Raw genomic sequence first — 72,089 nt, 5'->3', positions numbered from 1 at the left:
TGTCAGTAGGGTCAAGAGCTGCTAAGAAGTCAAGTGAAATAGAGATTTAAAATGGCCATTGAATGCAGTGGTGATGCTTGATGGCTCTACTAAGAACTACTTAGGTAGACTTATGGGGCCAGAAGTGAGGGTAGAGGAGGTTGAGGATAAGGAGGAGAGGAAGCCAGATTAAGGGTAGGCAGAAGAAGAGCACGAGTCCAGTCTCTCACCCATGGTCGGCCCCTTTTCAATTACTCTAATAATAGCACAGTGGCCTCTATTTGAACCCCCAAGAACAAGGGGGGTTCTTCATCATGAGGCTGACAGAAGAAAGAACAGGATGCTATCTTTGATCTTCTAAAGGGTTCTCCTTAGGAAGAGGGACCTGAGCTCAAAGAACCTAGGACAGAACCTCCAAGAAGCAGATTTCAACTTCATGTGAGACAGCAGACCTTAAAAGAAAGAGCTATCTAAACAGACCAAACAGAGTTCATGGTCTCAACCTCAGGTGTTCTCTCCCCTTCCTTCTGATACAGAGGGTGCTCCTGCCTAGCCACTTACAATCTACTATTATTATTGAAAGAGACCTCCTGATATGGAACCTTTTGGGAGTTTCTTCTGGTTTGTCTTTGTTATGCTCATGGAGAAATAGTGGCCAATCCATTCTTTTCCTAAGAAGAAACCTTCAAAATTTGTTAACAGGATCATTAAAAAAGTGAAAGTCGCTCAGTTGTGTCCAGCTCTTTGTGACCCCTTGAACTATACAGTCCATAGAATGCTCTAGGTCAGAATACTGGTGTGCGTAGCCTTTCCCTTCTCCAGGGGATCGTCCCAACCCAGGGATTGGACCCAGGTCTCCCACATTGCGGGCAGATGCTTTACCAGCTGAACTGAAAGTGAAGCCCAAGAATACTGGAGTGGGTAGCCTATCCCTTCTCCAGCGGATCTTCCCAACCCAGGAATCAAACCGGGGTCTCCTGCATTGCGGGTGGATTCTTTACCAACTGAGCTTTCAGGGAAGCCCAATGGGGTCATGTCCTACTTTAAATCAGCTTAAAAAGACAAAAGAGTACGAAGTCCACCCAGCAGACTAAAGAGAGAAAGAATCCTTAGGCAAATGCCCTCCTCTGACAGTGAAGTGTTAAAAGCAAGAAGATACTGGTAACTGGGGCTGCCTCTAAGCTCTGCCAGCAGTCATAGCTTAGCCTCCATCAGTAGCGACCCCACCTATCCAAGCAGAGACACACAGCTTGATTGCAGGGGCCATGGTTTATATAAATACATCAGACATCAGCTATAGTCCTGCAACTTGCTTTTGTTTTTAATTTTATGGAAGTATAGTTGATTTGCAATGTTGTGTTAATTCCTGCTGTACAGCAAAATGATTCAGCTATACATAGATATGTACATTCTTTTTCATATTCTTTCCCATTGTGGACTTATCACAGTGTAATAAATATAGTTCCCTGTTCTATACAGCAGGACCTTGTTGTTTATCCATCCTAAATATAATAGTTTGCATCTGCTAATCCCAAACTCCCAGTCCTTCCTTCCCTCCCCCTCCTCCCCCTTGGCCACCACAAATCTGCTCTCTATGTCTGTGAGTTTGTTTCTGTTTTGTACATATTTCATGCGACTTGCTTTTTTAAAGTAATGGTTATGGATATTATTCATTTTTATTATGAACATCTTTCTATTAATATATTTGTACATGTAGGCCTATCTCATTCATTTTACAGGCTGAGTAGTATTCTGTTAAGTGGGTACACAGAATTTATTTACATGATCTGCTTTTATTGGACACCTGAGATATTTCCAAGTACTTCCAAAACTACAGTGACAACTCTATGCATACATACATTTGTGTGCACTTCTGTGAGCATTCTCTAGAATACGTGAATATCTTTTCCTTTGCTTTTTACTATAATAAGCAATTAGAACCTGTTTTTGCATACATCTCTGGGCACAAGTATAGTATTTCTAAGAATATATTCTTCGAAGCAATTGCTGGGTCAAAGAGGATGAATATTTTTAAAATTTACCGCCAAATTGCCCTCCTAAGATCTCACCAATTATGTACTCTCACCAGTAAGAGTATGAAAGTGTCTGTATCCCTCACATATACTTCAACTCTGGTTGTTTTAAATTTAATTTTTGCTAATTTGTTAGGTAGAAAGGTGATTTTAAAAAAAAGAATTGCATTTCCTTGATCATTAGTGAAGTTGAACATTTTTTAGTATCTTTGTTGATATTTTTACTTCTCCTTCGGTGATTCACCTGTTCAGAGACTTTGCTGGTTTTTCTTTCTTTTGTAACATTGACTTACAGGAGCTCTTTAAACAATTGATGCTTCTTAGTACTATATCTGTTTTATATGCTATAAAAATTTTTGCCTGGTCTATCACTTATCTTTTAATTTTGTTTACCTTTGCCCATTTTTCTGTTGACTTCTTTAGATTTTCCCATTGATTTGTAAAGACTTTTTCTCTTAAGGATAACTATCTTTGTCATAAATCTCAAAAATATGTGTTTTAGATTTTCTTGAGTGCAGGAGATGTTTTATTTTTGTTTTCACACATATACCTTCATATATCATAAGTCTCTAGAAAGATTTTCCACACCCTGAAATGAGATATTCACCAATATCTTCATTAGGTTTTCCTAGATGTGATTCTTTAATCCATCTGGAATTGATTTTGTTGTATGGTATGCCATAGAAAGGGGCTTCCCTGGTGGCTCAGCTGGTAAAGAATCCGCCTGCAATGCAGGATCACTTTATCCTGATCAATTCCTGGATCAGGAAGTTCCCCAGGAGAAGGGATAGGCCACTCACTCAGTATTCTTGGGCTTCCCTGGTGACTCAGAGAGTAAAGCATCTGTCTGCAATGCAGGAGACCTTGGTTCAATCCCTGGGTTGGGAAGATCCCCTGGAGGAGAGCATGGCAACCCACTCCAGTATTCTTACCTGGAAAATCCCCGTGGACCGAGGAGCCTGTCGGGCTACAGTCCATGGGGTCGCAAAGAGTCGGACATGGCTGAGCGACTAAGCACAGCACGGCATGCCATAAGAATCTAATTTTTTTCTTGCAAAATAGTCGGTCAAATTTCCCAGTATCTTTCATCAAATTAGTCATCCTTTCCTCTGGTTTGTAATCCCAACTTACTCATACATTTTTTATTTGGACTTGAAAGAGGTAGAAATGATTATTATCAGCAATCTTGACTTCATTTACAAGGGAGAGGTGAATTGTTATTTGTTTTGGATGGGAAAGGAAAGTGTGGTGTGGGATAAAATCAGGAAAAGGCAGCTAAGATAGTCATGGAATTTGTTGTGAAAAAGGAAAGTCTGAGACAGAAATAGGAAAAGAGAAAACTACTGAGTCATGGAAGGAACATGTTATCAAAACAACAATGGCCGCAGGGAAGGAATATTTGTGAGCATCTCATAGGCGGCTGCAAGCAGAATTGAGAAGGTTACACGGGGCTCCCAGTGGAAGGGGAAAAGTTGACAGCCAGTTCCCCTTGCATGTGACCTAAGTGGCTATCACGAAGCTTGGCATAGAGTGCCTGTTTTGTCAGGGTTGTTAATTAATTAACAAATAGAAAGAACTGGCATTGTGGCTATATATTTAATATATATGTGAGGCTTATACTGTAATATTTATATTATGTAAAATATCTATATAAAGCTTTACTTTAAAGCTTAAAGTTTTACATATGGTAACGTACATGGTTCCATGCTATTCTCTTAACTCGTCCCACACTCTCTTTCCCCGACTATGTCCACAACTCTGTTCTCTGTGACTGCATCTCCATTGCTGCCCTGCAAATAGGTTCATCAGTACCATCTTTCTGGATTCCATATGTATGTATTAATATACAATATTTGTCTTTCTTTTTCTGACTCACTTCACTCTGTATAATAGGCTCTAGGTTCATTCACCTCCTTAGGACTAACCCAAATGTGTTCTTTTTTGGAACTGAGGGAATTTGCTGTGTGACACAGGGCGCTCGCCCAGTGCTTTATGACAACCTAGAGAGGCGGGACGGGGAGGAGAATGGAGGGGCAGTTCAGGAGGGAGGGGCCTATGTGTACCTGTGGTTGATTCATGCTGATGTATGGCAGAAACCAATACAATATTGTAAAGCAATTATCCTCCAATAAAATAAATGGAAAACAAAGAGAAATGTTTAAAGTAATATATGTTCATTATTAAAGAGAGAGAGAGAGAATAGAAGATAGAATAATGCTAGCTGCCTTTTATTGAGCATCTACTGGGGTCCAGAACTTTATTAACTGCTTTACATATATGTGATTTCATAAAGAAGAAAATTAAAACTCCTGTAATCTCACCACTTGAGATTAACCACCATTAACGCCCTGCTGTATTTCCTTTCCCTCCAGTCTCATTCTTCTGATAAATGTTTTACACCAGTATCTAACATTTATTGAGCTGTTACTCCCATGCCAGAACTAATAAAATAGTTTATTTAAAGCTTTTTTAAAAACGCTTTATTAAACCTGTAACAATCCTAAGAGATATGCATTATTATTATTTTGATTTTATAGATAAGGAAATTGGGACTAGTGAGGTTAAATAATGGGCCCCTTCTGTATACTCAGTTTTGTAGATAGCTTTTTATCACTTAAGCTTTTATCAACAAAGTTTTCCCCCATTATTAACTATCCCATAGAAGAGATTATTTAATAACTTTCTATTCAGTCATTAGTGATTTTTAATAGAATAAATTATGCTGGTGGTGATCATTTTGAAATGTATAGAAATATTGAATCACTCTGTTCTGCACCAGAAACTTAACATAGTGTTGTAGGTCAATTATACTTCAAAAACAAACAAACTCAGAAAAAGAGATCAGATTTGCATTTACCAGAAGCTGGAGTGGGGAGAGGGTTGGGGGGGGGGGGCGTGGGATTGGATGAAGATGATCAAAAGGTACGAACTTCCAGAAATAAGATAAATAAGTACTATGGATACAATGTACAATGTGATTAATATAATTAGCATGTTGTATGTTACATATGCAAAATGATTAGAGAGTTAATCCTCAGTTTTCATCACAAGGAAAAAACATTTTTTCTTTTTTAAAATTTTATATGTCTGTGAGAGGATGGGTGTTCACTAAACTTATTGTGGTAATTATTTCATGATGTGTTTATAAGTCAAATCATTATACTGTACACCTTAAACTTAGTGCGTGCGTGCTAAGTTGCTTCAGTCGTGTCTGACTCTGTGAGATCCTATGGACTGTGGCCTGCCAGGCTCCTCTGTCCATGGGATTCTCTAGGCAAGAATACTAGAGTGGGTTGCCATGCCCTCTTCCAGGGGATCTTTCTGACCCAGGTAGTCAAGCCCACATCTCTTATGTCTCCTGCGTTGGCAGACAGGTTCTTTACCTCTAGCTCCATCTGGGAAGCTCCTTAAACTTAGTTGCTGCTACTGCTAAGTCACTTCAGTCGAGTCCGACTATGTGCGACCCCATAGATGGCAGCCCACCAGGCTCCCCCATCACTGGGATTCTCCAGGCAAGAGTACTGGAGCGGGTTGCCATTTCCTTCTCCAATGCATGAAAGTGAAAAGTGAAAGTGAAGTCGCTCAGTCGTGTCCGACCCTCGGTGACCCCATGGACTGCAGCCTTCCAGGCTCCTCCATCCAGGGGTTTTCCAGGCAAGGTTACTGGAGTGGGGTACCATTGCCTATGTCAATTACATCTCAATAACACTAGAGGAAAATTAATTTAAAATGTTTTTAAAAAGAATAAATATTGCTGTTACTAACAACTTTGTAGTTAAACCTTTGTGCATATCTGAACACATAGATTTAAAAAAAAAAAACAGTGGAATTACTGAATCAACTTTTTTTCAGGCTGTTTCTACATATTGTCAAATTGCCTACCAGAATGCTTCAACCATTTTACTCTCCATCAGCAATAAATGAAAGTACCTATTTAATGCCCTTGCCAACACTGAGTATTATTAATTTTAAATTCTAACCAATTTAAATAGATAAGCAATTATAAATCATCATTTCAGTTCATTTTTATCATAAAGGAACAACAAAACAGGCTTTCTTTCTTTCAAAATTTTAATTAACCCTCTTATGTACCAAGCACTCTTCTGGGGGCTAAGGATGGGACGGTGAACAAGACAAACCCAAACCCTGCCTTCTTGGGATTCAGACCCAATACAGAGGTACATTCAACATGCAGTGAACAAATGTCAGGTGTTAACTCTGTAATAAGTACTTAGAAGCACTTAGTGTTTATCAACTCCTTCTAAAGTAAAGCACTAAGAACTCATTTGAGCCTCACAACAATTCTTTTGGTAGGTACTATTATTGCCCCCGTTTACAGACAAGGAAACTGAATCACCAAGAGATCAAGTAACTTGTCCAGGGTCATACAAGAAGTAGCAAAGGCTAGATTCAGACCCAGACCATTCAGACTCAGAGCCTCTAACCATTACTATCCTTCTGTTGAAGGACAGAGTACAAGATATGCTGAGACACTGAAGAGCAGAAAGAAGATAAGGGAAAATGGAAAAATTAAAACAAAATGGATTCAAATAAACAGTAAAAGGATCAGAAACGGAAGTTCATTTGGGTCAGAAATATTACCATGAGATCTTGAACTGTGTCTTTTTCTCCTTTTTTGAGTAGGTGAGGATGACACATAGCCAAAACCAGATAGATCATATATACATGGGACAATAAACCTGGAACAGTCTGAAGGCAGAGGAAAGGACTAATCTAAACTCTCCAGCTATGAGGCAGCAGAGGAGGGAAGAAGGGAGCACCAGCCGCCTGTGCCTTCCTAGACCTCCAGGAATGGGAAATGCAAGGGTTCAGTCCCAGCAACATTAAAAACTGAACAGATGAGGAGAAAATAGAAACTTGTACTTTTCCTGGGCTTCCGGCCAAGTGAGTTCCCAACTTGGCCTGCGGCTACCGGCCCCACTGGCAAGACCTGCTGTTTGCAGACCTTTGGGGTGACACTCCTGTGGGCTGCAGCGCCATCTAGCATGTGATGGTGAAATGGCACCAGAACCACCTGGCAGTTCTGAAGTCTTTCAAAACACAAGTACCCACTGTGCTAAGTGCTGAGGTTGCCACAATGAACAAACAAGTCTCTGACCTTGAGAAGGTCCCCGTCCATCTGAGGAGACCGTCACAAGTTCTAGAGCAGAGATTTATTCCAGTGTTTATGGAACAGGGGTTAAAGCAGCTGACTTTCCTCAGGATTCAGGGAAGGCTACACAGAAGAAGCAATATTCAAACCGGGTCTCAAAAGATGAGGAATTATTTGTCAAGTCAGGCAATGAGACTGAAGTTCAAAGGGCCAGAGATTTGAAAGAGTTCAGTGCATTCAGGCCAAGTTCAATATTCAAGCCACAAGCCACTGGCCACCTTACAGACCAACTCACTCGTTCCATGTTTAATGGATGAAGTTATGAAGATTCAGGCAAGGAGGGGAACTCATGCAATTCATACCCAACTTAGAAGTGTCCACGATGGAACTCAAGTCTCCAGACCACCACGGTCTGGAGAAGGTCATATCATCTGGCTTGACAGTAAGGCTGCACACATGGAAGTTGGACCTTGAATTCAAAAAGACTTGCTTGCATTCAAGACCTACATCGACCCCTAGCTCAGTGAGTTTTGTCAAGTTACTTATTCTTCTTAAGTCTCACTTTTCTGATCTGTCAGATGGGAATCATCATAGTGCTGATGTTTGTTGTGAGACTGGAGTTAATCCATGATAAGTGCTTGGTACGATGCCCAGTATATGCCAAATGCTTGGGGATCGGAAATTGAAGTCTGCAGTTTCAATACCATCACTTTTTACTGCAGCATGATGGTATTTTTCTTATTTGAAAATATTTATTATTATTGACTCTTTACTATTTATTGCTTTTACTGTTTCTTATTACACAGTGAGAACTTACTGAAGGAACTGGGGCTATTCAGTCTGAATAAGGATAAAAACAGGAGCCACAGTCCTGTTTTCAAAACTTGCAGGGGTGGGCTAGAACAGAATGGGTGGAGCTCATCTGAGGGACCCCTGGGGGCCAAGCCAGGCACAGTGGGTAAGAGCTGCAGGAACGCAGATTTTAGTTCAGTGTAAGGAACTTTCTTACTCTTCAAGGGGCCCTGGGCGGAAGTTATTTACTTTCTTGTTGTTAGAAACGTTGAATCTAAGACCAAATGACCATTGATCGTGGCTGCACCTCACCTTTCATGGGGCAGGAAGTCATCGAGTCCATTTCACTGCCTGACGCCTTAAACATCTAATTGAGCTCTGCTTTCTAGGGGAATATGATTTGGTAGGTCATCTGGCAAGACAGCTGTCTACGTTTATAAATTTCAAAATCATGATCAATGCTCAAAGATGTCAGGACCCAAAATATATAACCTTGTTTATCAGATTAGATTTTAGGTGGAAACGTGAGGAAGAGGCTGAGATGCCCATGTCAGCCTGGAGACGGGGGAATGGGCCTGAGAAACAGAAAGCAGCTGAGCCTTATTCCCCGAGTGCTGCCTGGAGAATGTGTCTTCATTTTGAGGAGATGGGAAGGGCTCTTAGGATCCTGATGGCCATATAGGGTGCAGAGGTATCGCCTTAAAATCGTTAAATAACAGAACACATCAGATATTATTCAAACATCAATGTGGGGTCTGCTACATGCAAGCACTTAAAATATAGAAGTGAATCCAAAAACCAGAGCCTAGATGAAGCCAGGAGATGTAGAATCTCGGAAGGTAATAAGAGCTGGACACAGAATAACTTCAATCCACAATGGGAAGGACTAGTGCTAATAAGCAAGTCCTGTGGGGTCACATGACCTTCACTGGAGGCAGCAGTAGAGGAAGTGACATTTGAGCTGGGCCTTGAATAACACATAAGATTTGAACCCAAAATGATGAGAGGGAAGAGCTCTTCAGGGGAAACAGCAATGTGGGCAAAGGCATGGGGGACCTAAAACCATGGGCTTGAGGGTGGATAGAGCCCCACTGTGACTGGACCTTATGAAGTATGAGAGGTGGTGGTGCAGGATATAAGATCAAAGAAGGCATCATACAGCGATTCACCTCACTGGTGTGTACCCAAGAAAACTGAAAACATGCCTCCGTATAAAAAAAACCCTGTAATTTAATGCTCATAGCAGTATTACTCATAACAGTTGTTATGAAAAAATGGAAACAACCCAAATAAAACATACTATATCTATACAACACAGTGTTATTCAGCATTCAGCAATAAAAAGGAAGGTAATAGTGATACATGCTACAGCATGGAGGAACCTTGCAAATGTGCTAAATGAAAGAAGCCAGGTACAAAAAAGAAAAAAAGAAAAAAACCACCTATAATGTGATTCCATTTACATGAAAGGCCCACAACGGGCAAATCAATAAAGACAGAAAGATTGGTGATCTCCTAGGGCCAGGGGGCATTAGGCAACTGGACAGCATGGGCCTTCTTTTGGAGATGATGAAAACGTTCTAAAATTGGTTATGGTGATGGTTGCACAACTCCATGAATATACTGAAAACTTTGAATTGTACCTTTTAAATGAGTAAATTGTGTGGCATATAAACTGTATCTTAATGCAGCTATAACAAACAAGCAAACAAAATAGGCCTTCCCAGAGTCAGTGAGAGAATCAGTGGGACAACAGAAAGCACCTAATCCAACTGCCCCCCACCCCATCCCCATGATACAGAAAGGGACATTAAGGTCCAGAGAAGGGAAGGATTCGCCCCGGGTCTCGCAGTCCATCAGCAACAGAGCTGGGACCTCACAGCTCTGCCACCTGCCTCAGGGTCCCTGCTGTGCCTGGAGCTATTCTCCCTGCTTTCCCACTCCCAGAAACACATCCCTCAAGCAGAATTCATAGCCCCAGCTTCCTGACAGTCTACCTGGAGAAACCCAGAAAGAGCAGCAGAATCATACGATTTGTTTCCGAATGAGGGTTGGAAGAAAAGCTGTAAGTGAGGTTCACATCCCCTTTGTAATATTCTCACCAGATGGGCATCCAGCAGCCTTTGAGCATCCCCGGTGACAGGGAAATTGGAACCTCCAAAATACCCTCCTTCCATCTCTGAGCAGCTTTGCGGTAAACAGAATTCCATCTCCCTTTATTCTCTGTGTGGGGAGACCTAAGGGGCATACTTCAGCCAGACCTCTGTGGGAGGCCGTAAACTGAGCTGCAATTGTGTTTGCATCTCTTTCCCTCACCAGGTCAAGTGTTTCTAAGGGCAGGGCTGGGTCTGAGTTTATATTCCCATGTCCTGAAATATAGCCAGACACAGGGAAGGCAGTCCAGAATGTTTGGTGAAAGAATGAGTGAACCAAAAAAAGAAACCATAGGGTTTGACACACCCCCATTCATCTTACACAGTCTGCTGCAGTGGTCCTTACACATCCTGCCTCAGACCCTTCCAACGCCTCCTCTCTGCCCTCTAGAAACAATTTACAACAATCCAATAAATACTTATTAAAAGGATAAGTATTCTTATCCATCTAGCAGAGATTGAGGTCATCCAATTAAAACCCGCGGACCAAATCAGGTCCATCAACTGTTTTGTAAATAAAGTTTTATTGGAACACAGCCCCATTCACTCATTTACATATTATCTATGACAGCTTTTGTGCTAAGAGGCCAGAGTCAAGTAGAAATAACAGAAGAAGTATGACTCCAAAAGCCTCAAATATTCACTACAGGCCCTTTACAGAAAATGTTTACTGACCCATGTGCTAGATACTGAGGATTCTACAGTGAGTGAAATATACATGGTCCCCTGATGCTTATAGACTTGACTGTTCCACCTCCGGCCCTTGCCTATCATTTCTGCCGTGTCTCCCTCTATCCAAGGTCTCTGAGAATACACCGGTTCCTAGATTCTGGAATTCACAGATCAATAAAAACAATTTTTTTTAAATCAGAGGACTGACATAGGATTATCAGATAGGTACATTTTAAATAGCCAACTACCATCTAATGTCACAATCACTTTATAAGGAAAAAAACATTTCACATTAAAAAGCAGCAAGGCTATCTCTAAAAATAAAGTAGAATTACACAAGCTACATTAGTTTTACAGAATTCATTCTATGGGCTTTATTTTCCCCATTGCTATGAATAACGGCCATTCTTCACTAATCAGCACAGGTCTGCAGGCAGAAGCAGAGGACCTTTGATCTAGTTTACTTTGTATTACTCATGGCTTACTTTGTAAACTGGCTTGCTTTGTATTACTCATGTTTGCTATGACTCTTCCCGTGCAATTCTGCATCCAGAAATTCTCCTATTCTCTTGCTCCTTGTTCAAAGCCCAGCTCATAAGCAGCAGAAAGCATAAGCTTCCCACCAGCGGCAATCTAAAGACCCAACATGCTCAAAGTTGCCCGCAGGCTGTGGCAGCACCAGTGAGTGATACAGCTAGGGCAGCTCTGTCAGCCACAGATCAGGGTGACAGGGGGGCCACCTGGAGTGCAGCCCTTCCTCTGGCACATGCAGGTGAAGCCATTTGACACAGGCACACTGATGGCTCCACAGGGAAGGTTCACACCCAAATGCCTGAGAGATGAACACCAGCTTCCTGACAAGTCTCTCACGAGGACTCTGGGCAGCAGCCAGCTCCCAATCAGCAGGTGGCAGTGGCAGCCGCTGGGAGAGGTCGCCTTGCTGGCCGGCAGCCCCCAGATCCTGGGTACTCACTGCTCACATGAGGCTTCTGGAATCCCCTTGTATGATCCCGAGGTCTGGGGGAAAGTAAATTATGGCTCTACGTTGAAGATAATCCCAGCGCGGCCTGGTGCCAAGCATGCTTTTCTGCCTGACTCTCCTTCAGGGACAAACATTCTCCAGACACCCCAGCTGACCCAGCACCTCCTCCCTCCCTCAGCCCATGCGCCTCTCTGTGTGTGTGTGAGATCACTCTTGCAAATCCTCCACTGTGGGTGAGATATGAACAGTAAGCATCCCATATCTTTTCACCACATTTCTCTAACTGTTCCCCACATTAGAGTGAGAGGTCTCCTTGTCCTTCTGAGTGGATTTTGTAGCCAGGCTGTTTGGCTTCTTGGTCCATTTAATCCATTGTGAGACAAAAGGGGGAAAAAAGGTCTAATTTCCAAGGGGAAATTAGAGACCCTGCGGCAAAACTGGAAAGAAGTCTCGGGGTCACTTGGCTCAAACACCTCCCACTACCAAGAGGAAAACTGGGGCCCGAGTTGGGAAGAGAATTGCTCAAGACCCCACAGAGGGAGCTGGAACCAAAAATAAGACCTCCATGATCAGTCCAAACCTTTTCAACTGGACACTAAAATGTCCAGATCCCCATTCCTTATAATTCAGAATGAAGGTCATTTTCCTTCTGGAAAACAAGAGAATAGGTACCAGCTCAGATTAGGACGTGGTAAGAAAAGGGGAGGCTGGCTGAGAAGGGAGTGTGTCCCAGGCAAGACACCTGGCGTGTCAGACACCCAGCCTTCATAGTAGCATTTCCACTGAAGGCTGGAGGAACAGGGTCCACAAAATGTGTTCTCTTCAGACCTTCATATTCAGCCCAGATGGGGAAGCTGAGGCCCGAGGAAGGGGCCGGAATCAAGTGAGGGTCACACACAGTCAGGTGGAGGGTGGGATTAGGAGTGGGTCTCAGAGGGTCTGGCCCAGCTCTCTCCTTGGCAGTTGGTCAGACTGTGAGCAATCCCCACCCGGGGCTCCCGCCAGCCCTGAACTTGGGACTCCATCTCAGGTTTCCCTGCAAAGAGTCAGCTGTTCTCTTGTGCTGGCGGATGCCAGGGTGATACTTCATTCCTCTCCCTGGCCCCTGAGCCAGGGACATGCTTCCCTGCAGCCCGATGCTGTGTCCCCCGGTGTGATTTCTGTGTGGTGACCCGAGGAACAGCTGGTCGGGGGCTGGCAGGCCGAGGCTCTGAGTCAGGCCTGGCTAGCTCTGTGGAGATCACCTGCCCACCGGGAGGGCTTGGGTTTTACTACCCTCTGGCCGTGTGTCACAGCAGGACATGCTGAACTCCCCCTGTGACTTGAGGACATGGCTCGGACTGTCCCCAGGGCAAGTGGGGCAAGAGCACCGAAAGCAATGCCGGCAGCATCCCTCTCCCGGGGTGTCGTCTGGGGATGAAGCGGGGAGACCTGGGCCCGACGCCTGCCCTCGGACAAGGGAGAAACAGTCTCAACCTCAGAACCTCCAGTTGCAGCCCAGGCTCGAGGACTGCCGGGCCTGGCTAGGAAACCCACAGACCAGCTCGGCCAAGAGCAAAGTAGAGAGAGGTGCCTTTCCCTAAAGAGTCCAGAACATCGCAAGGTCGCACCCTGCCCCATGGCCCAGATCCCCCAGCTTCTGTGGGCCCAAGACCTCAGAGTTCTAGCCCAAGTCCTTCATGGAACGAAAAAGAAAAAGGGGGCCCAGAGAAGGGAGGGAATAACCCTGTGTCACACAGCATCTTAGAACCAGGACTGAAATCCAGCCCTGCTCCCCAGTCTAGTTCTCAACCCACAAGTGCTTTCAGAGCGTGGCAGTAACAGACCCCACTCTGGCCCTCATAGGGTCACAGGGGAAACATTACCAGGAGCCACCAGGTTCCCTCACAGGGTGAATATTAAGTGCACTAAATGTAGTTTCCCTGTACAGAGTTGGGATTGCACAAAGTGTATACATATATATATATACATATATATATATACACACACACACACATACACTTGCTGAACTTATTAAAAAGCATATATATAATGTACATATATATGTATTGCTGAACTTATCTTAAAAAGCCAGTGCACTGCCTTTTTTAATAAGTTCAGCACTCCTCTATGTGTAATTATTATCATCGTTTATATGAAAATTAACCAGGAGGCCCTCATTGGACCCTCTCTAGTCATCCCTTGTCCTTGTTTTCCCCTCACTGTCAAGGTCAGTCAATGGATCAGTAAAGTCAGCCATCTCTAGAGGACCCAGGGAACAGAAGGGAAGAGAGGCTCCCATAGAGAATCCAAGAAAGGACCACAGTATGGTCACCATTCCAAACCCCACTCCAGCCCCTGAAGGGGAACAGCCTGGAAATATCTATTGCTCCCCCGGCCCAGGGGACTCACCCTGCAACCAGCACAGGGCCGGTGGACTCACCTGAACCAGAGCCTCCCTGCAAGCACGTGCTGGGAAGAAGCTTGGCTCACAGTCATGCCAGCCCCTCTATTTTTGTTCCATCACACATGCCAGGGCTCTATTTCCCTCTCCTCCCCCCTCCCCGTCCTGTCCTCCTCTCTACTGGACAGCCAGCTGCCTGTCCATTTGAGGAAACTGCAATTAGAGCCTCTGCAGTCTTTCCCTGCCAGCCCGGTGATGCCCTGTTATGGGTGTGCTGTCCCTGTCACTCAGACCCAGCCAGTAGCCAAACTGGAGCATGTCAGGGAGAGGTGGCCCAGAGAAGGAGTCCCTGGAAAAGCAGCGGAGGAGCCTGAAGGCCCTGGAGCCACCTAGCCCAGGGGAAAAACTTGGGGAAACACATGCACATCCCTGGAAGGGTGTCGGGAGCAGAGAGAGCAGATTCACTCTGCAGGGCTCCAGCAGTCAGAGTGGACACACGGGGCCAATTTTAATTCAAACCATGAAAAAGCTCCTTAACTATCCCAGGGCTGCCCAGGGTACGTTAGCTCAAACAGCAAGCACATCAAGTTTATAATTAGGGAAGCCCAGATTGGAGCGCCAACTCCTACCTGTGCCTCAGTGAGCAAGGTACCCAGAGTTAGTTGTTGTTTAGCCACTAAGTCGTATCCAATTCCTTTGCAACCTCATGCACTGTAGCCCACCAGGCTCCTCTGTCCATGGGATTTTTCCAGGCAATAAGACTGGACTGAGTTGCCGTTTCCTTCTCCAGGAGATCTTCCCCACCCAGGGATCAAACCCAAATCTCCTGCATTGGCAGGCAGATCCTTCACCACTGAGCCACCAAGGAAGCCCCCAAATATGTATGTATTCATTTGGCTGCACTGGGTTGCACCATGAAGGATATTTAGATTCGGCAATGTGGGATTCATTTCCCCCACCAGGGATAGAACCTGGGCCCCCTGCATTGGGAGCTCAGAGGCTTACCCTCTGGACCACCAGGGAAGATCCCACTCAGCTTTCAGTTCAGTTCAGTTCAGTCGCTCAGTTGTGTCCGACTCTTTGTGACCCCATGGACTGCAGCATGCCAGGCCTCCCTGTCCCTCACCAACTCCCAGGACTTACTCAAACTCATGTCCATCGAGTGGATGATGCCATCCAACCATCTCATCCTCTGTTGTCCCGTTCTCCTCCTGCCTTCAATCTTTCCCAGCATCAGGGTCTTTTCCAATGAGTCAGTTCTTTGCATCAGGTGCCCAAAGTATTGGAGCTTCAGCTTCAGCATCAGTGCTTCCAACAAATATTCAGGACTGATATCCTTTAGGATTAACTGGTTGGATCTCCTTGCAGTCCAAGGGATTCTCAAGATTCTTCTCCAACACCACAGTTCAAAAGCATCAATTCTTCAGTGCTTAGCTTTCTTTACAATCCAACTCTCACATCCATACATGACTACTGGAAAAACCATAGCTTTGACTAGATGGACCTTTGTCAACAAAATAATGTCTCTGCTTTTTAATCTGCTGTCTAGGTTGATTATAGCTTTCCTTCCAAGGAGCAAGAGTCTTTTAATTTCATGGTTGCAATCACCAGCCTTTACTATCTCTCAAATGATTTCGGGAGATATATCTCAGAGACTCACTCAGAACTCCTTGTAACATATCCAAAGGCAAGCTTCAAATGCCCTAAGAGTAAAGAGGTTCAGCCTTTACACACAAAGGCTGTGATCCCAGCCACAAAGAGTCAAGCCCACTAGGGCGGTGGACACAGAGACAGGAGCCCTGGTTGGGTGCCAGACTAACCTGAGCTCAAGTTCCAGCTCTGCTTCTTATTATTTTGACCTCTACCAAGACACTCAACCCAAATCTCTGATCCTCAGTTTTCTTCACCTGTAAAGTGGAGCCTGGCACCCTTATAGGCTTGCAATAAGGATCAAATAAGGGAGAAGTGCAAGAGCTACCTTGGAAGCTATATTACTGATACAAAAGCAATAATGTTGAGAATTTCTGACTACAATTATTTTTATCCCAGGAAGAACATGGATGACGCAACTGTTGCATTCCAGGACAAATGTCCATTCAACAAACATTCCTACTATGCCAGATTCTGAAGATGCAAACACAAAGAAGACAAAATTCTGTGTCCTCCAAGACTAACTGGGAAGAGAGACATGTAAATTACTCACGATTGATGAACCTGGGACACAGAGGTGTGGCCAAGTTACAGTGAGAGTGCAGAGGGCAGTAACTACCCAGGGTTGGGGGAGGCAGGGGTGAGGGCACTGGAGGAGGGAGCATTTGGATAGAGGCTTCAAAATGAGAAAGGACATCTACATGCCTAATAACAGACCACCAAGACGTGTGAGGCAAAGACTGATTGAACTGAAGGGAGAGAGAGACAGTTCTACCATAACTGTTGGAGGCTTCACTGCTGTACTCTCAATAGGATAGGATGACCAAATGGAAGACAAGTAAGGAACTAGAGGACTGGGACAACTGCACAAACCAACTAGATCCAACAGGCATAACTCAGAACACTCTGCTTGAGTGCATGTGGGTCATCATGCAGCACAGACCATAAGTTAGGCCACAAATCATGTCTCAGTAGCCAAAACGTGGAATCAACCTAGTGTCCATCAACAGATGAATGAATAAACAAATGTGATACATACATACAATGGAGTACTATTCAGCCTTTAGAAAGGAAGGAAATTCTGACACACGCCACAGCATGGATGAATCCTGAAGACATTATGCTAAGAGCAATATCAGTAGCAAAAGGACAAGCACTGCATGACTCCGCCCCTATGAGTTACCTAAAGTAGTCAAATTCATAGAGACAGAAAGTAGAACAGCAGTTGCCAGGGGCTGGGGGAAGGAATGGGGAGTTATTGAGTGATGTGGCTTCCCTGGCGACTCAGACAAGAATGAATCTGCCCGCATATGGGAGACCCAGGTTTGATGTCTGGGTCAGGAAGATCCCCTGGAGAAGGAAATGGCAACCCACTCCAGTATTCTTGCCTGGAGAATTTCATGGACAGAGGAACCTGGCAGGCTACAGTCCATAGGGTCACAGAGAGTCGGACACAACCAAAGTGATTTAGCACGCAGACAGTTTCAGTTCTAGAGATGAATGGTGATGATGTTTGCACAACCATGTGAATATTCTGAATGCCACTGAACTGTACCCTATAAAAAATGGTTAAAATGTTAATTTTATGTTTTATATGTTTTACCCAATTTCAAAGATAAATTATTGTGGGAAAAAAAAAAATGAATGAAGAAGTGTTCTAAGCAGTCCAGGTGGGACAGAAAAGTCTAGACAGAAGAAACATCTTGTGCTAAATTACAGCTGTATGAAAGCAACTGGTGTTCCCTGGATGTAGCAAAAGTGTCCCCAGGATGCACGATGCCCAGAGGTAGCCATGGTGGGCTGAGTTCCCTGAAAGGGAGTTGGCATGCCACTCCATCGGCTCTAGGGAAGACAGGGCTCCAGCGTGGCTTAGAGCAATCAGACTGGGAGGAGCCTGGGAAGGGCGGACAGCACCACCTCTAGAGAGATATTAAAAGAGAAACTGCCTTCCAGACAGTCCCAGTTCCCCAGGCCTGTGGTCACTCTCTGTGGTCACCAGCCCAGCACTGCGGCAAGAGTGACTCAAGACATTCGCCTCCCGAGGCTGCAAGCTGAAGGCCGGAGGGATTCCCCTGAAAAACGAAAGAGGGAGGCTTTGGTGGCGACCCTGTGTGGAAAACTCCTCTCTGCCATGTCATTCTCCCTGTGTGCAATCTGTTTGGGTAGCAGCTGAGTGAGGACGGGGAGCTCATCTCCCTGCAGGCTCACCTTGTGGCTTTCACCAGCGCACAGGAAGACAAGATTCGCAACTCAAAGGTAAATTTGGGCATTGGGAGTGGGAGGAGGGCCTCTATAAAATTTCTGAATCAAGTGAATTTGGGAAATCCCAACTCTGCAACTTAATAAACAGTGACTTGAGCAGCCCTGTGTCTCTATATGGGTCTCAGCTTGTCCATCTGTAAAATAAAGGAGTTAGACCTGTAAGTCCATTGTTATGTCTCTGGCATTAAGAAGGGCAGAACATTACTGGACGTGTAATTCAGCAATCAAGTATGCATACACACACACAAGGACTGGGCAGAATGTTCTTTCTTTCTCCCCTTGAGTCTTTCTTGTCTGTGTTAGTCTAGGTTTGACAACAGTGAGTGTCCTCTGTGATTTCTCTTCTCCCTCTCCCTCTCTCAGTTCCCTTGGTTTCTTCCTCTTAAATTTTCTGCCTTGTAAGAGTAGAGGGCGCACGAGAGGTGGCTTGGCATCCTGTGAATGGAAGGAAAAGAATAAAGGCAAGTCTTTTCCCATCTAACCACAGGGTACAACATCTACAAAATATCTACATCTATGAGTAACATCAGCTCTTAGCTAAAAATGGTGTGTTATTCTACTCAAAACACCACTTGGTCTTTCCAAAGGAAGCAAGTCAAGTTCTATATATCAACTTGCATATCGAGTTTTTATATATATATATGTATATCCATATCCCCTCAAGAAAGAATTTTCTAGAAATTGGATTGTCAAAGGTCAATTTACCAAATGATCAATTTGCTTCATTACTGAAAATGTTCTTAACATAATGTTATAGCTTCATCACCATGACAGCAAAAATTGTCCACACCCTAGTTAGGTAGGCTGTCCTGAGATAGTGCAGGCTTTAAGGTTGCCCTGAGAGTCTCCATGCCAACCAACTGTAAGGGCAGAAGCACGGGGATTAGATTGTGGGGGAGGTGCACATCCCTGGCACTCATATCACTGGCACTCACCTGGCCTGCCTGTGAGCCTCATGCCAACCTACGAAGGGGACTGGGAACGTCATCCCTGGGCGGGTAGCCTCTCCACAGTGACCATCGTGGGAGCCCTGCAAAGGGAGAAGTTATCCTCAGGGGGTAGCCAGCCATCTCTGCCACAGAAGTGTTTAAGCATCAGGCTCTCCTCAAATGCTCAACATCCTGCCTAGACACGTGGGCCTTTTCTTATACATGACTTCCTCCTCTGTTTTGGCAGACTTGCGTTCTGCACTTGCCCCTGCCCAGAGGTGGAGTGTGTGAATAAGTGGCTCTTCCTTAAACACGGCTCACATGGCATGTGTTCAGCCCTCACTGTGGCATCTTCGTCTGGCTGACCTTGGCCTCTGCCCCCACCTCACCTCTGCGCCTGCCCTGGTGGCTCCCTTGACCCCGCCTTTTCACAAACGGTGCCCCCTTCAATGCAACCTATTGTTTTCTCTGTTTTTAAAAACCTGTGTCCTGTCCACCTTGAAGAGTATGGCCTGTAGAGTTCTAGGAAGCACAGTCTGGAGGCAAAAATCTTAGCCCTGAGAGACTAAGTGGCTACCCAGAGAGGCCACATTTTGAGTTCTTCATGGTAACAATGGAAGAGGGAGCCACTGAGTTTTGAAACTGGGAAAGCTGTCCTGGCCCCTCTTTGCCCTCACTACACAAACCTCCCTCAACACACCATTAAAATGTAGGGAACAACAACAACAAAAAGAATGTGGGACTTCTGTTTCCAGTAATATGGAGTAACAGCGACCAATTTACCCTACTTTATAAAACAGTAACAAGAAAAGAAAGAAAGAAAAAATACATAAAACAGTGTTTTTCAAGACATAGAAGTCACAAAACAGAAGACAACCATGCCTAAGAGACCAGAAGCAGATTGTCCCAATGTACTGCCTTAAGAGAATTCTCTGGCTATGGCACTTGAGGGACAACTGAGGCTGAGCCTGAAGACTCCTGTAGTCAAGGAGATGGAGCTGAGAGTCCAGGAAGACCAAAGCAGCCAGAGTTCATAACACAGAGCTCCAAAGAAGAGAGCTCGCTCAGTGAGAAGATCTCAGAAATCTGCATAGAACCTTCCATTGCATCCATCAACCACAAGTCATGTGAAGAAACTACGTGAAGTGGAGGAAAGAACCACCTGAAAGGCTTGGAGAGAAAATGTCCTAGGGCTCACACAGCGCTGGGAGCCATGCCTACAGCCACCAGACAGACTACACTGAGCCACCTGGGAAGCCCCTAGACCTACCTCAGTTCAGTTCAGTTCAGTCGCTCAGTCGTGTCCAACTCTGCGACCCCATGAACCGCAGCACACCAGGGCTCCCTGTCCATCACCAACTCCCGGAGTTCACTCAGACTCACGTCCATCGAGTCAATGATGCCATCCAGCCATCTCAGACCCACCTAGTGAATTGTAAAAGTTAGACGTGAAAGAATCACAGTGTTTCTAAGGACTTAATTGTATCCCAGAACAAAACTGAAGATGTATAGGAATATAACATGTCCAAAACCAGCAAGGCAAAAGTAACAATGTCTGATATCCAATCAAAGATTGCCAGGCATGCAAAAAATCAGGAAAATATGACCTATAATGAGATCAACCAACCAAAACCAACTCAGAAGTGACACAGATGTTAGAATCAGCAGAAAAGGACCTTAGCAAGTATTATAACTGCGTTCCTACTGTTTAAAAAGTTAAGCAGACATGGAGAATATACAAAAGACCCAAATAAAACTTCTAGAGGTGAAAATTATGTCTGAGATTCTAAAATATACTGATTGGATTAACAGTGGATTAGACAGTAGAGAAAAAAAGATCAGTGAACTTGAAAGCCAAAAATTACATCTATGCAAAATGAAACAGAGAGAAAATAGGGCTTTAAAAATAACAGCATCAGTGAACTGTGGGACAACTGGACCAGCTTGCCTTGAGTTTTAATTTTCCAGTCCTTCCCTTTCAGAACCTCAAAAGTGGAGGGATTACAACTAAGGGCAATCCTGTCTTCTCATAGGTGCTTTGACTGAAAGGGTTTTTAAGGGGTATAAGTGTGTGTGTGTGTGTGTGTGTGTGTGTGTGTGTGTGTGTGTTTTACACTTTTAAAATGTTTTATTGAAATGAAATACACCTATAGATAATTATACATGAGTGTCTAGTTCACTTATCAAAAATATTTATAAAAATGTTTTATTTTGGAATAATGTCAGGTTTCGGCTTCCCTGATGGCTCAGTTGGTAAATAATCTTTCTGCAGTATAGGAGACCTGGTTCAAACCCTGGGTTGAGAAGATCCCCTGGAGAAGAAAATGGTATCCCACTCCAGTAATCTTGCCTGGGAAATCCCATGGACAGAGGAGCCCGCTGGGCTACAGTCCATGGGGTCGCAAGAGAGGGACACAACTGAGCAACTAAGCCACCAATGTTGCTGCTGCTGCTGCTAAGTCACTTCAGTCGTGTCCGACCACCAGTGTTAGGTTTACATAAAAGTTTCAGCCATAGCACAAAGGTTTCTTGTAGACGCTTCATCCGGTTTCTCTTCATGTTGTTGTCTTACATAACTGCAGTGCGATTAACATGGGTACATTATTAATAGCAAAAACCATACTCGTATTTTGCCAGGTTTTTTCCACTGATGTCCTTATTCTTTTTCAGAATCCAATCCAAGATACTATGTTGCATCTAGTCCTTAAAAGTTTAAATTGAAACCCTGAACCAGAGTGTTGCCTTATGGGGAGTCAGCAATCAGAAGTAATCAATAGTGGCCCTGTGGGGACACGATCCACTAGCTACACTTTATATTCACAAGGACAGACACAGACTAGAGTTCTCTGTTGGAAATCCCCAAATATACATGACCAGAGTAGCATGAGCTCACTGGGGGTGGGGGAGGGGGTGGTAGAGGCAGCTTAAAAGTGAGAATATCAAAAAAATTACAATAAAAATGGCAAACGAAGCACCATGGATTCTATGAAACAGAAGACTAGGCCAAGAATTTAAAGTAAATATAATCATGGGATTATGAGATAAGAACAGCAAATTATTTTAAACCCAAGTGGAAATATTCACATTTTATCAGTCACTTCAGTCGTGTCCGACTCTGTGCGACCCCATAGACAGCAGCCCACCAGGCTCTGCCGCCCCTGGGATTCTCCAGGCAAGAACACTGGAGTGGGTTGCCATTTCCTTCTCCAATGCCTGAAAGTGAAAAGTGAAAGTGAAGTCGCTCAGTCGTGTCTGACTCTTCGCGACCCCATGGACCACAGGCTACCAGGCTCCTCCATCCATGGGATTTTCCAGGCAAGAGTACTGGAGTGGGTTGCCATTGCCTTCTCCGTTTTATCAGATAAATGTAGATAAATGATAGGACAGATTTAGCTGAAGAATATATTCATACATTTAGTACAGATTTATGAAGAATTTATTAGTGAACTGAAAGATCAAACTGAGGAATTCTCCAAGATGGCAACAGAAAACAAAACAAAAAAATTCTTAAGAAATACAAAAGAAGAAAAAAAACTAAAAAGTAAAGATATTAGAAGTAAAATTTTCAACATCCAAATAATAGGTGTTCTAACAAGAGAGAGAAAAAGGAAAATAGAAAGGAGAAAATATTTGAACAAATAAATGGACATTAATTTTCCAGAATTAGGAAAAAATGAAAGACCTCACATTTAAAGTAAAGAATGAAAACCCATACTTACATTGTAGTGATTTTTTTTTTTTTTTTTTTGTCCCAAAGGCAAAGGTAAAATTTGAAAAGACTCTAGTGGTTAGAGAATACCTACCTAGAGAAAGCAGAGAAATACCAAGAGAAACAGTACACTATCTGCAGAGAGGCATTAGTCCTTACAAAAGCAGTGTAGGATACAAGAAGTGGAAAGTAATTTTTTAATTGAAAAAAAAAATTTACAAAGTAGAACTTTATATCCAAAAATTGTCATTAAAATATGAAGGGTAATAAAAAACATTCTCAGGAATGTAAGATACAAAAAGGGTTACCACACATTGAAAATAATTTTAGAAAAAGTACTCAAAATTTAAGAGATATAAATCTGGGAAGGTAATTAAAAAATATAGCATGACTGAAAAAAAGAAAATAAATCATTGTCACGTAATGATGACATTGGAATAGGGGCAGTGAAGAAACTGAAGGACAAGAGAGGAGACTAAAATATTTGATACTTTAGGTGAAAGACATAAATTCTCACAAGTTTAATACATTAATTGGAGAAATTTTTAGATATGTATTAATCTTAAGTTTAAAGCAATCACCAGATGCATAAAATAGAGTATAACTTTTAAACCTGCTCATATCCAGGGATAAGCAAGAATAGAAATAAAAGAAGGCAAATAAATGAAAAATGTGAATAAAATTGCAACTAAGTTTAAATATAAAATAAATAAATATAAATTAGAAAATGTCTCAATTAGAAGAGAAAAACAGTAAGACTGGGCTTTTTAAAAAAATTCAACATTATGTTATCTACAAAGACAATAAGATGCAAAAAGTTGAAAACAGAAGAATGAAACCTTCCATAGTAATGAATTTGAAAACCTACATGAAACTGATAAATTTTAATATATAGAAAATGCAATATTGATGCAAAAGAAATAAATAACTTGAATAGACTAAAGAATGTTACAGAAATGGAAATAGTAGCCAAAGACTACTATTTTTTATTTTTCTCCCAAATGCACCAGGCATAATGTATGTCTGTCTATTGTCTGAGACTCCATCCTTGACTACAAGCTTCATGAGGGCATGGACTCGTTTGTTCATTGCTATATCCCTAGTCCTTTTAAAATGATACTGGGAATGTGGACACCGAGTAGTCGCTGAATGGAAGAACTGATGGATGACTAAGTCAGATGAAGTGAATTGAAAACTCTATTCTTAAATTCTTCATCTGTACTGAGGATAGAAAACCTATGAGATTCAAGGAGACAGAGGATAGGTACTGGGGATTGATTAGGAGAACACAACCTAATCAGCGATAGACAATATGTAAATAAATATGTATGGCCCTGTTCCAATCATACTTTATTTACAAAAAGTTGCTGCATTTGGCTCAAATGCCATAGTTTATCGACCCCAATCTAAAATACTATACTTGCCATTACTAATTTGAGAGAAATGGAAAACCCAAGTACTTTTATAACAATGTAAAAACTTGAATTAATAGTTTTTCAATCTTCCCACAAAGAAATTATGGGTTACAGATGGCTCTCCAGGTGGATCCTTTAAACTTTCATAGAACAGATAATTCCAACTATATATAAATCTTCCAGACAGTAAACAAAGATGAAACTTCTCAACTTATTTTATGAATCCAGTATAGTCTAGATAATAAACCAGACAGAGGAGAAAGATGTACAGCACCCGCCACCTCAAACGTACAAAAATACAAGAATTTTTAAAATAGATACATAGATAGCAAGCAGCTGGATAGCAGACTTAATTGAGCTGTGTTTAAAAATAAATACATCCTAACCCCAATAAATACAGGTTGGTCCTCTATCTCATCTTCTCTTTAAAAAAAGTAGAATACTTTAACATTAGTAAATCCAATGATGTAATTAACTAAATTGGGAAATTAAAAGGAGAAAATTATATAATCGGTGTCAATAGATTCAGAAGAAGAAACGTAATGAAGCCAGTCATGAATGGACATTGGGAAAAACCACTCCAGGCAAGCTAGTACTAAGAGGTAGGTTCCTTAACTTGATAAAAAGGTAACTACCAAAACCTACCAGAAGCATCATACCTAATAACGCAACCCTTACAATCTCTTTTTAATTAGAAAAAGAACAAAATAATCTCCACTTGAACTCCTATTCAACATTATATTAAAAATAGAAATAAGAGGTTTAAGGATAGAAAGAAACAAAACTGTCATTATTCCAGGTGAGTTTATTATCTTCAAAGAAAATCCAAGAGAATATACAAAACATTAGGAATTAATAAGAACAATATCATATCATTATAAGGGCTTCCCAGATGGGGATAGTGGTAAAGAATTCATCTGCCAATGCAGGAGGTGTAAAGAAGCACGGGTTCGATCCCTGGGTCAGGAAGAACCCCTGGAGGAGGGCATGGCAACCCACTCCAGTATTCTTGCCTGGAGAATCCCTTGGATGGAGGAGCCTGGCAGGCTACAGTCCTTGGGGTCTCAAAGAGTTGGACAAGACTGAATCACCTTAGCAGGCACATGCACATATTAGAGGAATGTCATACAAGAAAACAGCATCTAACAAATAAATGAACTAGATCTACATTATTAATATTAACATGAATAAATTTCAGTGTTAGGTGAAAACCAGAAGCCAACTGAAAAAAGATACAAGCAGCATGATACTATTTCTGAGTTAGACATGAAACACTCCTCTTGCTGCCCCAACTGAACCAAAGCTCCCCTCCCGCCACACACCCTATCAGTCAGGGAGTTCTTTCTCCACCCAGGTTTGCTCTGCTGCTGCTAAGTCGCTTCAGTCGTGTCCGACTCTGTGCGACCCCAGAGATGGCAGCCCACCAGGCTCCCCCGTCCCTGGGATTCTCCAGGCAAGAACACTGGAGTGGATTGCCATTTCCTTCTCCAATGCATGAAAGTGAAAAGTGAAAGGGAAGTCGCTCAGTCGTGTCCGACTCTTAGCGACCCCATGGACTGCAGCCTACCAGGCTCCTCCGTCCATGGGATTTTCCAGGCAAGAGTACCGGAGTGGGTTGCCATTGCCTCCCCTGGTTTGCTCTGCCAGTAACGAAACTGAGTTTGGTGCAAGCAAAACAGGCTTTTACTCAATGGTCAGAGAATGGAGAAGGGAAGCTCCCACCCTAAAAGCACCTTCTTCCGAAAGAGAGGGCAGTGAGGGAACTCAAAGGGTTAGGAGGCAGATAGGGCTCTGGGAAAGCTGCTGAGATTCCCTGGGGCAGACAGGGCATGCACAATTTTCCACCCTTCTTCGCATGTGGCACAAATTGAGTCTAGCAGAGCACGAGACCCCACTTTGGGCGGCGACATTAGCAAGGTAATTGAAGCAAAGGTAATGCCAGGATAGCGCCCCCTGGTTTATCTGCGCAGGCCCCTTCTCATGGTCTTCCGAGAGAGTTCCAGTGGTTGACCACTATATATCTCTCAAAGTACAGCCCCAAAGCATCTCTGCCAAACACCAGGTACTTTTGAAGCAAACACAGAGAAATCAGGGTAAGTGTCCCTCTGCTCTCAGGGGTTGCCATGGAAATACAGAGATTAAATCAAGGTACATTAAGCGGTGACCTTTAGCCTACTTTGCCTGCCATGTTGGATTTAGCTTGTTCCATCTCTGGGTTTGTCTTGGGCCTTTGTGGTGTCCCGTTCCTAAAACAAAACTAGCCTCTATGATTGGACAAAAAAAAAATAGGGGCCTGGGGCCTGAGATGCATAGCATGTTTAAGAGTATTGCTTATGAAATGTTTTAAATATACAAGTCACTACACATTGGTGTTTACTCACATAAAAACAAAGTAATATTGAGCACTAAGAAGCTGCCTACTAACTTGAGAATTACCTCTGGAGGGAGAGGGAGGGCAATTGATTTCTGATTTTATCTGTAGTTTTACTTTCTTTCTGAAAGGATCTAAGGCAAATGTTAACATTTCTGCTATCACCTAGTCATGGGCACATTGGTGCTTTTGACATACTTCTCTGTAATTTTCTGTAAGTTTCAAATCTTTCCTGATTGAATTTATGTTTAATAGAAAAGGGGCCATGATCAACACTGTCTTAAGAGTAGGCTCTGGCTGCACCTGTGAGTGTAGGAAGGACAGCCCAGCCACCCAGGTGTCCCCAGCACAGAGGCTTACCTTTCACCATGTGGGAGTCAGGAGTGACAAGGTCCTCATACCCTGAGGTTCGCTGCTCTGCCGCCTGCCCTGTAGGATCCTTGGGAGGACAGCCTAATGTGGGTCAGAGGCACTGTTGTAAGGGAGGCAGTCCGTTCCATACTGATCTCCTGTTACCCTGTCCCACATATTTGATCTCCTGCTTCCTATGTAGTGTCGTCTGAGACAAAGTGTGAAATTCTCTTCCATGAAAGGGATGCCACAGAAACTAAAGTTAGTAGATTTGTTTACCCTTGGAATGAATTATAAACACAGGCCTTCTTGGGGGCAATCATCCTCTTTATCCTTTCATTTGAAGGCAGAGAAGGGTCATATTTTGAGAAGAAATCATGATCTCCTCTGGCTCGTACAATGGCTGAAGACTTCAATTTTTAACACTGGGTGGTATCCACCAATTCTCAAAATACAGTGAATTTAAGGTGGGGGTAAGGAAAGTAAAAGAAAAATATGAAACACCTTTTTGTGCCAAGTAAGGATATGCGCGGGCTTCCCTGGTAAAGTGGTAAAGAATCCACCTGCCAGTGCAGGAGACATGGGTGCAATTCCTGGTCCAGGAAGAACCCCTGGAGAAGGAAGGGGCAACCCACTCCAGGAGTCTTGCCTGGGATATCCCATGGACAGAGAAGCCTGGTTTGCTACAGTCCTTGGGGTCGTAAAGAGTCAAACACGACTTAGCAACTGAACAGCAACAACAAGGATATGCTCACGGTTATGGGAACACATCAAAAGGACCCAGGAGCCAGAATGAAGCAGTTCCCACTGAACAAATATATAGTTCGGTCTTTGAAATCCATGGAGTAAAACAAAAACTCATTAAATAAAACAAGAATCCATGAGACCATAGTGATATGAGTTAATAAGTGAATATACAAACTGATGGAGGGAGAGGAAGTGCTTCTTTGCAGTAAAGCAACAACTACTAAATACAGGTGAAATCAAAAAACAAAAACAAATACTTGTGGGCTTGGAATATGAAGGGAAGAGAAAGCTTTGAAAGCATGAAAGACAAAGGGTAAGAGGGACCCAGGACACATGCTGGTTGAAAAACAAAACATACACCCTGTTAGAAGAAGGAAGCTGACTGCTTCCCCACCCCTGCTTCACTGAGAAAAGCCCGTTTGCTTATCGATCGCTGAGTCATCATCATGCTTTCACTTGCTCCCCCTCCCAATGACTAGCACCAGTGCACCCCAAGTGAGACAAAAAAATGGTGGACGTACTGCCACTTTGGGGGAGAGAAGCCAGCACAGAACTCCAGAATTCATATTACCTGAACTGAGAAATGAAAACTGGCTTTATGCCTTTCTTGCTGTGTGACCTTGAAGATCCCACATTCTTTATGCTCCAGTTATCCCATGTGTACAACAGGGATTCAAATGATTTCTCTACTGCACTGGGTGGTGATTAGGATCTAATTATGCACCATGTGAGAAGGTGCTTGTAAGCCACCAAGCCTGCAGACACTTGGGGTATCACCGAATAAAGGGAGCTTCTTAAAAAAGGGCTGGGGATGGGCAACGTGGTCCATCTGCTAGAGACAGGCTGAGGTCCAAATCATTATTTTTTTCAACTTGAATAATGCACTGAACCCTTCAAAATAAAAAGTCTCAGACTGTAAGCACTGACTTCAGTGACTCTTACTATGTCACTCTTGTACACGAAGAAACATAAAACTAGCTTTTGATCTCTTGTATTTCCCATGTAATTTATAGTAACAAGATCATTTAAAGCAGCATGGGAATAATGGCATTTAGGAGCAGGGAGCCAGGATGTTCTAGATTGAAGGCCTGAGGAAAAGAGTGAAAGTGGAAGAGCAGGCTGTGGGAGAGTGTCTAACCTCGTCCTTGTTTTCCTTTTTCCCACGGAGACTATAACTAGCTGTATTAAGATCAACACAACTGCTATGGACTGAATCATGCCTCCCCCGGAATTCAGGTGTTGAAGTCCTTACCCCGAGAACCTCAGTCTGTGACCATATTTGGAAACTGGGCCTTGCAACAGGGATGCAGATAAACTGTGGCCACTGGGATGGGTCCTAACCTAATCTGATGGAGGCATTTAAAGAAATTAGGAAACAGGCATGGAGAGAAGACAGTGAAGAAGATAGAAGGAAACGTGGGAGGATACAGGGAGCAGGCAGCCCTTTGCAAACCAGTGAGAGGCCCCAGAGGAAACCAAGCCTGTTGCTTCGATCTGGACTTTCAGCCCCCAGATCTATGAGAAAAAATACATATCTGTTGTTTAAGCCACCCAGTCTCTGGTACTTTTTTATTAACCTGGGGTGACTTAATGAAATTACATAAAGTTCAATTTTTTAAAAAAAAACTACTTTATGCTTTGCTTCTTCAGAAAGAATACTATGTCAGAAGGTATTGTTGTAAATATTTATGATTTGCATATGTGAATACTAATGGCTTAACTTTCCACGGACACAGGGTGGGGGTCAGGGGCCTGGCCACAGGCGTGAGGCTGTTTCTCCTGTTTCTATCCTGTAATGACTGTCTGATGGGCACAAGGCTTGGGTGCCAATGCAAGCCAAACAATGATGATCACATTTAAAAGATTTCTTTCTGGTGTGGACTGTACCATGCCGTGGTATATTCATAAAGTTGAATATTCTGTAGCCATTAAAATGAGCAAATCATAGCCACATGGCACAACATGGCTAATCTCCCAAACATAACAGTAAAAAACACAAGTCACAGAAGAAGACAAACAATATGATTTAATTCATATAAAATTCACAAACAGGTGGCTCAGCTCTAGCATACTGGGATGCATACATAGGTCATAAAACCAAAAAGGCAAGCAAGAAAGTGATTCTCCCAAAAGTGAGGATAGTGGTGACCTGGAATGGGAAGGAAGAAGTAGTTGTCAGAGAGGGGACGCAGAAGATAACAGGGTGCTTGCAAGGTTCATCTCTTGCCCACAGGGGTTTGCTTTATAATTATTCATTGAATTATGCAAATTTCTACAATTTTTTTCTTTGTATAAATCACATTAGAAAAACAAGAGGAGAGCTGAAGCAAATATGGCTAATTATCTGTTCTCAGTCCTAGAGAATCTATGTTACATCATTAATTATACCTCTCTATAAATTTTGGGTTTTTTTTTTCAAATTATTATGCCAAGCGAATGAAGCTAAGCAAAAAAGAGGACATTATGGAATTTTATATTCCATTTGTATAAAATTCAAGAAAATGCAAAGGAATCTAGAGTGGCAGAAAGTAGATCAGTGATTCCTGGCAGGAAGGGGTTTGGCCAGGAAAGGGCAGGAAGGAGGGAGCATGAGGAAACTCTGAGGGGTGATGAATACCTTACATTGATGGTAGGGATGGATTCATGCATGTACACGTATGTCAAAATATGTCAAATCATACACAAAGCAGGGAATGTGGGTTCGATCCTGATTGGAGACCTAAACTCCCACATGTTGATTGCAACAGACAAAAACAAAAATGAAGGGGATATTCTTTAGATAGAAAACCCTGAGCAAGGAACTTTGATGCTGTCTCCTGGATAGCTGTATATGTGTTTGGGTCAGACATGGGATTCAATTATGTCAATATATTTTCATTCTGCCTTTGATAGAAAAGGGGCTTCCACTCTTCTCTCTCCACCTTTCCCGTCTCCCCTCCCTCTCCCCTTCTCTCTTCTGCCCTCTGCCCCTTCCCCCTCAACCCCCACTCTTTCTCTCCTTTTTTCTTTGGCTCTCATTCTTGCTCTGCATCAGAAAATCACGCAGCTTTAGAACATGTGACAACACTCGTAATAATGATAAACAATCATTGCTGTCACTGAGTAGTGTTTTATGGTTTATACCATGCTTTCCCCTATCTGTCTTCTGATTCTCACATCAACCCTTGGGGGTAGAAATAGGAAAACAAAGGCAACTGTAACCACTTCTGCCTTCTAAGGAGGGTGGTAAATTTCACATCCCTGGCAAATCTCTTTGTTGCCCCCAAATAAATCTCTTTGTTGTCCCGATCCACTTTCAGAGACTTGTCAGTGAAAACAGCAGGTGAAAAATTCAGCCATTTCTTTTCCTCCAGCTCCCTCCCTTCAGCCCTGTGATGGCCTCTTAGCTTTAATAGAATAACCAATCATTGGCTATAGGCCCAAAACTAAGTTGGGGGTTGTGGCAGACATTGTGGTTGCCTACCCAAAATTTATTCTTCTCTTCTTACTTACAAGGGTCCCTGATTTCATTGGAGGTAGCAATGTGCCAGCTGAAAAATTAGATTTCCCAGCCGCCCCTCTGGAGAAGAGTGCCCCTGTGAGTATCTTCTGGCCAAATGAATGAAGGAAATAACTATAGTATAAGACTTCTGGAAATGCTCCCTGAAAAGGGCATTGACTCTGTTGGCAGGCCCCTTATTGGCCTTCCCTATTCCTCTACCTGAAACATGGATGTAATGACTTGTGCTGCAGCAGCCACTTTGCAGACCTAAGGTAATCTTGCTTGAGGACAAGAGGCTCGTGCGAAGGATAGCAAAATGGAAAAATGAAAGTAGGTTAGGATACTGATGAGATTGTGATGCTACCTCGCCAGCCCTAGAATGCCCACCTCCAGACTTCTTTTACATGAGAGAAAAATTATGTAAGGCATTGTTTTACAGGTCTCTGTTGCAACAAAACACAGCCCTAAGTGAAAGAGAATTGATGAACTAAATTATTCTCTTTTTGAAGTGAGGGACAGGGAATTTCTGGGGTGAATTCTGCAGAAGGGTGCTCTGAAAGGAAGGAGAAACAAGCAACATGGTGGTACAAATCTCTGTTTCCTCAAGTCTCCTATAAAGCCTGCTGCACATATGGAGATGCCGTGTGTGCATGTAGGGGGAGGTCAGGGGAAGGGGGTTGTGGTTCCTTGTCAATGTGGTATGAGGCAGGGACGGCACCGGTGCGAGAGCAAGTTGATTCTTCCACCAGGCTAATTCCAAATAAATAGGAGCTTGGATGTAGAGAATGAGGAAACAGTAACCCTTCCCTTTTATGCCAAAGAGACTGCTGAAAATGCTTATCTCAGAACACATGGGGTGAGTTTTGAACCATTTGAATTTTTAAAATCTGGATTTGAATGCTAGTCCTACACTTATACACCTGTGTGACTTTGGGAAAAACCTTTAACCTCTCTGGGTCTCAGTTTTCTCATCTGTAACAGGAGGGATTGGTCAAATTAAGTTCTAAGGTCCAATCCAAACCTTTTAACAGTCCATATAAAATATATCATTAAGAGACGACTAAATCCATTAATCCCTAAATGCGAATAAATTCAGCTTTATACAAATATGTACTTCCTAAGGAGAAGAATCCATTGTTTCACAAACCACAATTCTTAGAGAAGCAGGATCTCAAGTTAGACGAGCCGTGAATGTCTACTACAGCTCCTATGCAGTAATCCTTCCCTTACTGTCTTGATACAAATGATAGTGTTATTTTCAGCTCCTCACTCCTAGGTGCATGGGTACATTTACATTAGAAAATCTGCTTTAAACCTTGAAATTCATTTCCTTTAAATAAAGATGAAATAGACACAGTGGGAATTTAAAATACATTCTGGTATTATCCCAATGTCAGAATGTGTGACATGGAGCTGGGAACATCAACAAGGCCGTGGGAGGACTATATTAGACAAGTCAGGTAGTTTATTAAACACCCCAGGGCCTTCTCATCATAAATGCAGGCAAGCATCCCCAGAGTAATGGGGAGGGAACCCCTGTGAGCTCTGATCTGTCTATTCTGACATTTAATGAGCATGAATAACCAGGGATGGGCCATATTGTTTATGAGTCCTCGTGAACCCAAGAAAATGGTGATTTCAGAGTTCCTTTGGGATCTTTGATGTCTGGTCTATAAAATGTGTCTAAATTAATTGGGTTCTTCCTCATCCTCAGGACCTTGTCTTCAGCTGGACTGGAGCACCATGAGCTCCAGGGGTAAAGGGAAGCGTCTAGAACCCGATTCCTTCACCAGTGAGTGTGTCATTGAGTTATTTGCTGAATTATCCTCCAAACTATGATTTGCATCCTGTTTTCTGGCAGCCTACATTTTGGTAGTTGGATGGGGGACAGCTTCCCGTTCCCTGCAACTGGAAAGTGGTTTATGTACATCACACCTGTAAACAGAGCTCCTAACTGACATCCACAGAGTAGCCCAAAGAAGGTAGGGACTCCCCAAGAGCAGTGAGCCAGCCCCCCATCTCAGGAGGTCCAAACAGAATCAGAGACCAAATAGAAGGTTTCATAATTAAATGGGCAGGAAGACAAGAGGGCTTAAAGAAGTTCAGTTTTCTTTCAAGTCCTGAAAGTTGGGGATTCTATGACGTATAGAACCAAATGCTATTCAGTGAGAATAATGCTGCTTGTTGTTTAAGGCTTATTATGCACCAAGCACTGTGCTGAATGCTTCGCTTGAGTTCTTTCATTTAATCCTGACATAAAAGGTGGCTTTGCACCCCTTTCACATGGTGCTCTACAGTATCTAAACATCTGCAGGCAAGGGCACTGGAGAAACGAGGTCACACAGCCTCTACGTGCCAGGCTGGATTTCAAGCTCTGGTCTGAGGGCCCCAGAGCACATGCTTTCTGCCTCTCCAGGGTGCTTCACCCACACAGGGGGCAGAGGACACAGTAATGACTCATGCAGGGAGCTGTCTGGGTCCCACCTACCGCCATCTCTCCTCTAGCAACCATTTTGTTCTAGGATTGACTGATTGATTGGGGGATGTGCTGGGTCTTCATTGCTGTGTGCAGGCCTTCTTCAGTTGCAGTGAGCAGGGGCTACCCTCTAGTTGCAGTGCCCAGGCTTCTCACTGTAGTAGTTTCTCTTGTTGAGGAGCACAGGCTCTAGGCACCCAGGCTCAGTAGTTGTGGGCTTAGATTGTCCCACGGCATGTGGATCTTCCCGGACCAGGGATTGAACCCGTGTCTCCTGCATTGGCAGGTGGATTCTTTACCACTGAGCCACCAGGATAACCCTAGCAACCATCTTTCAAAGTCTGTACACAAAGGCAGAGGAGAGTCTGGGTGATGGAGCTAGGCAAACAGGGGTTTGGGGCTGAAAGGTCAAAAGCTGCTGTGCTGAGACCATGGGAAAGGTAACCAGAGGCGAGAGCCCTGCAGCTTTGGTTTCCTGAGAGGGGCATTCCAGGGAAGGGAGATTCTAGCCGAAAGTGTTTCTGTTCCTTTGACCACAGCCTTAGTTCCTCTGAAAGACCTTGGCTGAGTGAGATGCTTGCGGCTGGAGCCAAACCCTCGTCTCTCTCCCCACCATCCCAAACCCCTCACGGCAGAGAACCAACGTCTCCGGAGCCTGAGCTGCTGCCCTGGAGCCCACCCCCCCTCAACCTGTTCATGAGCCCACCTGTGTCACCTGGACTCTGGCTACTCTCAGACCCTGAGGTTAGAGTCAGGAGAAGGCGGGAGAGAAATTTAAGAGACTTGGCGTTCCCTCTCTCTCACTTTCTCCCTCCCTCTCTCCCTCTCGCTCTCTCAAGGCAGCCCCCCGTGGTATTTGTTCTCACAGAGGCCCTAGGAAGAAGGATGGTCACTTGCCTTTCTCCCAGAGATAAATGAAGAGGAGTAAGAAAGTACCTATGTTTGAAGGCAAAATGACGACAATTAATCTCTAAACACAGGGCCTTGCCATTAAATTCTTTGGAGAAACAAGTTTAGGAGTTTAAGGACAGTCGAGAGAATGAAATTGAATTAAGAGAAATAGTAATTAAATCGGGAAAGAAGTTTTTGCAAAGGGGATGGTGAAGGAAATTAAAACCCATAATGCTGAAAAATGTGGTGGGCAGAGATGGGGCTGGGGTGGGTATGTTTTGTGGAGGAGAGGAAAAGAGCAGACAGCAAAGCGGGTTGGGAGGTGCAGAGTATTTGGCACTCAGGAAAGGCTTTGGAAACTGGTCTCCTTGAGAGAGCAGGTGTCTGGCTCAATTTGGGTCTAAATAGGCCACCTCCTAATGGGGACAAGCTCTCCCTCAGGAAAATAGAAGTATCAGTCGGATAAAGTATAAAAGAGTCATGAAGTAGGGTGACCAGGTGTCCTGGTTTTGCCCAGGACCACCCCAGTTTTAGTACTCAGAGTGCCATGTTCCAGGAAACCCTCAGTCGAGAGCAAGCTGAGACTGTTGCTCACACGAACATGGAGGCAGAGTGCCCTGGTTCCCAGCTCCACCATGCAGTCAGGAGCTCCGTGACGCTGGGTGAGTCACTCCATTTCTGTGAGCCTCAGCTCACAGAAGCCTCAGCCCAGATTTCTTACCTACAAAAAGGTCCTGGGTACGTCAAAAGATTAAAGAAGTTGCTACATGTCGATGTCTAGAACAACGTGCATGAAGTGAAGCTTGATGAATGGGAGTTGAAGTGAACCAGGTGAATAAAGAAAACATAAAATATTAGCAAGCACAACCCAACAACACGTTAAGAAGTAAAACAGGTGCTTCCCTGGTGGCTCAGTGGTTAAGAATCCATCTTCCAGTGCAGGAGACATGGGTTCAACCCCTGGTCCAGGAAGATCCCACATGCCTCCAAGGTGTTAAGCCTACTGACTCAATTACGGAGCCACGTGCCATACTACTGAAGCGCATGCACCTAGGCCCATGTTCCACAAGAAGCCATGGCAATGAGAAGCCTGTGCACCACAACCAGAGAGAAAGCCCCTGCAGCAGTGAAGACCCAGCACAGCCACAACTCAATAAATGAAACTGTTTTTAAAAAAGAAGAAGTAAAACACCATGACTCTTGCAGGGACTCCCCAAGACGACTCACATGTTTGATGATTTTCTAGAATGACTCACAGCATTCATCACATAGTTGTACTCACATCACAGCGAAGGTTTATTACAGTGAAAGGATACATAATAGGGTCTTAGGAGGAAAAAGACATAGGTGAGGTCTGGAGGGATCCATGCAGGCTTCCTGTAGCCCTTCCCTCCTGTGAGGGACACATCAAGCATGATCCCTTGTCTAGCAGTGAAGAATGCAACCATGTGCGCAAAGTTTCTGCCCAGAAAGCCTGTTAAAGACTCTGGGCCCAAGGATTTTATTGTCAGTGGTTGCCAAGGCTGCCAAGGCATTTTCTGCCTGGCAACTACCAAAGTCTCAGACTCTCAGAAGAAGAACTGGTATACGAGAGAAATCACACCATCAGTCAGCCTTATCAGTTAGGGAACAGTTCAAATGCCAAGTCTGCAGACCACCAGTCAGGCTCCTACCTTGCAAACTGACCTCTCTAAAACTAGCACTGTCTGACCTGCTATGATAACCCTTTTCATCACAGTGACAGAGTGGAGCTCATTCTAGGAATGTAAGGATAATACACTGAAGTGAAAACTTGAATCTGGACCCCCTCCAAGCTGCTGCGTATACCCTCAAATCCCAGTGGCTGTTCCAGGCCTTCACTAGTCCAGGCTTTATGATTACTGTATGAATTACATTCACTCTGCTAAACAAGCTCTGGTCGCTACCAAATTGCCTGCCAAGAATTTAGCACCAACTAAAGTCAGTTCTTGAGTCGGAACACTGGGTTTTCTCAGTTAACCATGACATGAACAAGTCCCAATCCAAATAGAAATTATGCTTACCTCATGCATGAAATCGGAGAAGGCAATGGCACCCTAATCCAGTACTCTTGCCTAGAAAGTCCCATGGATGGAGGAGCCTGGTGGGCTGCAGTCCATGGGGGCACTAAGAGTCAGACACGACTGAGCGACTTCACTTTCACTTTTCACTTTCAGGCATTGGAGAAGGAAATGGCAACCCACTCCAGTGTTCTTGCCAGGAGAATCCCAGGGACGGGGGAGCCTGGTGGGCTGCCGTCCATGGGGTCGCACAGAGTCGGACACAACTGAAGCAACAAAGCAGAGAGCATGCATGAAATAGCCTATATTTACATTTACACTGGGGATATCTACTTCCAGTGATCCAAAATGCTTGTGTTTCCAATTTGGGTACCACCTTTCTCAAGATACCAGAGTAGTGAGTCAGAGTTTGCTGATTTCTTGCTCCCTAGGAGAGGTGTTACAAAAATTCAGGCCAGTAGTGGGGCAGGGTTTTTGGAGTTAAGAGATCAAGAGGTTCCATAGCAGCTGCAGATGCCAGAGGACTGGGAAGACAGGAAGAGGGCTGGTGGTTAAAAACATCTCTTGAGAATTCCCAACTGGCTTCCCTTTTCATATGTACTGGTTTGCTAGTGCTGCCATAACAAGTACCACAAAGGGAGCAGCTTACATGACAGAAACATATCGCCTCCCAGTTCTGGAGGCCAGGAGTCCAGAGGCAAGGTGCTGACAGGTTTAGCTGCAAGGGGAAGAGCCAGTTCCAGGCCCCTCCGCTTGGCTTCACGATGAGCATCCTCAGTCCACACGGCGTTCTCCGGGTGTGGCTGTCTGCATCCGCATCTCTCCTTCTTAGACGGATGCAGTTCACATCAGATTAAGGACCGTGCTAACGTCTCAGTTTGACTTTATTATTTCCATAAAGACCCCATCTCCAAATAAGGTCACATCCTGAGGTATTAGGGGTTAGGACTTCAGTGTATGAATTTTGGAACACACAATTCAACACATAACAACTTGGAAAAATGTAAGTGAAAATCAGAATTACCTTTAAATAACTTTCATTAGAGGACTGTGTTTCTTAGCACACTTATCTTTTATTTATGCAAACAATAGTCCAGGAATATTTGAGCTGTATAGAACAGATGAGCATAATGGGAGAGGAGAGGGAAGGCAGAGGGTCAGGGGAAGCAGAGAAAGAAGGAAAAAGAAAGAGGAGGAGCAGCGAGCAAGGTCAGACCACCAAGCTGGTGCCAGGTTCAGAGATGAGTGAGAATGACAACTCACCTAAATTTGCTTTAATTTGGGTTTAGGAAACCCACCAACAGGAAGTACAAAGGATATGCACACATTACTACTAACATTTCCCGGCCCCTCACACCATCACTTGAATCTCATTGAGGTGTTTGCAAGTCTGGTGGGTCCAACAGCTCCTCGAGCAGTGACTCCCTGCTTTTCCACCATCAGGATGGATGTCGGGGGAGTGCCATGCCAGTATCTAATGGCCCACCCAGGAAGGAAATCCTTGCCATCACAATCATGAAATACTTGAGGCACTGTTCATGGTTTTACTGCCGCCTGGAGCCAACCGAAGGTTTCAGTACAGCAAGCCTACTACGAAAGGAAGTCTAACTAGTGTTTGTTTTGCTCATTCAGGCAACACGTGCTCTGTAAAAAGAGGTACTGCCTTGAGCTGAAGAGAACTAAAGGGAGAACCAGGACTCTGCGGGTTCTCAGGGCCTTCCACCCCACTGCCAGCCAGCCATGCATGCCACTAGATCACAAATACACAAAATGCAATATCACCCAAGGCAGGGTGAATTTCCCCAGACAGCGCAGAGGCTGCAAAACAAATAGTACCATGGTTAAAGTCTCAAAGAGAAAGGGAGACTCAATGAACACACTTGTACCTGAGCTGGGCCTGGAGTAAATGACGAGCCTCACTGTGTGACTCCCACTTGACAGAGCCAGGACACCCAGGCTGAGGCAGGCCAGATCTGCCACGGAGCAGAAGCAAGTTCCCCCTAGGAGATGCCAGTGCACGCAAAACTTTGAGAACCCCTGTTTAAATTCTACACCCCAAATCAATTTAGATTGGGCCCTAGGAGAATGAGCTTCCATTCTCTTACTAGCATGCTAAGTCACTTCAGTCGTGTCCAACTTTTTGCGATCCCATGGACTGTAGCCTGGCAGGCTTCTCTGTAATGGGGATTCTCCAGGCAAGAATACTGGAGTGGATTGCCATTTTCTCCTCCAGGGGATCTTACTAACACCTTGTGTATATTATCCAGTAGAATAGCTAAGACCATAGGGACCAGCAAGGACAGGATTTACCATCTGCATCGCCTAAGACCAGAGTCAACAGGGAGAAAAGCAAGTATGTTCACACGACTAATTTAACCCTTTTATGTGTAATTCAAGTTCTTCTCATGTCTTCATTTGCTTTACGAGGTACAGACTTCCAGACCTTTCCCAAAATGGAGCCATCTAGACTGGGTGTGACTACCTTTGATTCCTGTTATTTTAATTTGCATATTTTATTTTACCTTTAGCATGGGAAGGAGACCTAGTTGCCAGAGCAACCAGGAGTAGTCTTTAAAAGTTCAGCTTTCACTTTACCCCTGCTTGGTCAGTCTTGCTGTGTTTTTGGCTCACGCATCCATCGTCACAGGAATGCAAAACAGTGCAGTTCTACTGGCTGTTTCTCCCTCTTTTATTTCTCCATCAAGTCTTATGAACTTGCTGACTTTCTCCTAAATTTACCAACATTATTTTTTAGTAGCTGACCTTGCTGTTTTTACTCCTTTCCCTTTGATTAACACTGCCCACTGAGCAAAGCCCACCACTCGGTTTACCTAGTTGCAGAGTCTAGCCTCCAGAGAGGTCAGCTGGCTTATGCAGAGGACCCAGATAGGGCTTACAGTGCTGCTCTGAGGTAGAGCCAAGCCTGGAAGCAGGAAGCCTCGTTCTGGCCTCTGCTCTGCTAGACTTCCCCCACTGTCTTGGGTGAGCCCCTCCTCCCTGGACCCTCAGAACTCCGTTGTACAATGAGGAGAACACAGCGAACTCTCAGTCCTTCCAGCTAGGGTATCCCAGGCTTCCCCAGTCTTCCTGTGTTAGACAAGTGGCCATACAGTATAGATTTCCTGGAAGACAGTTCCAGGTTTGCAATCTCTGACACCATTGCCCGCACAGTCTGAGCATACTGGTTCTTAAGCTGTGGTCCCAACTACTGATTTCGCCAGTAGTTGAGAGGCCCTTGAAGGCACTCCCTGTCTGTTTTATCCATAATCACACAGCTAATATAGAACTTGGAGCCCCAGGAGGTATTGGAATCCTAACACCCAAATGCCCAATGAGTTGCCTGACCATTTCTGAAACCCCAATTGAAAGGCATATCACACAGTGATCAGTACATGTTTGTTGAATGAATAAACACTATGCTTTCTCTACAAACAAGAGTTCCAGAGAATGAGAGCAAGGTTCAGGACAGAAGTAGAGAAAGCAACTTCTTCTGCAGAACCAAAACTGAAGCTGTGTAATGCCTGCTGCTGCTGCTGCTGCTGCTGCTGCTGCTGCTAAGTCACTTCAATCGTGTCCGATTCTGTGCGACCCCATAGACAGCAGCCCATGAGGCTCCTCCGTCCCTGGGATTCTCCAGGCAAAGACACTGGAGTGGGTTGCCATTTCCTTCTCCAATGCCTGAAAGTGAAAAGTGAAAGTGAAGTTGCTCAGTCGTGTCCGACTCTTAGCGACCCCATGGACTGCGGCCCACCAGGCTCCTCCGTCCATGGGAGTTTCCAGGCAAGAGTACTGGAGTAGGGTGCCATTGCCTTCTCCGGTGTAATGCCTGGAGTACACCAAATGATCGTGGATGCTTTCTTGGAATTGTAGGGTTTTTTTTTTTTGAGATTTATTTATTTTTCTGGCTGGTGGGTAAGTCCTCCTCATTGCTGATGCAGGCCTTCTCTGGTTGTGGAGAGGCTGCTCTCTAGTTGTGGAATGCAGGCTTCTTATTGCGGCGGCTTCTTTTGTTGTGGAGCACAGGCTCATGGGCTGAATATGTGTGGTGCACAGGCTTAGTTGCCCTGCAGCATGTGGGATCTTCCCGGACCAAGGGTTGAACTGGTGTCCCTTGGCATTGCAAGGTGGATTCTTAACCACTGGACCACCAGGGAAGTCCCAAATTCTGTTGCTTTTAAAAGCTCTGTGTGAAAGCTCCGTTGTTGTGACACCCTTCCTTGGCCCTCAACCCAAGTACTTAATAATCCTATCTATGTGACTCCAGTCAGAGATCCAGAGTTAAATCCCAACCCTTCCGCTCACAAGCAGAACGGTTTAAACTTCAGTTTCCCCTTATGTAAAATGGGGCAAATAGCAAATTCCTCATTAGGTTGTTGATTAAATAAAAAACCAAATTCTAAAACTATTGAGAATGAGCACTCATTAACTGTTAGCTAATTAACAAAGCAACCATTGGATCTTCCTTCTCATTTAGACCTCCTATTGGGTGGGAATTATTGTACGTTAGTCATTTACAGCTGAGGAAAATGAGATCCCCAAGACAAGAGAGACATTCATGATCTCACCACTGATAAATGGCAGGGCCAGCAGGCGAACCCAGGTCAGAAGCACTTCCAAGCCTGGAAGACGGGGTAGTAAATACAGTAAATTTAGAAGTCCTAGTAGTACCCCCAGAGAGTGGAACAAGCTTAGTCCTGACTGGAACCCTCCTGCTGCAGCATTTGAGGGACAGGGCAGTGGAGCTCTGGAGTTCCCAAGGGAGAAGCTTTAGAGACTCAAGAGCATGGCAACGTGTGCCCAGGAACTCCATACACTGTACAGTATTTCCTGTTGAAATAGCTTTGTAGACATTTTCAGTCATTTTAACTTGATGCCAACATTTGCATTTCAGAATTTTTTTTCCCCTTTCTTCCTTTGAGGATATTACCTGGAGTAAAAAAAAGTGGTGTCTAGACTAAGACAGGTGTGAAAACAGAAACCATGTAACATGTTTCGCCTCTCCCAGGAATAGATTTCTTCTCATCTACTGTTTTACTGGAAGGCATTCAAGGCACTGTTGGGCTCAGAAATCTGTCTCTCCTTCCTTCACTAGCCTTAGGGACTCCTGGGCCCTTTCCCTAACATGGTTGTTCCCCAGTGACTTAAAATGCTCAGCTCAAATTGCAGTTATCATGTAATTCACCTTCCCACTTTTAAACACTTAGAGCTTCTGTTCAGCATGTACTGGCTGTGTCTATTCAGTACTGGCTAGAATTCTATCCCATAGTCAAGGAAGTTTAAGGGTTTGGGGATCCAAGGTAGCCTCAATGCAGGTAAACATCTGATTTGTTAGGTTTTTGAAATTACTATAAATGGCTCACAAGTCTAAGAATCCCTATTTAAAAAGAAAGGAACATAAAATGTGGTATGTACACACAATGGAATATTACTCGGCCTTAAAAAGGAAGGAAATTCTGACATATGCTAAAACAGATGAATCTTGAGGACATGATGCTAAGTAGAATGAGTCATTCACAAAAGGACAAAATATTGTATGATTCCACTCATATGAGGTACTTAGAAAAGTCAAATTCATAGAGACAGAAAGTAGAATGGTGGTTGCCAGGGGCTGGGGGAAGGGGGTGGGGCAGAGCACAGTTATTATTTAGTGGGTTTCGAGTTTCAGTTTTGCAAGATGGAAGAGTTCTGGAGATGGATAGTGGTGATGGTCACACAAAAATATGAATGTATTCAGTACCACTGACTCCCACACTTAAAAACTGCCAATGTAGTACATTTTATGTTATGTGTATTTTACCACAATTTTTAAAATTGGAAAAAAAGAAAAAGGAACAGCTTGAACACTCTCAGCTATGGTATTAGCATTGTATCATGAGAGCCAAAAACAGCTACATAATAGATGTTGTACATTTTTATGCCCAACCCCCACTGTTCCTTCTGCTGAATGAAGCATTTTGCTCTGCCACTGAAAACTAGCATTTTCTAATAAATCACTGGTTCAGAAAAGTCAGTGACTTTCCGCAATCAGTCCACTAGAGACCACTGCTCAGCAGAGGAGGCTAACAGCAGCACTGTGCAGAGAATGCACCCCTCACAACCAAATAGCTCCCTCAAGTGGCTTTAGCATCTCCCCCAGATAAGATCCTCCAGACAAGAGGAACAGATTTCTTTTCCAAATTAAATGTGTGACTTTTAACTGTTAATGGTACTGTCAACACGAATATCAGAAAAATTCCACTATAGATACTATCATCTTTAATTTCTTCCGAATGAAATTGAGACTTGTTCCTTACTTTGAAAATGAAGATGCTTATTTTGTGCAATAATCAATCCCCAAGATCAGAAGCAATCAGTTTCTCATAATTTTTTCCCAATTTGCCATTTGTTAGGATTTACAAGAGTATGCATGTGTACACTCAGTCGTGTCTGACTCTTTGCAACCCCATGGGCTAGGAGGGGCCCGTCAGGCTCCTCTGTCCACGTGATTTCCCAGGCAAGAATGTTGGAGTGGGTTCCCATTTCCTTTTCCAGGGATCTTCCCAACCCAGGGATCAAACCCACTGTCTCCTGTGTCTTCTGCATTAGCAGGTGGATTCTTTACCACTGAGCCACCTGGGAATTTACACTCATGCATGTATTGCCTGAGGAAGTCATTTTTAAAGATATACACTTTCACCACTTAAATTTGGCACTTTGGACCTGAAATTACTTTCAGCCAGGACTTAAGAAAAACACCTATGAAACTGCTTACCTCTTCTAAAAAAAAATTTAATAGGCTTAGAGAAAGATGTTTTCCAAATTACCAGTTTTTTTAAACTAATACACCTCTTCATCATTTTGTGATTCTGCTAGACAACTAGGGTGTTTTACATGGATCTCGTAATGTTTAGAAATTCTGCCTTAGAGTCCTAGACTCAGAGTGCACACCTTTGAGCTACTCTTGGTATTTCCTAGGGTCTATCAGAAACTGAATGCTCATAGCCAGAAGGCAATATAAGCTAAGTAACACTTCAAAAATTTTTATTTTTGGTTAGAATTATAACAACTCAGTTAAGAAATTCTGGTATCTCACACTGATTATTAAGGTCTTTAATTTTAAAAATGAAACAAAATTTTCCATAAGAAATCTAATTTATCAAACAAATTACTTCAAAAGGGGTTTATCAACAAGTGATAAAATAGACTGAAACCCCTCATCTAGACTCACAGGATTAAGAGCTGAAAGAAAGAAAAGGCAGAAATATTATCTGTGGCTTTAGAGACAAAGAACAGAATGAGCAAACATTTCATCCAAGATTTCTGGATGATTTCTATGACGATTCTGTTGGGTACCAGCTGCCTCTGAACACAGATCTGCCTGATGGAGTCATAGGCACACTCCTTGAAAACCACAGAACACTCAAAATGACAATCATCAGGACGGAAATACCTAGAAGAAAAACAAGCCAAGGCCAATTACAGCATCTTGGATTCGAATGACTACATGGTCATGTAAGAAACTGTCAATCCAACCAAAAAAAAAAACTACACAAAACGATTTCTACATATTTACTTGTAAATCTAAAGAGTGACTAAGTGCCCTAGCAGTCAGGCATCAACAATGAGACTTGGTATAAATGAATTAAAAAGTTTGTTAGCCATAGAAAAAAAATGGATTCTTTAATTCTCATTAAGTTCCCTATAAAACAGTAAGCTTGCAGAAAATTTCTTCCTCATGAACAGAAAATCACTATGTTTTTGGTCCAAAATATGTTGGGATTTTTTCCTTTCTTCTTCAGATGACAGACAGATGGATGTAGCCGAATCTATGAACGAGTGTACTTGCCCCAAATGTGCAACATAAATACAGAAGCGATGAACAGAAGACTCATAACCAATACTGGAACAGGGCCCCTGGAAATAAGAAAAGAAGGCATGCTTAGTTTCAGTAGTAATACATTATAATATCTGTAATATTAAAGACTGCCTAGAGGAAAAGGGAGGGGAAGGCACCCAAGATCCATCGAAGAATATAATTTAGATCGGTTAAAAATATTCCAAAAATTATTACTGTGGATATTTTGAGGGTGTGGTAACAGCATTGTGGTTATTTAGAAAGGAGGGATCCTTATCTTTTAATAAAACATACTAAAATATATACAGATAAAAGGATCTGTCTTAGAGATACTAGTCTCTCTGATTTCGTGCATTTGATATTTTCCATAATAAAAAGTAATTTAAAAATTTTCCCAAACTCTTTAAGTGCAAATAAGCCAATTATCAAACTATTATTTCAAATTAATAAAGACAACCTTCATTGTCTAACTATAATAAAATAGGCATACAAAGATGAATATCACATTATAAGTTATGAGGTATATTTTAAATATATGATCCCATATGGTCAACAAACTCAAGACACAGGCGAAACAAATATTCATCTCATTTCATAAGGAAGAAAAAGTGAGGCTCAGAGAGATTATTACTTGCCTCAGAAAGCAGAGCCAGAATGGAAAGGAGGGATCTGAACTCAGCTTTTCTGATTCCATACACTGCTCATTTTACTGCTTTAAGGTTCCCGTATTTAAGGAACCAAACATTCTAGGCAACATAAAAAGTTTGACATCTATTAGTTTACATAAAGAAAGGAAGTATCAACAGATTTTACTCATCAGCCCTTCTCTAAATCAAATGTTTTCCAGGTTAAGAATTAGTACATGGGTTTCTTAAAGATAGAACTCGCTGATTTTACACAACCTGTGAATGCTGACCTCAGTCAAAGATTACAGGCCTCACCTTTCTGACTCTTCTTGCCAACACCAGTTTTGGAGAATTCAAGAGGTCATTTCACCTCCCAGATATACCTGGGGGTGGACAAAGACCCCAGGAATCTTTATAATTAAGGCAGTAGAATAACCCAGCGGAGCAGCAGGTTAACAGTCAATCCACTAGTGGACAATAATCAATACACAGGGATCCAAGTCCTTGGTACACCATGTTGTTCTTCCAGAATTTGTACAATTACGAGAGTAAGCAAATTTCAAAGTCCCCAGGAAGACATCATCGTCACCGTGCACTGGATCACACTCCCTCACTATGATGCCCCGTTCCGTAACATCAGCCAGAGAGCATGAAGCTGGGAGAGCACTGCTCACAGTCCAGCCGCTAGAGTGTGGAAACCAGCTCTGGCCCTCACAAGCTGTGACTGTGGCCCTGTGATTCACCTTCTCCAAGCCTCAGTTTCCTCATCTGTAAAGTGGGGATAATCATAGCATCTCTCTCATAGGGTTGCTGAGGTATTAAATATATTCACACACCAGTCAGGCTGCTAGTAAGCTCCCTGGAAATGCTATCATTATCAACCTGAAAAAATTTCTAACTCCCAGGAAGAGCTAACAAGCTCCAAGATGTGGATCTGTGTCCTTTCACCACAAACCTCTCTCTGTGGTATGACAATACTGTGGTTTATGACACTTCAAAGGAATGGCCTCTATCGCTTCCTGGGAGGACTCACAGCAGCAGCAAGCCCCACTGCACAAGAGCCCAAAGCAAGCATGAGTCAGACTCACCCATGTGAGGACAGTTGTTTTACCATCTCAAGAAGGGTTAAACTGTTGTTCCCAGGATACCCTAAGAGCAACGGGTTTCAAACTTCCTCTCTCAAATGCTCAGAAAAATTACCTCTAGCAAGGACCAGAAGGTTGTCAGATTGGTGCCAACTCACATATCCCCAACCTCAAGAATCACTTCCTTAAAATACATTCTCACCTTACAAGTCTTCATTATAACATAAAAAAAAAAAAAAAAAAACAATTCGATAAATAAAACCAAATCTCAAGAATTCTAGGGAAATCTTCCTAAATTAAATTTGTGATTCAGGTCAAGCTACTAGTCCAGTTAAATAAACTAACCCAAATAAAGCTGATTTTTGTCTTCTGTGCTGCCAAACAGATGGCATGGAATTTAACAGTCAGAAGAGCTGGGTCCATCTCTGGCTGGCTGTTTGTCTTTGACAAGTAGCTTTGCCTCCCTGAACCTGAGGTGCTATACAAATGAGAGTTGCTGTCATTATTCCAATTCCTCATCCACTGAATTTAGTCAAGAAATAGCTGTAAGTGGTATCCATAGCCTTCTCTGGTGACTGAGATGGTAAAGAATCTGCCCACAATGTGCGAGAGCCAGGTTTGATTCCTGGGTCAGGAAGATCCCCAGGTGAAGGGAATGGCAACCCACTCCAGTATTCTTACCTGGAGAATTCCATGGACAGAGGAGCCTAGGAAGCTACAGTCCATGGGGTCACAAAGAGTCAGACATGACTAACTCTGAGACTACTAACTCTGAGACATGACTAACACTGAGAGAGAGAGAGGCAGTGGTGTCCTGGAGTCTACCTGGTCAGACACCTGTGCGATTAGGTCTACCACAAGGTACCAGAAAGTGAAGTGAGTCAGGCATGGGGAGCAATCCCCGGCATAAGAACTTGGAAAGTGATAGGGGTTCAATCACCACCCACCAAAGGCAAGGAGGCCTAAGAACTTTTCAGCACAACCTAATGCAGAAACTCCCATTAGGGTGTAATAATATCAGCTTATGCCTCCAGGAGAGCTTTGAAAAATCACCCAGCTCCTATTCAAATGGTTAGTCCTATTTCTCAGTGTGGGACAAGAACAGCAAATGAAGAGCAATTTCATCTAATTAAGCCATTTTCCCTCCAGTTCTCTCTGTTCCCATCATTTATTTTGACAGAGCTACATGAAGGTGTCCCCCTGCTTTCACTCAATTCATGAACGGATGTCATTCTGAGCCCTAAAGTAACTGGCTGGTACAGGAACAAACCAAACCCAGCCCACCTGGCACAAAGAAAGCTGCTGTGTATTATCAGTCTCATCAAAGCAAACACCACTGGTGGCAGAGACACGGTGCTGCCAAAAGGCTCTGTGATTCTGGACAGAATCACAGGCCTGCTCCCAAGACTTACACTTTGAGCCCTGGTGAATCCTCTGTGTAGAATCGCCACATCCCCCCAGTGCCCGCTGAGGTCGTACGTCCTGCGCTCCTTGTTCCACAGCTGGCATTCTTCCTGTGAGAGAAAAAAGTATGTTACGAATGGCCTTTTCTTGGAAACTCTTATCAGAGCATTATGACATATGCTACCATTATATTTTTAAAGAACCAAAAAATTAACTTTTTCTTTGCTAATACCTTCCAAAGTTTTGTTTTTACTCCACTAATCATGATAACCACTAATAGAGTGCCTGCCATAGGCTGATGCATATAATAACCCAGAAAACAATTAAGATTTAAAAATGACTACTTTAAGATCTTTTCAAATCACTGTATTTTCTACAAAAGAGACCAAAAAAAAAAAAAAAAAAAGTACGTTGTAATCCAGGTCTCAAAACAGAGTACACATTTGTTGAAAAATTATTTTGTAGTCTGTTTTCATTATTTTGATATACTGACCATATATGTCAGAAAGAGGTAGGATGTGAAAAATGCGGAAACACCCAACCAGAAACTCCACCCTCACAAGGGGATCAAGGCTTGTGAAGTGAACTGTGTGGGGAAGGCAGCCTTAGCACACAGAAGCAGTGAACAGCACTAACGCCACTGACCTGGAAGGAACCAGGGACTCCCTCCCGTCCCCTCCCGGGTCACTGGAAACCCTCCCCAGCAGCTATCCCCTCATACAGCACTCCTCCAGTTCCACTTCTCATCTCCACTCAAGAGTGAGAGTGGGACCACTTGAAAAGAAGTAGTAAGTGTGAGAGAGGTCATAAGGACCTTCTTCAGCCCATTTATCACCAATTTATAAATTCTAGGGAAGGGGACAGGAAGAGGAGAGATAGAAAGCCACGTTTCATCACTGCCCCCCACCATTAACCAAATCCTCAAAATCCTGTTCCAGTTATCTGTGGGCTGCTGGTTCTGGATTTTTGAGGAGACGGGCATAGAGGGAAAGACCAAAAGTGAACACCCTGTCCCCACCATCTCTTCTCACTGTCCTCCAAACTCTGATCCTGCTCCCACCTCACCCTACCATGGACCTAATCCCACACTCTGAATGCAAGAAGCACTGGGAGCCTGCCCTGCTGCGTTGAATGGAAGAATGGAGTCATGGTTCCAGTGTGGACTCTGGCAAAAAGAGCTGCGTTCATGTTAGAAGTCTAAAAACAGCATCAAACAATGATTTAGGTGTACTGTACCCAAAAGATGATATTTCAGACATGTTAATTATGGGCCATGTGGTCAGCTGGGAACTTCTAACTCCATTTGTATGACTGTTTCTATGGGAAAACTGATTGTAAATATAATTACACAAGGATTTACAGACTAATTCATACCCAGAAGATCTTTCACATACAGATACACATCATCTACTCGGTGGCCTAAGTACATGAAATCTGAACAAGATGATACACCCAGCGTGGACCTGACAAGTCTTCGCTGAGCCGAGACTGGGACCCGTGCGCTTTCTTCTGCTCCCACTCCCACCCTACTCCAGTTCCTGTCTTCAGCATCTCAAGGAGCCCCCCACCCCCTCACAGAATCAGTCTAGCCTCTCTGAAGAGTTCTTACATCTAGTGGCATACAGGACACTTTAAACTCAATTTCTTTGGGGTCTATTTTACGCTTTCTTTCCGGCCACTGTGTAACTGCCCCTTCTATGCCATAACACAGTGGTTCTCATAACCAGCGTTTAACATGCTTTGTTCTGACTTGGTCTTCTGGCTGTTCCACGGCCTGACTTGCTCCCTTGTCTCTTTCAGGTTTCAAGTCACATGTCACCTACTCTGAACACCCTATCCCTACCCACTCTCTATTCCACACCCAACTTTTTTCTTGGCCTTACTGCCTGAAATTATCTATCTGCCTCGGCTGTGGTCTCTTACATTGGAATATAAGGTTCAGAGGTCAAACCCTATCTAGTTTCTCCACAAATATAGCCTCGTAACAGGAACAGAGCCTGGCATGCACCCTCAAGTATCCATTTGATCATTTCCTTAATACCCCTGGCTAGTCCATCATCTTACTATCCCTGACTCCCATTAATCCTAAACACTGTAGCTTTTATAGCTTTACAGTTGATAATGCATTATTGTTCCTTTTCATCCCAGCAACTTCCTTTTATATGGTTAACAGCAGAGCAAGGACTCTAACCCTAGCCTGACCTTAATTCCCAGAGTTTCTTCTCCAAGGTACTACCTCTATTACCTCATTGAACATGGAGACAAAATGCAACTATGGGAGCTATATAATGCATAGCACTATTAACTATTAGCTTTAACTTTTTCTTACAAACTCACAAAAAGGGAATATATTCATAGACAGCCAATATCTATTATATTACACTCACGAAGTAACACTTAAAAGAGTACCAACATTCTAGAAGGGAACTCTGTAGGGTCTCTCAATACAACCATGGTCTATCTAGTCACACTGGCCCCAGCCACACTGAATTCTAAAAGATGACACCAACACCCACAACTTGATAAGCTACATATATCCTCAGATATTTGTTTCTCCATTTCACTTGTGCAGCAATTATTTCATTTTTATTAAGTAAATAATTGTGTTATATTTAATAAGTACATGATTATTTTTTTCCTATAAAAGTTCTCAGATGACCCAACTTCCTGTCACAATACTACTAATTCTCATTAACTAGACCCATTCCCCAAGGAACTGTACCTACTGTTCATGTTTTCCATCCCAGTACAAAGAATCTCTGAAACCCAGGGTGGAAACGAGACAGCACTGCAAGTCCAAATAACCTACACCACAGCTTTCCAGCTGGTCCATCCCCACCTTGCCTTGAACATCTTGATGACAGGGCATGAGTCAGGATCATCTTAGCATTTCTGACAGTTCCACCAAAGTTTTGTGGTTTTTTTTTTTTTTTTTTTGCTCTAAGATGAAATCTGTCTCAGGTGAGTTCATATCATCAGTTTTAGATTTACTTACTATAGCCAATAAGAAAAGTCTCATCCCTCGTCACCTCGTCACATCCTTGAGGACAGTTTTCATGTATCTGTTCAAGTTCTTTTCCTCTCTAGATAACAACCCCCCTTCCAAAGGGGGGAAAAAAAAAATCTCAAGACTACAGGGTGGTTTGAGTCCTTCCTTCACTCACCATCTATTGTTTTATGGTAAGACACAGATAACAGGCAGTTTCTGTCAAAGTCTAATGAAGGAGATAAATATGGAAACACAAATGCTATCAGAAGGGCATGAACAAAATGCTTGGGTGTAAAAGAGAAGACTAGCAGCTACTGTTGCCTTTGGAGTTAGAAAGGCCTCTAGTGGAAATAACCTCTGAGCCTAGTCTTCAAGATATACAGAAACTGGGGAGGGTGGGGGTGGGGGGAATGGATGTCTAGTGAGTTCAGAAAACAGTAATAAACTCACTGTTGCTAGATCATAAAGAGAGAGAGAAGAGAATCAGTTAGACTGGAGGGGGGGGGGGGGAAACCCCCACCACAAAGAGTCTTGGTAACCCTCTCCCCGTCCCCTCCAGTGTTTAAGCAACAAGAAACTAACACCGAAGCTAACCAACAGTGTGACAGAATCAGAGAAGAGGACACAATAGAGTGCAAATTACCTGGAGAGGAGACGAGTTAGGTACAAAATTTCTCTAGATGAGAGAAACTGAGGGCTAAACTGATGAGAAGGTTTTAGTGTGCAATATAAACGTACTGAATAAAGACTGAGCATTAAAAAAAATCCAAGATGCTGCTGAAGTTCTGGCTTTGGGCGAACGAGTTTAAACAGTACCATAAGGACGTAAGGAGACATAATTAGGGGTGGGAGCTGAGGTGAACGGAGAAGGCGATGGCACCCCACTCCAGTACTCTTGCCTGGGAAATCCCATGGACGGGGGAGCCTGGTAGGCTGCAGTCCATGGGGTCGTGAACATTTGGACACGACTGAGTGACTTCACTTTCACTTTTCACTTTCATGCATTGGAGAAGGAAATGGCAACCCACTCCAGTGTTCTTGCCTGGAGAATCCCAGGGACGGGGGAGCCTGATGGGCTGCCATCTCTGGGGTCGCACAGAGTCGGACACGACTGAAGCGACTTAGCAGCAGCAGCAGCTGAGGTGAAAGGAGACTGAACTGCGCATTGAAAGAGTCATGTTAGACTGAGTGTGTATGGGACTTCTAGATAGAAATGTGCCAGGCTCAGGTCTAAAGATACCAGTTTAAGGACGTCACTTTCCTCAATGCTGTGACCTTACTCCAGTTTAACTTTCCTTTTCCAAGAGTGATACTCAAAACTGAGCAAAGAAAATGTTGCCTCCCTCTCGAGACATAAAAGACCCAAAACTCTTTACCCGTATGGCCACACCACAAGAAGTTTTGCCCCTATGGATCTTAACATTCCGGGGTCTCCTTCTCAAGACCAACGAATTCTTGGGCCCCATCCCTAGGAGCACACAGCCGAAAAGTTCGCAAGAATCCTTACCTCTGCCGGACGGTGGATCCCGCCGCCCGGGCCGCCACTGCTTTGCTGGGAGAGCGCCCTGAGGAGCCCACGTTAGTGCCACTGGGGGCCGGGCCAGGCTGCAGAGGAAGACAAGGACAGAGACTGGTGAGCGCCGCCGGTCAGCCCCCAGTTTCCTGGCCCAGACGGCCGAGACCGGGACACGCACTGGGACGCTGGGGAAGGCAAGGAAACTGCGGGAGGCAGGAATCGGGGTGCCTGGGAGAAAGAGGGACAAGGAGGGAGACTGGGGCCACATACCATGTTGAAGACAGGACGGTGGCAGGGAGCTGAAGTGAACTGCAGAGGAGCGGCAGAGCCTCGCAGCCAGAGGAATAACCCAGGTCCCGCCCCAGACTTGCTGGCAGGGCCCTCGCTGACTCCGGGACGCCTGGGCTGTCCCACGATATGCCTGTAGCAATTCTGCTCTGAGAGATTTGATGAGCAGCTGTATGGGAATTACAGGCCTCCTGTATTTTTCCCTTGGGCCACAACGTCCTTCCTAGAATCAAGTCTCTACCAATGGGAAGATCTAGCCATGGTCAGACGAGAAATTTCCTCCGGCAGTTACTAGACACCCACAGATTCGCGCTGATGTGGCCTAACCGACGCACGCGCCGCTAGGGCCCGCTGGGAAGTAAGGAACCTGCGCGGAAGCCCTTAAGAGGGCTGGTGGCACGGGCGTTCCGCGCGGGCGTGGCTCCTTGGCCATGGCGGAGAAGCCGGGCCAAGATGCGGACTCAGGTCCTAAGCCAACCGTGCTGTTCCTGCACCCAGACCTGGGCGTGGGCGGCGCCGAGCGACTGGTGCTCGACGCAGCGCTGGCGCTGCAGGCGCGCGGATGTAGCGTGAAGATCTGGACGGCGCACTACGACCCGGGCCACTGCTTCGCGGAGAGCCGTGAGCTGTCGGTGCACTGCGCCGGGGACTGGCTGCCTCGCAGCCTGGGCTGGGGCGGCCGTGGCGCCGCTGTCTGCGCCTACGTGCGCATGATGTTCTTGGCTCTCTACGTGCTGTTCCTTGGCGATGAGGAGTTCGACGTGGTCGTGTGCGACCAGGTGAGGCGGCCCCGCCCGACCCTCGCGGTTCCCGTTGACTCACTCCTGAGAAGTGCACCCCCCCCCCCCCAACCAGGACCTCTGCTGACCTCTTTGGGTCTGTGGTTCGGAAAGGTGGGGACTGATCTGGAGAGGGTAGAGTGGGAGTGACACCACGGAGCTCGAACTTTAGTATGGACATGCTATAACTTGGCCCCACCCTGAGGAGGTTTCATCCTGGGCCGCTGAGGTGTGCCCCCGAAATCTGCATTTTCACTGGATCATCGGGTGATTCTGAAGCATATGGGCCTTGGTGCTCGCTCTAAGAAACGCAAACATTAGAAGCCAGCCTTCAGTCAAGTTTTACTTCTCAGTAACTTGTGTCTTTCCTATTGTCATTATTCCTGTTGACACTACTTCCAGGCTACCCGTGTGCCATTATAACTTTCGCTGTCAAGCACTCTGCTCCTCAGTAGTGTAGGGTGTTTATAAACACCCGAAGCTCATGTCATGTCGCTGTTAAAACTTTAACATGGCTCCCCATTAGCCTTTGGAGAAGTCCAAGCACTTTACCTGGATCTGGACTCTAGCTATTCTAGATCCTTTTTATGTCTCTTTCCCCCCCTCACCCCCCCCCCAAAATTTTTTTTTTTTATTTTAAAAAGTAACATTTACTCAGGACTAAAAATTCAAATACTGTGAAAGACTAAATGCAAAAACCCCATCCTGGTTCCGCTCCCTAAAGAGAGACACTGTTAACAGTTTCTGTATGCATTCGGAAATTCTTTGTGGCTGTACTAGCATATGATGTCTGTTTATAGATGCATCTTTTTATTTATAATTAGGATTATGACACGCCTACTATTGGTCAACTTGCTCTTTTTCAGCAAAAAGTTTTGCTTAGGACTTCCTTATATATCAATATTACAGATTCACTTCATTCTTCACAACGACTGGAAAATTTGCTTTTGTTTGACCTTGTCATACTTTATACATTTTTCTGCTAAAGGACAGTAGCAGTGTGACCAGGTTTTTTTGTGTGAATAAATCGGTTTTGGGCTTTTTTTTGTTTTTGTTTTTTTGGCCACACTGCACAACATGTAGGATCTAGTTCCCTGACCAGGGATGGAACCCACACCCCCTGCATTGAAAGAGCAGTGTCTTGACCACTGGACCACCGAGAAGTCCCAGTTCAGTGTTGTAATAAACATCCTTATATCTTCATTTTTTTTTGTATTTCTGCAAGCACTGTCTTTGAAATTCATAGAAATAAAACTGGTAGGTCCAAAAGTTGTGTGTCTTAAATGACAGTAGAGCTTGCCAAATTTGCCTTCCAAAGAGGCTGTGTCCTTCTAGTCTCCCACAGCAATAGAGCCTCTTACTCTGTGCACATTGGCTATTGTAAACTGTTTTAATCTTTGCCAAACTGATAGGTAGAAATGGCATCACGTTTGTATCTGTATTTAACTGTTAACTTCCGAGTTACTTTTGTCATCCTTGCTTGTGTGCAGGTCACGTCTTTTGGAGAAACATGGGCATTTACCAAGCAATCCACACGCGTAAAACTAGTCAGTAAGCATCAGGCAGCTGAGACTGTAGTGGACCAACGAGCCTGGCCGAGCCTGGGTTCCAGTTCCACGTCTGCCACTTTCTAACTAGCTTCGAATAAATCTCTCAGTACCCATAAAGCTCACCTTTTTCAGGTGTTAAGTGAGCTAGAGATTAAGTGATTTGTAAAGATGACTCAACAGGAAGGAAAGTCTCTAGTGACGATCATGGTTAACATTTCAATAAATACTGAGCACATAGTGTGTGCTACATTCTTACAGGTTTTACATAACACCAGTGCACTTAATAATGACCTAAACTATATATATATATATTTTTAAACTATAATTGTCACCACCTTACAGAACAAGACCCACAGAGAGTTAAATTAGTCACACAGCTAGCTAGTAGAGCTGAAATTCAATCCCTGGCAATCTTGATTCCACTCTAAACTACATTAAACTACTATAGATCATTCATTCAGTTCCTTAGGAGGAGGTAGATTCTGGAGTGACTCCAGTGTGGTAGTCACTAGCCCTGGGTGACTTTTAAACACTTGAAATGTGGCCAGCCTGAACTGAGATGTACTATAAGAGTAAAATACACATCTGATTTTAAAGATTTAATGTGAAAAAAAGAGATGAGAAGATTTTATTAACTTCTTAACTATCAATTATGTTTGAAGTGATAATACTTTAGAATACATTAAAATTAACCTTTAAAAAGTTGTTGCGTAGTTACTAGATTTTTTTCTTTCCCTTGGACAGTGCTGTTCTAGAGGAAACCACTGGACTTGCAACTTTAAATATTTAGCATGTATCCAGAAAATGTCTCCCAACCTTCTATACACCAGGCGTTGTACTAGGTGAGAGTCTGGGGGAACACAAAGGGAAATCAGACATTGCCCACAAGGGGCTCACAAATGAAGAGGCAGGGCAGGTGCCTGTTCGTTTAATTTGGCTGAAGTTTAGTTGACCAGTCACTTCATCTCCTGATTCTTGCTTTGGCTAGGTGTCTGCCTGTATCCCCGTGTTCAAGCTGGCCAGACGGCATAAGAAAATCCTGTTTTACTGTCACTTCCCAGATCTGCTTCTCACCAGGAGAGATTCTTTTATTAAACGCCTATACAGGGCCCCAGTCGACTGGGTAGAGGAATATACGACAGGCATGGCAGACTGCATCTTGGTCAACAGCCGGTTCACAGCTGCCGTTTTCAAGGAAACGTTCAAGTCCCTGTCTCACATAGACCCTGCTGTCCTCTACCCGTCTCTGAATATCGTCAGCTTTGATTCTGCTATTCCTGAAAAGCTTGATGACATAGTCCCCCAGGGGAAAAAATTCGTATTCCTCTCCATCAACAGGTATGAAAGGAAGAAAAATCTGACTTTGGCACTAGAAGCCCTTGTAAAGCTGCGTGCAAGATTGACATCCCAAGATTGGGACAAAGTTCATCTCATCATTGCAGGGGGTTATGATGAGAGAGTCCTGGAGAACGTACAGCACTACCAGGAACTGAAGAACATGGTCCAGCAGTCTGACCTCGGTCAGTATGTGACCTTCCTTCGGTCTTGCTCAGACAAACAGAAAATCTCACTCCTCCGAGGCTGCACGTGTGTGCTTTACACACCAAGCAATGAGCACTTTGGCATCGTTCCCTTGGAGGCCATGTACATGCAGTGCCCCGTCATTGCTGTTAATTCAGGTGGGCCCTTGGAGTCCATCGTCCACAGTGTCACAGGGTTTCTGTGTGACCCTGACCCAGAACACTTCTCAGAAGCAATAGAAAAGTTCATCCATGAACCTTCCTTAAAAGCCACAATGGGACTGGCTGGAAGAAACTGGGTGAAAGAGAAGTTTTCCCCTGAAGCATTTACCGAACAGCTTTACCAATATGTCACCAAACTGCTGGTATAGTTGTTTTTTGTTTTTTTTGAAGTTTTTATGCTGTATTCATTAATATCACATTTGTAGATTATACACCCAGCTTTGAAACCAAAGGAAAACAACCTAGTATCTAATACAGAAGAAAATTTTTTTAAATATACTTGAATCTGAGTCACTTTCCTCTACCCTATACCTCCCAGACTACTTTTTCAGAAGCACAATATTTTTTATGCTATAATAATTCTTAGTATTACTAATGGTGATTAAGATATAAATGTGGTACAGTTCCATGTTCAGCAGAATATTTTAATCATGTTCTCTAGATTACTGTTATTCTACTTATAAACTTTGCGTCATATTGTGCCTTATTTGGTTTTAATACTTAAAATGTATCATCAAAGTTGATTAATTTGGCTTCACGAGAAGACAATTACTATAGTTCCTAGAATCAGTCCACCTCAGTGTTCAGTGACCTCTGTGAGGGAATTTTTGTTAGTCATACCTTTGCCTGGACCCATAGCAAGAATGCTCTGTGTTTTTTGTTTTTTAAGAAGATGGTTTATTGTGTTTTGCACACAGATATGATAATAAAAGATATTTATCATAGGAAGAGAGAAAATACTAGATTTCAGCCTCCGTGATCTATTGTGTGGTATTAGGAATGTAGACAGCCAAGCCTGAAGTCAGAAACTAGGGTAACTGAATATTGGAACGAATGGCTGTTGTCACACATGTGGTGCATTTTGTTTAGGGCAGTGCAGGAGACCTGGGTTTGATCCCTGTGTCGGGAAGATCCCCTGGAGAAGGAAATGGCAAATCACTGCAGTATCCTTGCCTGGAAAATACCATGGACCAAGGATCCTGGGGGGGCTGCAATCCATGGGGTCACAAAGAGTTGGGCATGACTGAGCAACTAACAGACTTTTGTTTCCTGGTGTCATCTGAGTCGTCAACTTCATTAATATTTGTGTTTTATTAAGTAAGCACCTACTAAATGTAAGACACTAGTGTTTTTTATCCTTCAAGGCCTAACTCAGATGCCACTGCTGGGAAGCTTTCCTTGACCCTCTACCCAACTCCCGAACTGGAAGCAGCCTTCCCCTTCTACATTTTCTGACCCTCTCATAGCACTTACCAGTCTTAAAGTTAGTTATTTACCTGTTGGTCTAAGTACACATGGGGCTTCCCTGATGGCTCGGTAAAGAATCTGTCTGCCAGTGCAGGTGATGCAGGTTTGATCTTTGGGGCGGGAAGTTCGCCTGGAGAAGAAAATGGCAACCTGGAAAATCCCATGGACAGAGGAGCCTGTGGGCTACAGTTCATGAGGTTGCAAGAGCCAGATACCACCACCACCACCTAAGTACAAATAAACATAAAGCAGTTTTCAGTGTATCTTTAAAGCAAAATTCATTTTTTAAAAAATAATAAAGATCACTGGCCAAAGGCTCCACATTAATCAACTCTAAGAGCAAAGACCTGAGAGCCTAATTAACTGATATGACTTTAGGCAAATTGCTTGATCTCTGGCTCAGCTTCTTCATCTGTGAAGTGGAGTAACTGTACTCTTGTACTTTGCTCATAGGGTTGTGATGAGTTATCATATGTATGTAAAGTAAAGTAGTAGTTGGCACAGAGAATGGGCTGTGTAGATGCTAGCTAGTTTTGCAATTTGGGGCTATCAGAAATGACTACAGAAGTTCCACATGGGGGCCTGCTGCACTGCTGTATTGTTCTCTGAGGTTCTTTAGAGGATGGAGTTTCAGGTTGTGATTTGTCATGTCTGTCTATATGCCAGAAGTATTTTATCACTGTACCAAAAAGAAGTTCTCTAAAATGAGAGTGTCAGGTTTATTGAGTCTTATGGAATGAGAAGTTCAGTTGAGTTCTCTTTGGTGTTGTGAACGCTTGCCACCCGGTAAAGTGGATCATTCCATCTTTTGTGGTTTGGTGCATGTGTTTCTCAGGGAACAGCAGCCTTTCCAGAAAGACCTGATGACTCTGTCCACTGGGTTTAGGAAAGACAGACTCGGTCATGCTTTGAGCCATAACTGATGCTTACCCATTCCAAACACTAAAACTTTTGCCTGTTTGACCATTTCTATGCAGATCCTCCAAAAGTGGACTACATGAATTTGTGGGTCTTAAGTTTAACTTCCCTTCATTGTCTTAAGCCGCAGCAGGTGACAGTAAGACCACAGATCTGGAAAGGATGTAGAGCCCATCCTGAGCTTCCAGCCTCTGGCATATTAACTCCTGCCTCCTAGACCTAGGATGGAGCTTTGCCCATAGGAGTAGTATTCACAGCTTCCAGAAGTAAGCTGAAGTTAGGGAGCACAGAAGCACGGGAAACTGAAGTAAACTGCCAGGATGTTAACGTTAGTAATTCTAACACTTAACTGGCCACGTCAGACAGCTCACTTAATCCTAACAGGTCTATGAAGCTTCGGTGCTCTTCCCTTTAGAGATTAGTATGGTTAAGCAGCTGCCTGTGCCGCACAGCCTGGAGAGATGAGCAGCGTCTCAAGGCTTTCAGATTGCTGAGTCCAACCACTGTAGCATTCTTCATGTACCTCCACCCTGCCCCAGCTGGTGTGTGTGTTCAGTCAGAAGTCCTCTACCCTACTGCAGGCACAGCTGTTCAGGTCCCCAGGTTTAGAAAGGCTTTGTTTGTTACTCATCTTCCCTTTTCAGAGCAATCTTCTAAGGTGGATATGATTGTCCCTCATTTTATACACAAGGAAGCTCAGAGAGATGAAAGACTTGCTGAAAGGCACAATTGAAGCGTGAGTAGACCGGGATTCGACCCCGATTACCTGATCCATCCTGGATGGCACTGTACCAGAATTTCTCAGCCAACTTTCCTTTGACAAGCATAAATATCATATGACCGTTAATACTTTATGAAATTCAGAATAAATACAGCATTCTTTGATTCAAAGCAAAGCTGGGGGACAGGATACTCTGTCTTCAGATTAGTGCTCTGAACCTAAAAGAGGTACTGGCATCCCACATGGCACCCCATTGCTCTATTGCCAACCCTGTGAGGAATCCTGCTCAGTAGCCCTCACTGAGTAACACTGGGTCATTCAAAGTCCTAGTGGAGTTATCAGAGTCATTTACTTTGACAGAGCAGAAATTCAAGCTGATGTAACTCAAAAGATTTGGGGTTTTTTGATTTTTTAATATTTTTTTAATTTATTTGCTTGTGTTGGGTCTTAGTTTCATGATGCGGGATATTTCCTTGCAAGGACACAAACTTGCTAGTTGTGGACTCCAGAGCACTTCAGCTTCAGTAGTTACAACATGAACTTAGTTGCTCCACAGCATGTGGCCTCTTAGTTCCCCAACCAGGAATTGAACCCAAATCCTGTGCATTGCAAGGCAGATTCTCAACCACTGAACCACCAGAGAGGTCACTCAAAGGGTTTTAAGAGTTGGGTGTTTGAAAGAACCCATGCCAGAAAATACTGTCATGCCCGCCCCCTGCTCCCCGAGCCTGGGTGAACTGGAGATGGGAGACGAAAGTTTCTTTCTCATGCACTCTCTTTCAAAGAGGTGACTGTTTTCCCATGTCAGCTCATTCCCATATGCACATTGATGCAACTCTTGACCCCTGTTGCCCTTCATGGATCTCCACCAGTTAGCTCAGATTCTATACACACACGCGCGCGCGTGCGTGCAAGTTGGAGGTGGGGGTCGAGGCATGTACATAGAAAAGATGTCCACTCAGTCAGCTAAGGGGGAGCAGTATTGTGGTTCTTCCTGTTTGGAAAGAATCTAATGACTAATGATACTGAACTCCTGTTTGGGAAGGCTTTAGAGTTGGCAGAGCTCTTTTATTTATTTTTTTTGTAAGTTTAATTGGAGGCTAATTACTTTATAGAACATGGAAATAAGATTTAAGATGCTTTATTATAGAGTATTTGTGTTCTTAAGAATACTGTATTCATGGGGTTGGGTTGTGGCAGAGCTCTTTTCAGCATCACTCCAGGTAATTATTGTAGCCATGCTCACTGTGGAAAAGCTGAGGCTTACAGCTGGTGAAGCCCTGGACCAGGTCGAGAATTCTTTCAGTTGTACTATGGATGCTTCATCAATAAATGCCTGGCCACCTTCTGACCAGCCCAGTATGCCGGTTTAACCATCTTCTTCCTTAAAGAAAATGAGGCACTTGTACACTCCCTTGCCCTGCCTTCTCCTCATCCCCGATCCCTGTTGATCATCAGCACTTTTCCCTCTACCTCGGCCAAATCACTGTTGTGTGACCTCCTTTCTTTGCATTTCCAGGTCCCAGAATCAAGTCCACTCAGAGCTGACTTAGGACCCCACAAATCACTCTGTGTGATTCAAATGTGCTTTTCCATGGGTGGGAATACAGGCCCCCAGAGCACGGGACCTGCCTGAAGTCACGCAGGGACCATTGAAGCCTTCTGAGTTCATTCTGAAGCGCCTCACGCCACCTCGACTGTCAGAAGCCCCTTATCTCAGGCCACTTTGAACTCCTTACTCCTTCATTCCTAACCTCAGTCCCCTGCAGCTGTATCCCCAACAGCCTGTGAGGGTGCCACCGTCCAGACACTAGTGCTCTCGTGCCTGCTAGCTGAGGGGTGGGGGGCTCAGCTAGTGACAGCTGTCCTCTGATTAAACAGGAACCCTTGAGAGTGGGAATAGGCAGGGATTTCACCGTGCTGACTCTGAGCCAAGTGGCTGCTGGAGCCAGCACTCTCCTTGCCCAGAGGATGAGGATTAGGTGGAGCTCACAGTAAGGGTGAACCACTGGTGATCCAGAAACAGGACCACAAGCAAGTGCTGAACTGCTTAGTAGGAAGCACTATCACTAGGCCAGCCACTGATGTCTTTTGAGACAAATACAGCCTAGATGTCTGTCGGGGGTTGTGTGTATGTATGTGTGTATCTGTGTGTATTGGGGTTTGGTGGGGGCTTGGGCGGTGGGGCGAGGGGACAGGCATAGCACGGTTGTGATTTACCTTTGTGACCTACCACTCACCCAGGAAATTGACAGGCAGAGTTAGAACACACTGCTAAGTTGATGATACCAGATCAGCCTTTACTTTTCTGTATTACTTAAGCCGGAGTTTCAGGGTTCCACAGCTACTGAGAAGGTGTCCTAAGGTGATAATCCTCAAGTCTAGGTTTCTCTATAAAATGGGTATAATCAGGTCTAAGAAGCCCACCGCATAACATGGTTGTGAAGAGAGTAAGAGGACTGAATGAAATGATTCAGTGACACACAGGATGTAAAGCCAATGTGGAGAGTGCCATAGAATAGAGTCCTAAAATACATCTGCACCTGTGGTCAGTTAATTTCTGCCAGTTGATTTCTTTACCTCATACTATATGCAGAAATGAAGTGGCTCATAGGCCTAAACATAAAAGCCCGACTGTAGAAGTTAGAAAATCTCCACAGCCTTTGGGATAGGCAAAGATTTCTTTGATAGGATACAAAAAGCACAAAACATAAAAGGGAAAGTTGGTAAGTTGACTTCATAAAAGTTAAAAACTGCTTTTCAAAGGACACTGATTTACAAAAATTAAAAAGTCACAGGCTAGAAGAAAATATTTTATATAATAAAGACCTGCACCCAGGATATGTAAAGAAGTCTCACAGCAAGAGAACAAATAACCCACATTTTTTTAATGGGGGAAGGTTTGAAGGGCCATTTCACAGAAGCTCTACAAATGGCCAATAAGCACATGATAAGATGTTCAACATCAGTGGTCCTAAAAGAAGTGCAAATCAAAACCACAGTGAGATATCAGTGCACACCCATAAAATTGAAGACTCAGTGAAAATGTTGGTGAGAGTGTGGAGCACCTGGACTTCTCACACATTGCTGACAGGAACAGAAAATGGAATCAGCTCGGAACCACGTTGAAAGTTGCGTACTAAGTTAAACATGACACCATACAACCCATCAGTTCCACTTCTAGAAATTTTGCCTAAAATAAGTGAAAACATATTTAAACAAAGACTTATTCAAATGTTCATGGCAGCTTTTTTCATTAATAGTCAAAAACTGAAAAAGTGTCCATCAGCAGGTGAACAGATAAACAGATTGTGGTACATTCATGGGATGGACTATTTCTCAGCAATAAAAAGAACGAAATGCTTATGAGCCCAGTGATATGGATGACTCTCAGAAGTATGCTAAGTGGAAATCAGACACAGAAAGAGTTTGTATTGTATGATTCCATGAAGATGAAACCTTAAGGAAAGAAAAAGCAAAATTAATCTATAGTGACAGAAAGCTGCCTGTGGCCCAGGATAAGAGATTGACTAGGAAAGGGTACAAAGGAGCTTTCTGATATGATGGAAATGTCCTATATCTTTATTATGGTGGTGGTTATAAGGGTTTCTAAATTTGTCAGAATTAATCAACTGTATGCTCAAAATGAGTACATGTTATTGCATGTCAGTTAGCACGTGTGATGTAGTCCCATTTTTTGTAGAAAATAAAAGTCTTGTAAATGAATAAATGTGATAATATATGTGCATGTGTTATTTATATTGTTGTTGTTCAGTTGCTAAGTTGTGTCCAACTCTTGGTGACCCCATGAACTACAGCATGCCAAGCTTCCCTGTCCTTACTATCTCCTGGAATTTGCTCAGACTCATTCCATTGAGTCAGTGAGGCTACCTAACCATATCATCCTCTGTCGCCTCCTTCTGCTCTTGCCTTCAATCTTCCCCAGCATCAGGGTCTTTTCCAATGAGTCAACTCTTCACATCAGGTGGCCAAAGTATTGGAGTTTCAGCTTCAGCGTCAGTCCTTCCAGTGAATATTCAGGGTTGATTTCCTTTGTGAGTGACTGATTTGATCTCCTTGCTGTCCAGTCAATTCTCAAGAGTCTTCTCCAGCATCACAATTCAAAAGCATCAATTCTTCAGCACTCAGCTTTCTTTATGGTCCAACTTCACATCTGTACATGACTACTGGAAAGACCATAGCTTTGACTGTATGGACCTTTGTTGGCAAAGTGACGTCTCTGCTTTTTAATCCAGTGCCTAGGTTTGTCATAGCTTTTCTGCCAAGGAGCAAGCGTCTTTTAATTTCATGGCTGCAGTCACTGTCCACAGTGATTTTCAAGTTCAAGAAAATAAAATCTGTTGCTGTTTCTACTTTTGCCCCATCTATTTGCCATGAAGTGATGGGACTGGATGCCATGATCTTAGTTTTTTGAATGTTGAGTTTTAAGTCAGCTTTTTCACTCTCCTCTTTAACCCTCATCAAGAGGCTCTTTAGTTCCTCTTTGCTTTCTGCCATAAGGGTGGTGTCATCTGCATATCTGAGGTTGTTTATATTTTTCCCAGCAATCAGATGGGTGTGATTAATCAGTAGGCATTAAAATCTTAATTCATTTGCTTATATTTTCTGATACTCCATAAGCTGATTTTCTCATTTAAAAAATTCAAATATAAAAGAAAACATAAAATCTTATTGGTCACTTATGTTCTTACAGTATATTTTTAGACATTTGTGTTTCCAACTATTACCCTATTTGGGATGTGTGCTGCTAAGTCCCATCAGTCGTGTCCGACTGTGCGACCCCATAGACGGCAGCCCACCAGGCTCCTCTGTCCCTGGGATTCTCCAGGCAAGAATACTGGAGTGGGTTGCCATATCCTTCTCCAATGCATGAAAGTGAAAAGTGAAAGTGAAGTCGCCCAGTCGTGTCTGACCTTTAGTGACCCCATGGACTGCAGCCCACCAGGCTCCTCTGTCCATGGGATTCCCCAGGCAAGAGTACTGGAGTGGGTTGCCATTGCCTTCTCCATTTGGGATGTATAGTTTGTCCTAATTAATCCCTTACTATTATATATTCTGGTGGCTCAGACGGTAAAGCATCTGCCTACAATGAGAGAGACCCGGGTTCAATCCCTGGGTTGGGAAGATCCTCTGGAGAAGGAAATGGCAACCCACTCCAGTACTCTTGCCTGGAAAATCCCATACAGAGGAGTGTGCTACATAGAGGCTACACTCCATGAGGTTGCAAAGAGTCGGAGAGAAACATTTGTGTTTCCAACTATTGCCCTATTTGGGATGTATAGTTTGTCCTAATTAATCCCTTACTATTATATATTAGGATTGCTCCAGTTGTTTGCTACTGTAAGCAACCTAGCAGGAAAATTATTAACTTTAAATTCTAAAGGCAAATATTAAAATTTTTAAAAGCAAATTTAAAAAGCAAAAACAAGGAAAATCAGAAAAAAGTAGGCATGTGAAAAGGTTGCAAAAGTATTCAGTAATACACACAAAAAATAGAAATTAAAAATAACTGATGATGTTTATTTTCAAACTGAGTTACCTTGTCCATCTTGCTTTAAGCCAAATTATATGCTCCCTTTCATTGTGGGACCTGGACACCTAACTTAACAATTCAGTAACTAATACTAAAAAGCAGAGACATTACTTTGCCAACAAAGGTCCATCTAGTCAAGGCTATGGTTTTTCCAGAAGTCATGTATGGATGTGATAGTTGGACTATGAAGAAAGCTGAGCGCCAAAGAATTGATGCTTTTGAACTGTGGTGTTGGAGAAGACTCTTGAGAGTCTCTTGGATTGCAAGGAGAACCAACCAGTCCATTCTAAAGGAGATCAGTCCTGGGTGTTCATTGGAAGGACTGATGCTGAAGCTGAAACTCCAATACTTTGGGCACCTGATGCGAAGAGCTGACTCATTTGAAAAGACCCTGGTGCTGGGAAAGATTGAAGGCGAGAGGAGAAGGGGCCAACAGAGGATGAGATGGTTGGATGGCATCACCGACTCAATGGACGTGAGTTTGAGTAATCTCCGGGAGTTGGTGATGGACAGGGAGGCCTGGTGTGCTGCAATCCATGGGGTCGCAAAGAGTTGGACACAGCTGAACGACTGAACTGAACTGAACTGAATTAATATGATATCATACATCAGGACATACCACTATGTCTTTTTAACATAGATAAAACTTTAACAAGGTAACTGTATTAGAACTGTTGATTCCAAGTGACAGAAACCCAACTGTAGCTAATGCAGAAAAGGGGAATTTATTTAGGAAGTTATAGGGATAGGTGATTCAAGGAAAAAAATTGCATAAATGAAGTGGGAAATGGTAGGCTTAAGGTTCAGATGGAATTAGGAATTCACATGCTATCAGAAAACCAATTTTGACATAATATATGACATCACTGTCTTTCATTATAGGCTAGTTTCTTATGGCAGGAAACATGACCACCAATAGCAGTGGAGAACCTCCATCTTACTGTGTGTATCACCAAAGGGGAACCAGCCTTCTTTATCAGCATTTGAAAAGACATCAGCAAAGGACAATGATGGAGCCTTCTTGATTCAGGTGTCTTCCCCAAAAATAAGGAAGCAAGTCAGGAGGCAAGGTACTATTGTTCGCTGGGCTCAGGTGGGCTCCCATCCACTGTGGGCAGGACCTGGGGTCACACAGTGGGAGGAATCACATAGCTGGGAGAAAGGAGTCCAAGAGGGTCCAGAGGAAGGAGGAGGAAGCAGTTCCCAGAAGAAGGTGAGTTGGGAAGAAAAAATAGGTGTAAAAAAATGAAGATCTTACACTCCAGGAGCCCTGGCAGACAAACTATCCCTCCCATATAACTTTAGCCCTTTGCTTCCACTTCCACAATACATCTGGCTAATATCTGTTCACAACCAACCTTGTGCAAGGGTCTGGGGATAAAGAAGTTAACAGTTTCATACTCTTTGACTCTACATTGCTTGATATTAATGTTGCCAGACCTGACTTTCTTTTGCTCATTTTAATTTTGAATATTCCATTTTTTATTTTTATGTATCTAATAAGCAGAGAAACCTTGTATCTAAGGGTTTTTTACCTCAGATCTAAGAGTATTGGCCTTTAATGATATAGTATATATATATTTAAAGCCGTTAAGGATGGTGGGTTATTTTTATTATGCCTTTATTAAACAGAAGTGCGTCATCCTTTCTACCTTCTTTTTCTGTTTCTTAAAAAAAGACGCTTGCTTTGCCTTTTCCCTTCTTCATTCTTTTGATCTGCATTGATGTATGCCAATAGCCCATTATTTTAGTAAAATAATTTCTTCCAAATATTTTAATCTTTTGATATCAGTTTTGACAAGATAGTTGCTGCAGTTGTTTAGAATTATTTCAATACAATCAACTGGTCTCACCACTTCCTACAAGTTCTTGTCTGCCATTCTTGAGTTCCTCCTTCAGAGCTATCATCCTCTTCCTAAGAATACACTTTGAGTACCATTTTTTTGAGAGAGAATACATGTATTTGCATAATTAATTCCCATTGACTTTACATATGAATAGCTTGATTTTATATAAAATTCCTGAATCCTGTGTTTTTTTAAAAACCTTTTCAATTGTTGTGTTAACATCTTCCAGGTAGATTTTCCTATAGTGTGTTCTAGGCAAAATCAGGTGTAAAAGATGCTCCAGAGAAAGGCTTTCGTGGTCAAATAAGTGTGGGAAGTGTTCCATACAGTTGTGAATGTACTAGGCAAAGTAGCATGGTGAAGGCCAGGAGACATCTTGAGATACTGAAGGTGGTTTACTTTTATTTCCAGTGTTCCCAACCTATTTGACCACAGTAATCTCAAGAGCAAGCAAGTGACCAGTAATGTGTTTATAGTTAATATTTGGTAAGCACTTACTATGAGCCAGGCACTATTCTAGGACTTCTTCTGTGGGTATCAATTCATTGAGTTCTCATGGCAGCTGTATATGGTTGATAGACTTTTTCAACCCATTTTAACAGGTGGAAAAACTGAGGCACACTGAGCTTGAGAAAATAGGCTCAAAAACGGCCAATTCAAACTCAAGCAGTCAGTTTGATATTACTCACAGCCCTAACAGTTGGCAAGTAAGGACAGAAGGCAACTTCTATATGTGTCCCAAGTCTTAGAAGCATAACAGAACATCTAATTGCACCAAAAAGGAAAAAACTTCCCACCAAACAGCCTCTGTAACAGAATTTACCGCTGAATTACTGCAAAGGCACTTTGGGGGTAATCTGATTATCTCCAGTCCAAGTGCTCAAACTCTGCTGTTGGCCAATGTCCAGGACCCATCATTGAATACTCATCACCTCATCAATTCAGCCTCCTAGACTGACGGGCAAAACAACATCCAAATATTCATTGCACATCTGTGCTGGGCAGATTATACATTAGCAATTCAAATCCAGCCAGTGTACTGGCCGTTCCTGCAAATGTGTCTGTTTGGGTGAGATGCCTTGTTGTCTGGGACGGATAATAAGGCACCTCGGTCTAATCTTGAAGAACAATCAACCCATCTTGCGAAGGTGACTGTCTGTGTGTGTTCTTGCCCTGGCAGCGATGGAACAATGGCCCCATAACGCACTCGACTCAGCTGGCAATGAAGTCCCATCCTGATTAGGAGCCATGGCTGGTGTCAGTCACCACGGGATGCACCATTGTCCTCTGGTCCCCAACACAGTTTATTTACAGGAAAACAAAGGCTTTGGGGGGCTATGGCTGCTTCCCAGAGATTGCAAAATAGATTGAGCTGTCAAGCACACAAAGTAGATGAAGATTAATGAGTTGTGTGGACAATAAATATGACGAGATGACCATGAATATGCTAATGGGCATTATCCATATACACCGTAATTGCTACCAAAATTAAAAGGTAGCATGAAGAAGACGGGTCACAAGGTGACAGGGAGATAATCTTAGATGCTTGAGACGCTCACCCCAGATAAGACCTTCTACAGGTTTCCTTACCCCCGATTAAACCATCCCGAAGCAGCATTGTTCACAAGCTGTCTGAATAGGCTCCTTTTAAACAGGGGATGTAAGGAGTGGGGTGAAAGAGTAAGCTGGAAAAGTTACTTTAGGGAAAGGTGTAATTAGAATAAGAAAGGTGTTTATCAAAGGCAAGAAGTGCTCAGCTGTCAGGCTCCCTCCTCATCCCCAGGGACAGAACTGATGAGGATGTCACTTGACACTTCAGCCCCCCACCACCCTAGAGCCGCAGAGACTATTATAACTACAAGGATGTTATTTAGGTTGCCTTTTAAGAAGGAGTGGGTGATTTCTCAGAGTATTCCAATACTCTGATGATTTTTTAAAAATACACATATTAGAGACATTTGAAGGACACAATGTTTAAAGGCAAATGAAATTCTGTTTCCATGAATGATTTGATTTTGGACAGCTGCATCCTGTGAAATTGCGGCATGGCTACGGCATGGCTGATTCCCTCCCAGCCTCCCAGCCTGTCTTCACAGTCCTTCATCTGGCAGGTGTTCTCTGACCCTGTTCACCCCATCTTCCTGTTCACCCCTGCCGTCTGTGGATGGTGATTAAGTTAGCACCTAGTTTCTATCCTCTGAAGTAGGACAATGGACCCCATCCCCTGGAGATCCATGGAGCATCACCACCAATTGTAAGAACACACCTTTGCTCCTAAAGATAGAATCTGAATATGTATTTCTTGGCCCACACCAGGTGAAGGGGAGCAGGATGAATCAGGGTCCAAGAAGAAGGCAGAAGGATGGAAGAGAGGAAGGGAAGTCAGGAGAAAGAGGCAGTCCCAGAGATGACCTGAGGCTGACTACATGGACTGAAATCAGCCTACCAGGGGAAAAGGGAGTTTTGTACAACTATGTGAGACAATCTCTCTGAAAGGGGTGGGAGAAAAAGATTGTTGTTCTGTTCAGTCGCTGAGTCATGTCCAACTCTTTGTGACCCCATGAACTGCAGCACACACACCTGTCTTCCCTGTCCTTCACTATCTCCCAGAGTTTGCTCAAACTCATGTCCATTGAGTCTGTGATACCATCCAACCATCTCATCCTCTGTCATTCCCTTCTTCTCCTGACTTCAGTCTTTCCCAGCATCAAGGTATTTTCCATTGAGTCAGCCAGGTAACTCTGGAAATCACTGGAGTCTACAGAACCAAAGGCACACAAGCATTTCACTCTGGTTGACAGAGTTGTTTCCATATGTGTACAGATTAACAATTTTGAAACCACTGGAACTGAATAAATGAGTCTGTGGATGGCAGATGGTGGAGCCAGGCATCTCCTTGTTGAAGTGGAAGTTTTCAGGTGAGCAAAGGGAAACGGCTTTGAACGATCAACGTAGTGATGTGGTTGGAGATATTAGTTTGAATTCATGTTTAATGTAATATAGACACAGATGGTTACACAAAGAAATCTTTATAGATATGTGTATATATGTAGGTTAGTGTACACACATATATTACCTTGTGTCTCACCTGGCAAGGCAACAATGGCAACAAATGACTCAGTAGCAAAAAGCAAAAGAAAAGTAAAATGTTAGTCATTCAGTCATGTCCGACCCTTTGCACCCTCACCCGGTTCCTCTGTCCAGGCAAGAATACTGGAGTGGGTGGCCATTCCCTTCTCCACAGGATCTTCCTAACCCAGAGATCAAACCCAGGTCTCCTGTATTGCAGACAGATTCTTTACTGTCTGAGTCACCAGGAAAGCCCAGGAAAAAGGAAAACCTGGTACCAACTCTTGGTTTCTAATACCAGATTCCAGTAAAAGAAAGGATTCACAGATAAATGCCTTAGCCTAGGATAGTGTAGAAAATATACAAGATAAGCCTAGAGCTTCATATAATGCCAAAAAGTAAGACATTGCTAAAAAAAATTTTTTTAAACCCACGTTGATGGGTATATCAGTGGGAGATAGGAGCAACAAAATAAAGTAGTATTGGATTATAACCCAAAATATAAAATAAATATCCATGAGTCCAGATTGATATAGATAAATGATTGAATAAATAAGTAGGAAAAATAGAATAGACAAATTACCCATGCAGAAGAATTCCAAATAATTTATATAGACACCCCACCCTCAACAGGTGGAGTATAACTTCTGTGTTAATTTTAGGGCCTCCCATAAAGGGTACAATATGAAAGGGGAGGAAGAGAGAAACTTGACAGTGGAGAAATCTGAGAAACACTGCCTCAACCAGCTGATCAAGGTCAACATCAACAGTGATAAGTTGCTGGGATGTACTCTTGCTATAATGTGATGAGAATGGCAGTTTGCTTCTGTGGCCTTCCTCCCTCAAACCCGTAAATATATCAGGCAAATTTCTATAGGACATGCTGTGAAATACCTGACCAGTATTTCCTCAAAACTGATCAAAAATAAAGACACTCTAATGTTAGCTATCTCATTTTTTTAAACTACAAATTAAAAAACAACAAGAAAAGCCTGAGAATGTCATAGCTTTTCCAGCTTTCCCAGTACCACTTGCTGAGAAACTTTTTCCCATTGTGTAGTCTTGCCTTCTTTGTCAAAGACTAATTAACCATAGGTGTGTGGATTTAGTCCTGGGCTCTCTATTCTCTTCCATTGATCCATATGTCTGTTTTTGTGCTGATACCATGCTGTTTTGATTCCTGTAGCTTTGTAGTATTGTCTGAAGTCTGAGAGGATTATGCTTTCTGCTTTGCTCATTTTCTTCAAGATAGCTTTGGCAGTTCTGGGTCTGATGACTCTTCATATGAACTTTTTTTAGTTTTATTTCTTTTAGCTCTGCTGGCTTACAGTCGCTGTGTGCGGACTTTCACTCTCTGGTTGCAGCACACGGCTTCTCATTGCAGTGGCTCCTCTCGTGGTGCAGCATGAATTCCAGGGTGTGTGGGCTTCAGCAGTTGTGGCTTGTGTGCTAAGTTGCCCCAAGGTATGTGGGGATCTTCTGGGACCAGAGCTTGAACCAGTGTCCTTTCCATTGACAGGCAAATTCTTAACCACTGGACCACCAGGGAAGCCCCGTATGAATTTTAGGATTATTTGTTCTAATTTTGTGAAAAACGCCACGAGTAATTTGATAAGGATTGCACTATACCTGTATATGGCTTTGGGTAGTATGGCCTTTTAACAATATTAATTCTTCCAATCCAAGAGCATGGGATATTTTTCCATTTGAATCATCTTCAGTTTCCTTTGTTAATGTATTATAGTTTTCAGTGTAGAAGTCTCACCTCCTTGATCAGGTTTATTCCTAAACATTTTATTTTGAGGAGTTCAATTTTAAAAGGTATTGTTTTTCTTTTAACATGCCCCGTCTGATATTTCATTGTAGGTATAAAGAAATACAACTGATTTCTGTATATTAATCTTATATCCTGGTGCATTGCTGAATTTATCAGTTCCAGTAGTTTTTGTATGGAGTCTTTAGGCTTTTCTATACATCATATCATATGTGATGGGGTTTAAACAGGGAAGAATCCTGACCAAGTCTAGCAAGCAAGAAGCAAACATGGGTCTTCTCTCTCCCAAAGCCATGCTCCCACCTGAGGACCCCCACCCTACTTTGAGTCATACAGACCCCCAAAAGCCAATGCATCCTCTTCTGCCTCTGTTGTGTCGAGTAGCACTGATAGTTCCTCATCTGAACAGTGAAAGAAGGGTGAGAGTACCTCTTTTGATGATCCTAGAAAAAAGAACTGCTTCATTTCATATGACCTACTTACAGACCTTGGCCTACATTGATATAAATTCCTAGGTTCTATCATATTTATTTTAGTTGGTGACTAGTAATGTTTGAACAGCATAGAGATTTATGGTCTGAAAATATTAGCTCCTAAACACTGCAACCATGCCCCCCCAGTCACCTCTTTAAATTCAGAGTGTTTCCCCCATTCCATCATTTGTGATCAGATTTGTACAGGTCGGCCCTAGACTGGGGATTTATTTCTGTCCATAAA

At 43.4% G+C, this 72,089-nt stretch overlaps 2 protein-coding genes across 2 annotated transcripts; one reads left to right on the top strand and one right to left on the bottom strand.

Moving 5' to 3' along the window:
• Positions 1 to 44,057: 44,057 nt before the first annotated feature.
• On the bottom strand, positions 44,058 to 52,246 carry SEC61B (SEC61 translocon subunit beta). The gene is made up of 4 exons (XM_052645069.1): positions 52,153 to 52,246; positions 51,874 to 51,971; positions 47,386 to 47,487; positions 44,058 to 44,321 (listed from the first exon to the last, which is right to left on the bottom strand). The coding sequence occupies exons 1-4, from the start codon at positions 52,153 to 52,155 to the stop codon at positions 44,234 to 44,236; spliced, it is 291 nt and encodes a 96-aa protein (XP_052501029.1). The 5' UTR covers positions 52,156 to 52,246; the 3' UTR covers positions 44,058 to 44,233.
• A 290-nt stretch (positions 52,247 to 52,536) lies between these two features.
• Positions 52,537 to 56,520, top strand: ALG2 (ALG2 alpha-1,3/1,6-mannosyltransferase). Its single transcript, XM_052645180.1, has 2 exons — positions 52,537 to 52,949; positions 55,488 to 56,520. The coding sequence occupies exons 1-2, from the start codon at positions 52,602 to 52,604 to the stop codon at positions 56,388 to 56,390; spliced, it is 1,251 nt and encodes a 416-aa protein (XP_052501140.1). The 5' UTR covers positions 52,537 to 52,601; the 3' UTR covers positions 56,391 to 56,520.
• Positions 56,521 to 72,089: the final 15,569 nt, after the last annotated feature.

The sequence above is a fragment of the Budorcas taxicolor genome, chromosome 8, assembly GCF_023091745.1.
Source record: "Budorcas taxicolor isolate Tak-1 chromosome 8, Takin1.1, whole genome shotgun sequence".
Taxonomy (NCBI): domain Eukaryota; kingdom Metazoa; phylum Chordata; class Mammalia; order Artiodactyla; family Bovidae; genus Budorcas; species Budorcas taxicolor.
The sequence above is the reverse complement of the archived record's forward strand: the minus strand, read 5'-3'. Positions and strand labels throughout refer to the sequence as shown.

Excerpts from the sequence above, each read along its gene's own strand:
- ALG2 (XM_052645180.1), top strand. The coding sequence starts at position 52,602 with ATGGCGGAGAAGCCGGGCCAAGATGCGGACTCAGGTCCTAAGCCAACC. Across the intron at positions 52,950-55,487 it reads ACGTGGTCGTGTGCGACCAG|GTGTCTGCCTGTATCCCCGT; the intron begins GTGAGGCGGCCC and ends TGCTTTGGCTAG.
- SEC61B (XM_052645069.1), bottom strand. Across the intron at positions 47,488-51,873 it reads GGATCCACCGTCCGGCAGAG|GAAGAATGCCAGCTGTGGAA; the intron begins GTAAGGATTCTT and ends TTTCTCTCACAG. Across the intron at positions 44,322-47,385 it reads GATTCACCAGGGCTCAAAGT|GGGCCCTGTTCCAGTATTGG; the intron begins GTAAGTCTTGGG and ends TCTTATTTCCAG.